This window comes from Enhydra lutris, unplaced genomic scaffold (genome assembly GCF_002288905.1).
Source record: "Enhydra lutris kenyoni isolate GAN:26980312 unplaced genomic scaffold, ASM228890v2 scaffoldscaffold84, whole genome shotgun sequence".
Taxonomy (NCBI): Eukaryota; Metazoa; Chordata; class Mammalia; order Carnivora; family Mustelidae; genus Enhydra; species Enhydra lutris.
In genome coordinates, this window is record NW_019154168.1 from 1,431,249 (window position 1) to 1,503,337 (window position 72,089).

The 72,089-nt window shown below is 36.4% G+C and overlaps 1 pseudogene across 1 annotated transcript; it reads left to right on the forward strand.

The window, feature by feature from the left end:
* Window positions 1-26,612: 26,612 nt before the first annotated feature.
* On the forward strand, window positions 26,613-27,024 carry LOC111161357 (annotated as a pseudogene). Its single transcript, XR_002641528.1, has one exon. The product of XR_002641528.1 is annotated as an NADH dehydrogenase [ubiquinone] 1 subunit C1, mitochondrial pseudogene (transcript).
* Window positions 27,025-72,089: the final 45,065 nt, after the last annotated feature.

A 72,089-nucleotide genomic window follows, 5' to 3' on the forward strand; every position in this document is an offset into this window, starting at 1 on the left:
TGCTTGTGGCTGTCCAATTTTCCCAACACCATTTATTGAAGAGGCTGTCTTTTTTCCATTGGACATTCTTTCCTGCTTTGTCGAAGATTAGTTGACCATAGAGTTGAGGGTCTATTTCTGGGCTCTCTATTCTGTTCCATTGATCTATGTGTCTGTTTTTGTGCCAGTACCATGCTGTCTTGATGATGACAGCTTTGTAATAGAGCTTGAAGTCCGGAATTGTGATGCCACCGACTTTGGCTTTCTTTTTCAATATTGCTTTGGCTATTCGAGGTCTTTTCTGGTTCCATATAAATTTTAGGGTTATTTGTTCCATTTCTTTGAAAAAAATGGATGGTCCTTTGATAGGGATTGCGTTAAATGTGTAGATTGCTTTAGGTAGCATAGACATTTTCACAATATTTATTCTTCCAATCCAGGAGCATGGAACATTTTTCCATTTCTTTGTGTCTTCCTCAATTCCTTTCATGAGTACTTTATAGTTTTCTGTCTATAGATTCTTAGTCTCTTTGGTTAGGTTTATTCCTAGGTATCTTATAGTTTTGGGTGCAATTGTAAATGGGATTGACTCCTTAATTTCTCTTTCTTCTGTTTTGTTGTTGGTGTAGAGAAATGTAACTGATTTCTGTGCATTGATTTTATATCCTGATACTTTATTGAATTCCTGTACAAGTTCTAGCAGTTTTGGAGTGGAGTCTTTTGGGTTTTCCACATATAGTATCATATCATCTGCGAAGAGTGATAGTTTGACTTCTTCTTTGCTGATTTGGATGCCTTTAATTTCCTTTTGTTGTCTGATTGCTGAGGCTAGGACTTCTAGTACTATGTTGAATAGCAGTGGTGATAACGGACATCCCTGCCGTGTTCCTGACCTTAGCGGAAAAGCTTTCAGTTTTTCTCAATTGAGAATGATATTTGCGGTGGGTTTCTCATAGATGGCTTTGATAATATTGAGGTATGTGCCCTCTATCCCTACACTTTGAAGAGTTTTGATCAGGAAGGGATGCTGTACTTTGTCAAATGCTTTCTCAGCATCTATGGAGAGTTTCGTATGGCTCTTGTTCTTTCTTTTATTAATGTGTTGTATCACAGTGATTGATTTGCGGATGTTGAACCAACCTTGCAGCCCTGGAATAAATCCCACTTGGTCGTGGTGAATAATCCTTTTAATGTACTGTTGAATCCTATTGGCTAGTATTTTGGTGAGAATTTTTGCATCTGTGTTCATCAAGGATATTGGTCTGTAGTTCTCTTTTTTGATGGGATCCTTGTCTGGTTTTGGGATCAAGGTGATGCTGGCCTCATAAAATGAGTTTGGAAGTTTTCCTTCCATTTCTATTTTTTGGAACAGTTTCAGGAGAATAGGAATTAGTTCTTCTTTAAATGTTTGGTAGAATTCCCCCGGGAAGCCATCTGGCCCTGGGCTTTTGTTTGTTTGGAGATTTTTGATGACTGTTTCAATCTCCTTACTGGTTATGGGTCTGTTCAGGCTTTCTATTTCTTCCTGGTTCAGTTGTGGTAGTTTATATGTCTCTAGGAATGCATCCATTTCTTCCAGATTGTCAAATTTGTTGGCGTAGAGTTGCTCATAGTATGTTCTTATAATTGTCTGTATTTCTTTGGTGTTCGTTGTGATCTCTCCTCTTTCATTCATGATTTTATTTATTTGGGTCCTTTCTCTTTTCTTTTTGATAAGTCTGGCCAGGGGTTTATCGATCTTATTAATTCTTTCAAAGAACCAGCTCCTAGTTCGTTGTTCTATTGTTTTTTTGGTTTCTATTTCATTGATTTCTGCTCTGATCTTTATGATTTCTCTTCTCCTGCTGGGTTTAGGGTTTCTTTCTTGTTCTTTCTCCAGCTCCTTTAGGTGTAGGGTTAGGTTGTGTACCTGAGACCTTTCTTGTTTCTTGAGAAAGGCTTGTACCGCTATATATTTTCCTCTCAGGACTGCCTTTGTTGTGTCCCACAGATTTTGAACCGTTGTGTTTTCATTATCATTTGTTTCCATGAATTTTTTCAATTCTTCTTTAATTTCTTGGTTGACCCATTCATTCTTTAGAAGGATGCTGTTTAATCTCCATGTATTTGGGTTCTTTCCAAATTTCCTCTTGTGATTGAGTTCTAGCTTCAGAGCATTGTGGTCTGAAAATATGCAGGGAATGATTCCAATCTTTTGGTAACGGTTGAGACCTGATTTAGGACTGAGAATGTGATCTATTCTGGAGAATGTTCCGTGTGCACTAGAGAAGAATGTGTATTCTGTTGCTTTGGGATGAAATGTTCTGAATATATCTTTGATGTCCATCTGGTCCAGTGTGTCATTTAAGGCCTTTATTTCCTTGTTGATCTTTTGCTTGGAGGATCTGTCCATGTCAGTGAGGGGAGTGTTAAAGTCCCCTACTATTATTGTATTATTGTCGATGTGTTTCTTTGATTTTGTTATTAATTGGTTCATATAGTTGGCTGCTCCCACGTTAGGGGCATAGATATTTAAAATTGTTAGATCTTCTTGTTGGACAGATCCTTTGAGTATGATATAGTGTCCTTCCTCATCTCTTATTATAGTCTTTGGCTTAAAATCTAATTGATCTGATATAAGGATTGCCACTCCTGCTTTCTTCTGATGTCCATTAGCATGGTAAATTCTTTTCCACCCCCTCACTTTAAATCTGGAGGTGTCTTCGGGTTTAAGATATGTTTCTTGTAGGCAACATATAGATGGGTTTTGTTTTTTTATCCATTCTGATACCCTGTGTCTTTTGATTGGAGCATTTAGCCCATTAACATTCAGGGTAAGTATTGAGAGATATGAATTTAGTGCCATTGTATTGCCTGTAAGGTGACTATTATTGTATATTGTCTCTGTTTCTTTCTGATCTACTACTATAGGGTCTCTCTTTGCTTAGAGGACCCCTTTCAATATTTCCTGTAGAGCTGGTTTGGTATTTGCAAATTCTTTCAGTTTTTGTTTGTCCTGGAAGCTTTTAATCTCTCCTTCTATTTTCAGTGATAGCCTAGCTGGATATAGTATTCTTGGCTGCATGTTTTTCTCGTTTAGTACTCTGAATATACCATGCCAGCTCTTTCTGGCCTGCCAGGTCTCTGTGGATAAGTCTGCTGCCAATCTAATATTTTTACCATTGTATGTTACAGACTTCTTTTCCAGGGCTGCTTTCAGGATCTTCTCTTTGTCACTAAGACTTGTAAATTTTACTATTAGGTGACGGGGTGTGGACCTATTCTTATTGATTTTGAGGGGGTTCTCTGAACCTCCTGGATTTTGATGCTTGTTCCCTTTGCCATATTGGGGAAATTCTCTCCAATAATTCTTTCCAATATACCTTCTGCTCCCCTCTTGTTCCCTCTTCTTCTGGAATCCCAATTATTCTAATGTTGTTTCATCTTATGGTGTCACTTATCTCTCGAATTCTCCCCTCGTGGTCCAGTAGCTGTTTGTCCCTCTTTTGCTCAGCTTCTTTATTCTCTGTCATTTGGTCTTCTATATCGCTAATTCTTTCTTCTGCCTCATTTATCCTAGCAGTGAGAGCCTCCATTTTTGATTGCACCTCATTAATAGCTTTTTTGATTTCAACTTGGTTAGATTTTAGTTCCTTTATTTCTCCAGAAAGGGCTTTTATCTCTCCGGAGAGGGTTTCTCTAATATCTTCCATGCCTTTTTCGAGCCCGGCTAGAACCTTGAGAATCGTCATTCTGAACTCTAGATCTGACATATTACCAATGTCTGTATTGATTAGGTCCCTAGCCTTCGGTACTGCCTCTTGTTCTTTTTTTTGTGGTGAATTTTTCCGCCTTGTCATTTTGTCCAGATAAGAGTATATGAAAGAGCAAGTAAAATACTAAAAGGGTGGCAACAACCCCAGGAAAATATGCTTTAGCCAAATCAGAAGAGATCCCAAATCGTGAGGGGGGAGAAAGTGGATAAAAAGAGGTTCAGAAAGAAAAAAAAAAAAGAAACAATTAAAAAAAGAAAACGAATAAAGAAAAAATATAAAAAGGAAAAAAATATATATATATTAGATAAACTAGTTAAAAAAACGTTAAAAAAGGAAAGGGTAAAAGTTAAAATAATTTAACAGAAGAAGAGAAAAAAAACTGAAAAAGAAAAAAAAATTAAATTAACTGCAAGGCTAAAGAATCATGGGGAGAAAGCCATGAGTTCCGTGCTTTGCTTTCTCCTCCTCTGGAATTCCGCTGCTCTCCTTGGTATTGAAACTGCACTCCTTGGTAGGTGAACTTGGTCCTGGCTGGGTTTCTTGTTGATCTTCTGGGGGAGGGGCCTGTTGTAGTGATTCTCAAGCGTCTTTGCCCCAGGCAGAATTGCACCGCCCTTACCAGAGGCCGGGCTGAGTAATCTGCTCGGGTTTGCTTTCAGGAGCTTTTGTTCCCTGAGTGCTTTCCGTAGAGTTCCGGAGGACGGGAATGAAGATGGCGGCTTCCCGGTCTCCAGCCTGGAGGAGCGGATAGCCCGGGGCCCCACTCAGTGCGCCCTCAGAGAACAGCGCCCAATTACTCCCATCACCCTGCCTCCGGCCGCGCTCTGAGCTAACCGAGCCTGAGACCGGTTCAAGGTAACCCCGAGCTTAGAGCTCACTCCTCAGCTCTGTCTCTGTAGCTGGCTTCCCCGTTCTAATACCTGTAAGCTCTGCGACACTCAGACACCCCTGATCCTTCTGTGACCCTACGGGACCTGAGGGCACGCTGACCCTGCGTGGGCTTCACCCTGGTTAAGCCTCTGGAGCGATGTCCCTCAGTGGAACAGACTTTTAAAAGTCCCGATTTTGTGCTCCGTTGCTCCGCCGCTTGCCGGGAGCCGGCCCCTCCCCCCGCGCTCTATCTTCCTGTCGCTTTGGATTCACTTCTCCGCCAGTCCTACCTTTCAGAAAGTGGTTGATTTTCTGTTTCTAGAGTTGCTGTTCTTCTTCTCTTCGATCTCCCGTTGGATTTGTAGGTGTTTGCAATCTTTAGATAAGCTATCTAGCTGATCTCCCGCTACCTGAAGTAGTCTCAGCCTGCTACTTCTCCGCCATCTTGACTCCTCCTCCCAAAGTCACAAGATAGTTATCAAGTCTCTCATCTCATCTAAGTCAGCCCCCAGATGGGTTTTGATGCAGGTGGCTACTCTTCGAAACCCCCTCCTCTTAGTGTGTCTGACTCCATGTTGTGTTTAGTTATCTTGCTATATGGCTGATTGCTTGTTTCTATCCTCCTTTGATGACATTTTAAAAGTTGAATCTCCCAGAGGTTACTCCTAGATTCCTTTGTGGTCTCTAACTGAACTCTCCCTTATCCTATCTTCTGGTTCCAGGACTTCAAATGCATTTCTTAGTGGATAACCCCTCAGGTGCATTAACCTACCTTTCTTATGCCTGGTGCTTTCTCCCCACAAACCTGTTCTTCCTCCTTTTCAGTCTTTCCCCTTTTAGTTCACAGAATTAATTGGCTCTGCCTCTCAACTCCAAAATTAAACACCACCCTCAATTACTTTTTTCCCTCATCCTACCACATGAAGTGGATTAGAAAGTTCTGTTAGGGGGCACCTGGGTGGCTCAACGGGTTAAAGCCTCTGCCTTCAGCTCAGGTCATGATCCCAGGGTTCTGGGATTGAGCCCCGCATCGGGCTCTCTGCTCAGCAGGAAACCTGCTTTCCCCTCTTTCTCTGCCTGCCTCTCTGCCTACTTGTGATCTCTGTCTGTCAAATAAATAAATCTTTAAAAGAAAGAAAGAAAGAAAGAAAGTTCTGTTAGCTATGTCTTCCAGTCGGACTCTTCCAGTGTCCCCTGGGATCTCCTTGGCTCAAACCACTCTCATCTCCTTCTGGGCAATGCAGGCCCCTCCTAAATAGTTTCATGGCAACCACTTTGGCTTTTCTGTAATTTATTTTCCAGAGTTGCCAGACTGATTTTTTTTTTTAAAGTAAATCACTTTAATGACTTCAATTGCAATTTCAATATAATCTATCTCCTTTCAAACAAGTCAACTTTTAAAAAGACATTTTGGAGAAAATTGAGGAAATGTGGATGAGCACTTGAGAATATTCAAGGATTATGGTTAATTTTGTTAGGTGTTAGGCATTTTGGTTGTGTAGGAGATCGACCTTTTTTTTAGATGAATTTATGGGTAAAATAACATGATTTCAGGAGCTTCCTTTAAAGTGCTATAGTGTCCCATCCCTGTCAAAAAGAAAAGAAAGAGGGGACACCTGGGTAACTCAGTGGGTTAAAAGCCTCTGCCTTCGGGTCAGGTCATGATCCCAGGGTCCTGGGATCGAGCCCCATATCGGGCTCTCTGCTCAGCAGGGAGCCTGCTTCCCCCGACCCCCCGTCTCTCTCTGTCTGCCTCTCTGCCTACTTGTGGTCTCTGTCTGTCAAATAAATAAATAAAATCTTTAAAAAAAAAAAGAAAAAAAAAGATATGTGGCAAAATGATAATTGTTGACTCTGTTCACATGAAAATTTACTCTTTTTTCTACTTTTGTATGTTTGACAGTTTTCATATTAGAAAATTGAACAAAAACAATGAAAAAATTTCAGTGCTTTGTTATGGCCTTATATGGTTGAATATCCATCTGCCTGCTTCTCTTCTCTTGTATTCCATTCTCTTTTTTTGTTGTTGTTCAGGCTTATTCACCTTCTTTCTCTTCCTGAACACTTAAGCCTGTGCACTTTCTAGTCCCCCCCCTGCAGTACTCCACATGGTGACTGACTTGGGGTTTTATTACTGTCAGAGAAGATTTCCTTGACCATTCTCTGACGCCCACCTGCACATACTCTATTTTTAAAAGTTATGCTACCTTGTTTACATGTTTATTTTTGGTTTACTTCTATTAGAATTTGAGCTCCATGAGAGCTCTAAAACAATGCATAGTGGGTGCTTAATAAATATTTGTAAGTATATGAAGTAGACATGGCTGTTCACCTCATTTTAAAAATGAGGAAACTAAGGCTATGAAAATGATGTTATTTTCCCAATGTCACAGATATTAAAAGGCAGACCTGAGATGTGAACTCAAGTTTTTCTGATTTGGGAGCCTTTACACCTCTATTATATTACTTCCTGGTCTAATGGTTTAAGGACAGGGAGGAGGAAGGGGGCTGGGGAGTATAATCCTGCACTCACAAATTTGAAAGATTTGCCTTTGTAGGTATATGCTTTGGGAGGAAATTCCATGATTTAATTATATTCTCAAAGGAGTTCTCTAGCACCCCCCCCACCACCATTTTTTACCATTGTTTCTTTGGTTGCTGCCAGGGGGCAGCATGCGATGTTAGATGCTCACTATGTAGGAATTTTAAGCCTTTGCAGACTAATGCTTTGTGTTATCCAGTCCCAAAGACCTGCACTTGTGGACACTCAGCTTTTTTGCATTTAATATTTCTTTTTACCGTCCAACAGGCTATTGGACATCCCTCTATGCCTTCATACTGTTCTCTGGGATTTCAACTGGATCAATGAGGCTGTAATAGCACAGATGTGCTGAAAAAAAGATGGACATTTAAGACGGTATGATATTCCTAAGTGTACCTCGAATGATATGGTGAGAATGAAGAGGAACAAGAAAATTAGAAAACATTGTGATTATACTGTAACATACACACAGACACACACACAGACACACACACACACAGGTCATGGAACCAGCATCATTTTTGTGTATTATTTTTTCAGTTTCCAATGAAAGAATCATTTTCATTCTCTTTTCTCAGGAAGAGAAAGTTGTCGCACAATGAAATGTTTGACTGCAGATGAGAGAGATTTTAAATTTTTAAAAATAATGTTTCTCTTTTCTTAACGTAATTTTAGAACATGTCACTATATATTGGTTTTGGTTTTGTTTTTGTTTTTTAATGGAATAAATTTCTTATTTATTCCACACATCAAAATTTCCAAAAGGTAAAGTATTAAATGTAGAAAATAAAGTCATAGTCTTTATTACTCAAAAATGTCACTATATATTATAATTCATATATGATTTAATGATGCTAGAGGCTTACGGACAAAGTTTTTTTTTTTTTAAATAGCTTATATCAAGTCAAGAAATCTATATTTATTATCTAACTGACATGATTTAACAGGAATGTATAAAGAAAAGTATTTAAATACAAATATAATAGTAAAAAGTTTAGCAAGGGAAAGAGATTTGGTGTTGGATCATTAAGTATTTGTGGAGAAGACAAGATATAGAATCATAGACAGATTTTCTCCCTGAATCATTTCATGACTTGACATTTAATAGGGACAGTGACTAAGAATTTCCTGATTATAATACTTCATTTTATGGAAGAAAAACTTGGGCCCCCAACTAATTAAGTGGCTTACCCCAGCTTTTTGTAGCTATTGAGAGTAGAATCCAAATTTCTTGATTGCCTCATCCAGGAATTTTTCCACCATCTCACAACCTTATCTCATATAAAAAGCAACAAACAAAAAACATAGGGAAGCTTATTTGCCAAAGTAGCATGAGTATTAGATTGATCTATTTATTGTATCTTTTCAAGTAAAGAAAATTAGAGATTTGAATTAGAAGCAACTGATCACATTGTTAAATCGACATTGTTTGGGTTGACATGTGGCAACACTAAAAATGGATGGAAATAGACAGTTCTTGCATTTGTAACCATACTGATTGGGTGAGAATATCTTGATACATGTAATATAAAACACTGTTTATATGAATATTGAAGATTCTTATTTCAGAAACTTTTGGAAAGTTTACATTATATCAGCAATTGGCAAGGAAAGCGCACCTTGAAGAAGAAAAAATGAAAATTTCCTTCTGTATTACAATTCATATGGCATCAGTGAACCAGTATCACCTGAGTTCAGTCTTTAAAAAAATATGTACAGCTTCTCCAGCTATGTGGACTTCCGAGTATTTGAAGCATTGGCCTAGATAATACGACTTTTTAAGATATCATTTTAAGCCCCATAGAATCGGTGAGAAATTCAAAGGATATATTAATACATAGTGTAACATTCTGAAAAACACATTTTAATAATTATAAAAAATTATAGATAATGTTGATTGAGATTTTATTGGAAAACTGTTCATATGAATTGAAGAACACATATATGTGAAGACATATTTCTTAAGTAAAGGGAAATTCCTCATTTTTTCTTTTACATAATGGAAATAACTTTAGCAATTTTGCTGATTATCAAAGTAGTACAGCATCATAAAAAATTATGCAATGCTGATTTCTTTTTTTCAATTGTGTTATGTTAGTCACCATACAATACTGATTTCTAAGTAGAAAGTGATAGTCCTTCTTTATCTCCCAAATATAAATTTTATCATTTCATTGTGTATGTCTTCAGATTTTTAAAATACATGTAGCTATCTTTCTACATCAATGGGAACTATAAAAAACAAAATATTTTAAAAACTATAACAATGTTGGCTATACCTTTTTATGTTAATTCATATCAAACTATCTCATCTTTTTAGTTATGTTCCATTGTTCCCATGTGAGGAAATTAGTTTAACCGATCCCTGATGATAAACATTTTCTTGTTTCTAGTACCTTAATATTATAAACAAAGCTGCAATAAACATGATAGGACCTAGTGTTATATCTACTTGCCTCATTATTTCCATGTGAGTTTTTAAAAAATATTTTATTGATTTATTTGACAGAGAGAAACCACAAGCAGAGGGAGCAGCAGAGGGAGAGGGAGAAACAGGCTCTCCACTGAGCAGGGAGCCCAATGTGGAGCTCGATCCCAGGACCCTGGAATCATGACTTGAGCCGAAGGCAGATGCTTAATCAACTGAGCCACCCAGTGTCCCTCCATGTAAGTTTTTAAAAACAAATTATTATATCTAAAAATGTACATCTCAAATTTTTATACATATTATCCTGATGCCCTCCAAATGTTTGTACCAATTTATCTTCTTACCGGATTGACTTCTCAATGCATTCAGCAACACAAGGCAACCAAGACTCTGAAAGGTATTTTCTTGTAGTAACAAGAAAACTTGTAATAACAAGAAAAACAAGAAAATAACAAAAAATTCAGTTCTTTCATTATGAGTGAGGTGAAGCATCTCTTTCTTTGCTACTTCTATTTCTCTGTGAAGAAACCAGTATATATTGCTTGCCATTTTCTTACTGAAGAGTTTTTTTATTTTTGAATTATAAACTATGAATTCCTTTCTGTGTGTCATTCCAAATATGTTTCCTAGATTCTTTGTCTTTTAACTTATTTATTGTATCTTTTGTCAGTGAGTTTTAAGCTACAAAATCCAATCTTTTCTTTTTCTTCGTTGTGCTTTCTAGCTCCGGTGTTGTGTTTCAAAGGCCTTTTTAAACTGAAATTTCTAAGAGATCTCTAGGACTTTTAAGGTTTTTAAAACGTTTAAATCATGAATGTGTCTGCTTTAGTTTTGTGTGTACTGTCAGATAGGAATTCCATTGTTGGGATTCATGTCCTGCATGCAAAATATATATATTCCTTCCCAATAACTCCAAAAGTCTCAATGCATTCCAGCATCAGCTTTGAAGTCTAAAGTCCAAAGTCTCATCTAAATATCATACAAATCGGGTATGGGTGAGACTCAAGGTATGATTCATCCTGAGACAAAATTCCTCTCCAGCTGTGAAGCCAGACAAGTATGAGCTTCTGAAATTTGGTGGTAGGACAAACATGGGAGAAATAGATGATCCCATTCCAAAAGGGAGAAATTGGAAGGAAGAACGGATGGGTCACATGTAAGTCCAACAGTAACAAGATAAATCCCATTAGCTCTTAAGGCAGGAGAATGATATTCTTTGCTTGGGTGCTCTGCCCTCCAGGCCCCCTGGGATAGCAGTTTCACCCCTACTGTTTGGCAGGTGGTCCTCCTTTTGACTCAGTATGGCACTGCTTGCACAGCTCTCTGTGGTGGCCACCTTGCCCACCATGTGTCTCTCTTCCAAGGCACCCTTCACACGACTGCTCTCTGCAGGCGTATTGATGACCGGATCTGCTGGATGGTGATCTTGCTCTTTGAAACCAAGATGGAAGCTGCCTTGCCCTCCGCCCCCCCGCAACCCAGGCCTGTGCCTACTGAGCCTGTCCTGGAAGGAGCAGCAGTGATGATCTCTGAGTAGCCTCTGAGGTCCTTCTTTCCTTTTCTTGAACAATAGCACGGTTAGCAGCTGAATAGCTTTATGGGCCTGTCTTGTAGAATCTAAGAGATCTGCCAGACTTTCTTCATCCCATCCTACATTAGTTCAGCTTTAGTTCAAACTGGCAGTGTCTTTGCTGGTATAATCCCATCTCTATTCCTGGTCTGCTTAAATGGCTGAGCCACACTCATAGTCTCTTTATCAAGTGATTGCTCAGCCATATCCTTAATATTCTCTCCAGAACAAACTTTCTCATTTTTTACAAATGGACAGGCTGAGAATTTTCCAAATATCTAAGTTCTGGTTCCTTTTTGCTTAGCAGATCTTTCTTTAATTCATTTCTCTCTTCTTATATCTTCCTGTGAGTAATCAGAAGGAAACCAAGCCATCCCTTCAACACTTTACTTAGAAATGTCCTCAGCTGAATATTCCATTTCATCACTCAGAAGTTCCACCTTCCACAAGACACTAGAACACAGATCAGTCAACTTCTTAGCCACTTTATGACAAGGATTGCATTTTCTCCATTGCCTAATTACATGTTCCTCATTTCCATCTGAGTTCTCATCAGAATGGCCTTCATTGGCCATATTTCCATGAACATTCTGTTCACTTATTTTCTAAGAATATGGAAGCTTTCTTTCCAGCTCTCTTTTCTTTCTGAGCTCTCATCAGAATCACTTTAGTAGTCTCTTTACAACCATCTTGGCTTTTTCAAGCATGTACCTCAAGGCTCTTCCAGCCTCATCTATTACCTGGTTTCAAAGCTGGTTCCACATTTTTAGGTTATTTGTTTCAGTGGCACCCCAGTTCTTGGTACCAATTACTGTATTAGTCTTCATAGGCTACAGTAACAAAATGCTATAGGCTGGATGGCTTAAACAACAAAAAATCATTTCTTACAGTTTTGGAGGCTCGAAGTTCAAGGTCAAGGTCCAGCATGGTTGGGTGAGGACTGTCTTCCTGGTTGCAAACTTCTAGTTGTAGCCTCACATGGAAGAAATAGATTTAGCTAGCTCTCCGGCCTCTTTAGGGCTCCCATCCTTATGATCTAATCCTCCTCCAAAGGACCCCCTCCTAGTACCTTCACATAGAGGAATTTGGATTTGAACACCTGTATTTTGGGGGGATCTAACACTCAAACCAATACAGTAGAGTAAGAAATTTGGGAACTTAAACAAGATTGGAGTTTAAATCAGGTGCTCTGGGAAGGTGATAACTGATAACAAAGGTGAGAGTCTGAGCCCTAAGGATACCTAAGAGAAGAGTAAATATTAAAAGTCCTGCAACAGGACATGCCTGGCATTTTCCATGAATACCAAGGAGGGCAATGTGTCTATAGCAGAGTAATCAGAGAGATACTCACAGGGGAAAGACCAGAGGGATATTGAGACAGTGTCACAAATGGCATCATGCACTAACTGTAAGGTCTTTGGCTTTTAAGATGAATGAGATGGGAGATGATTGGTAGGCTTTAAGCAGAGGTTTTATTTTTATTTTATTTTATTTGAAACATTTTATTTATTTATTTGAGAGAGACAGAGAGACCACAAGCAAGGGGAGAGCCGAGGGAGAGGGAGAAGCAGCCTTCTTGCTGAGCTGGGAGCCCAACATGGGACCTGATCTCAAGACCTGGAGATCATGACCTGAGCCGAAGGCAGACACTTAACCATCTGAGCCACCCAGGTGCCCTGAAACAGAGGTCTTAAAAGGATCATTCTAGTTACTACACTGAGAGTAGATGATAAGAAGGCAAAAAGCACTGTGAAAGCAGAGATGAGTCCAGGTTTTATGAAGCCTTATAAAATTGGGGGAGTTCTCTTTAAAAAAAATTATAAAACATCACAACTAGAATTTAGATGTAAAAGTGTGACGGGATCATGCAAAAAGGGACCATGGAACTCAAGGGTTCCAGATAAATCTCTGGGCTGATATGGAAGAGAGACTAATTAAGAAGCTATCGTGACAATCCAGGCAATACGGTGAATTAGATATGGTCACGTTATGCGTATATTCTGAAGATAGTTGACAGGACTGGTGGACAGATTAGATGTGATCTATAAGGGGAAAAATTAAGAAATTAAAAAAATTAAATCCAAGATTTCTAATGTTCATTCCTTCTCTATTTTGTTGTTTCAACCAGATTGAAAATGCTGTGAAGTAAGTTATTTATTTACTGACACCATCATATGCTATAAACATACTTCAGGTAAAACCACTGGAAGATTGGAATTGCCACTCGCAAAACAGAAATAGGTGGTATCTATTTTTGTTCTATGGCATTTATATATCTGTGACACTGTTGCTGATTTGCCAATGTATACCCTTTGAGACCAGGACAAATCTTGTTTGTTGCTATGCTTCACAGAGCTCCTCGTTGACCATCTCACACATTGCATGATACTCAAAATTTGGAATGAGTGAATGATCTTTCCGTGTTTTGTTCCCCCAGTGGAAAGTAAGAAAACTATGCCCATTATTATTCATAGGGTTCCCATTTTTATGGAAGGATATGAATTAACCAGCCAGTTTTGAAACAGTCCAGCAGCCAGGATATGAAGAGAATAAACCAGCTACCCTATGTGCGTGACAAGTACACTGAAAATGCAAACAAGTTTGAAACATTTTTATGTCCCACAGGGGAAAAGTCTCTTTAAAGTTAACAGTTTGTCTTAGGAAAGTATACCTTTCCTTTCATAACTCAACAATCTAAGAGTAAATCAGAAAACTCGAAACATATACCTGTACCTGCTACACTTTGGTGGTAAGGTTTTGGAATGTGGGTGAGTTGTGCTCTCCCTTGTCTAGGGAGGATGTAGATGTTCTCTTTCCCTGCTATCCTTATCCGGAGGCGAGGAGCTAGGTTTTTTGGTGTGGTGTTGCAGCTGGATGACGGAGTTCTTTCCTTTGGCTGCAAGGTTTGTTCAACTTAAAATTTCCACAGTTTTGGCTATTTCTGTAACTAATCATGTACAATTGAAAAATGCTATGAGATGAAAATGTTGTGAAGATTTAATTGAGAAGTTGAGTTTGGCAGGCAGACTGAGATAAGCTTGGCTTATCCTTGACTACAGACTTCTAGTTTGAGTGATCATAGCACTTCATTTACATTTCCTCTGAAATCAAAGCCATTCGTGTGTGCAGTGATTCAGTTCCCAGTGAAATTGGAACAAAGGAAAAACAGCAAAACTAAAATAAACCCACTTCTCAAGATCTGTAAACCTTAGAGTCTCACTCACCTTCCTTGAATCCTTGAGATACTGACCTTCTTCCACATGTTACTTGCTAGGCAGAAGAACTGGTGTACAGAGGTTACTCCCTTCTCATTATTTTATGAAATATCTAAATGAAAATATCAAGTAGGCAGCAAGATGTGTAAAATGGAGAGAAGCAATTTGGGTTCAAGATTTTCAAAAACCCTGGGAATTATATGCATACAAATGATGCTTAAACCCACAGGGATGGATGAGACAATGCATTGAGAATGAAAGAGTGTAAAAAGATGAACTTGACAAATGGGGCCTCCAACCCTAAACCCTGAGTGGATCCACATCACAACATTTAGTTTTGGACAGAAGAAAAGATTCAGCTAAGAAAATCAAATGGAAACAATTGGCTAGGGATGAAGAAAGGCAGGAAAGAGCGATGTCTTGTTTCCCAGCTGAGGAGACTGTTTTAAGAAGGTGACATGGTCAATTCCACCAGACGCTGCTCCAAGTCAGATAAGATGAGTGTGTCCAGAGTTGAGCAATATGGAGATTGATAATACCAGGAGCATTCATTTCAGTGGAGTAGTGGGAATGGGCATCATGCTCAACTCAGTGAAAGAGTGAAAGGGAAATGTGTTAACAGATCTTTGGCAGGTTTAGCTGAAGGAGTAGAGGAATGGGGCTTTAGCTGAGAAGAATGTGAGTATAGAAGGATACTCTTTTATTGTCTTTGGTTTTTAAGAAATGAGAGATACTAGAGAGTGTTCATTTGCTGTTAGGAAATGAGCCAGTAAAGCTGGACAAGATGGCTAATGCAAAAGTCAGTAATCCAAGGACTGAAGTCATTGAGAACAAAGGCTAGGATAGCATTAACTGTGAAGGGATGAGCTTTAAAAGAACAGGGATGTCTTTTTGTTGCTGAGGAAGAAGAACCTATATACAGATACACAGATTTATGGGTTAGGTGGTGGGAGGCTGAAGATCGGTCCATAAGAAAAACTTCTATTTTAATTATTTGTTCATCCGTAGAAGTTGTAGGGGAAAAGGGATTGAAAGTGGGGAATACGAACTTGGAAGACAGAAAAGGTATGCCACAGTCGTTTCAGAGAGTGGCAAAGTGAATTTACGACAGGAGCATGGTGGGATTCCCAGGCAGTACTGAGAATTCATTGGTTGTCCACCTTCTTGAAGCGAAGGATGAGGAAGAATAGGGAGAATGAAAAGGTCAGGCAGTCAGTGGAATCACACACAATAATTCCAGCAACAAGGGTCCTGTGTCCCCTTGTGCCCAGGGGTGTGGGAGCACTAGCCCAGGAAGGCAGCTTGCTGGAGGACAGGCAATGGTACAAAGAGCGAACCTTGTCGCACTGGCTCCAAATCCTGGCTCAGTCCCTTTCGAGTTCTAGGAACCTTCCTTTGATTGTAAAATGGGGATATGAATACAAATAGTTTATTTTAAAGGTTCAAAACATGATAAGTTAAGCAGGTGCGTGACCTACAGAAAGTGTGCCAAAAGGGGCTACTTTTGTATCTATTACAAACAACTTGGGAGGACTTCAACTTTACTCTAGAGGCTTTGCCAAACGCTACAAGGAAGCAATCGATAGAGAGGTGACGACTATTTTGACAGTTTTCTAGCATCTTCATTCCCCCAGGTTGTGAAGCCAGCATTAGCTAAAAGTACCCATTTTTACGCTGACAGGGATCATTCTTTTATGACAGGTGCCTAGTGCTTACCTATCGGATTCCTGGTTTATATCCTTTTAAAGAACAAGTGTATCACTATGTGGAACTTAAAAAAAAAAAGGAAGAGTGTGAATCTGAGAAGAAAGAAACTGTTCATACCCACGTGGGACCTGCTAGAAAGAAACAGGGCCACTTAAGCTCTCAGCTGCATTCTTTCTAAATAGATGGCTGTAGAAAGTACTGAAGAAATCTGCTTGCCGTCAGGGCTAGTGTTACCAAGACACTGAGCCTAAACACTAAAGACCCGCAGCATCACATGAATATTCTTGTTCCTGGGGCTATTTTTAACCAGTAATAAATTTCTTTTTATCTCTTTTCCAATTCAACCATCTAAGGTTTTACCACTTTTTTTTTTTTTTTGTAAGCTCTTTGATTGGTAACTGTTTCTGATTGTATAAAGTTACGCTTTTGAGATAATTAGGAGTTATATTCTGGTTAAAGTACAGGAGTCCTATAATTACCCACTGTATTTCAGTGGGTAATTATCTACATTTGTTACTTTTTTTTCTTTGTGGCTGAGAAGACTGGCTCTATTATAATAGAGTTAGTGCTTAAAATGTTCTCTTAGGAGTGAAAGAATATGATCGGGCTGCTGCATTTCATCTGCAGGGGAAAAGAGAATTATTACACGAAGTCTAAATTCCCATTATTGTTTTACATGTGCTACATGATTTTCACATGAGCTGAGCTAAGGATGTCGTTGAATTTCAGCTATAACTAATGGCCAGGGTAAGGTGGTTCAGGGTGCTCCGTATCATCAAAAAGTCACTAAAAGTTTCACTAGACTTACTCTCAAGTGTGTGGATGTGGAATTTAAATGGCAAGAGGCTCTACATCGATTTAGGAACATGTTCTCTTCCAAAGAATAACAGGGAGGGGAAAAAGTTTGTGGTAGAAACAGAAATGCTTTAAATGGACATGATTCTCTCCCTCCCTCCCATCTTCTTTCCAGGGAGACCAAAGACTTTCCATATTTATGATCTTCCGTTTATGCAATATGTCATAAAGGCCACATTAAAATGATATTTACATCTCAATTTTGAAGATCCCAAAGAGAGACAAACATTTCAAGACTACAGAAACTGGATTAGAATTAGATTTCCGTATGCCTTGGACTCCTTCTCTCTTTGTTGCCATGTTGAACAAAATGCATTTTAGAAAGTCATAAAACCTAACATTAATGATTCTAGGGAAAAATCGAAGAAGCTACAGAAAAAGAAAAAAAAAAAAAAGGGTAGGGCAACTCAGAGAGTGGATCCCTGCAAAGAACCGAGCAGACTTGTTTTGAGTTCAGCCTTTGTGATGCCTACTGGATGCAGTTGAGGATTTTGGAATGTCTAGCCTCTTGTTCCAATTTTAGGAAACTCTCTATTCCTCATGCTGTCCTAGCAGTGTCACTGTTGGAGGCATATGCCCTGTAGCCACACACTCCTGATCACGCCTTCTGCTGCAAAAGTCAGGGTCGGGGGCGTCTGTTGAAAGACTAGTGTTTGACCAGGTGTTGCCTCTGTGCCTCAGGGCTGCATGACTTACAATGTGTAACACATCCTTTGCACCTTGATCTTTTAACAATCTCTCCCGCGTTGTAGGTTTTTATACCCATACCACTTTGGGTATGAAGTGTGTATGCTAAGAAAGACCTTCATATTTTAGGACCATGTGTTTTAGTAGGATGCTAATAGTATGGTTAAGATTACAGAGAATCTGAGTTAGTCCACGTGTAATAGAAACCATACACTAATTCGTACATTCCAGGAGTCTAACACAGTGAGAGTCAGGGAGTGGGGAGTTATTTTGAAGAGTAGCTGAATCTCAGCTTCAAAAATCAACTTCAAAAAAAAGGACAACAGTAGAAGGGACTGGACATATACTAAAAAATAGTAAAGTTGGGTGCCTGGGTGGCTCAGTGGGTTAAAGCCTTGGCCTTCAGCTCAGGTCATGATCCCAGAATCCTGGGATCGAGCCCCACATTGGGCTCTCTGCTCAGCAGGGAGCCTGCTTTCCTTCCTCTCTCTCTGCCTGCCTCTCTGCCTACTTGTGATCTCTGTCTGTCAAATAAATAAATAATATCTTTTTAAAAAAATAGTAAAGTATAAGGTAATAGGAAATAGTACCAGAGGAAATAGTACATCTTTGTATGTTTAGCTAATAATTTTGAAAGAAGTTGTACTAAATGTGAAGATATTTCTTTTTATTTGAGATGAGTGCCCCCCAACTCAGAGAGATGGCAACCAAAAGTTACCTCTCAATTGCCCTATAATTGATACCATCCCATTATTGGGAATACTTAGAACTCTAGCCATGTGGATTAGATGTGCATTACATTAGTTTTCTATTGCTGCCACAAGGAATCAACATAAATTTAGTGGCCAAGAAACAATGCAAATCTCTGTAGATTAGAAATCTGATATGGGGTTCACTGGGTTAAGATCAAGGTGTTGGCAGAGATATGTTCCTTTCTAGAAGTCTGGGGGAGTCTCTACCTTCCAGCTTCTAGGTGATGGCTTATTCATAATCCTTGGCTCACGGTCCCTTTCCTCCATCTTCAAGGCCAGCAATGTTGCATTTTTCGCTGACCCTCCTTACATTTTTTAATCTTTCTGAACACAGCTGGGAAAAGTTCTCCGCTTTTAAGCAGTCATGTCATTAGATATGACTTAAGCAGTCATGTCATGATTAAAGACATGATTTAAGCAGTCATGTCATGTCATGATTAAAGACATGATTTAAGCAGTCATGTCATGTCATTGGCCTGGATTACCCAGGTGGCTCCTGGATAATTCAGGCCAATACTCCGATCTCAAGCTCTTTAACCCTAATTACATCTGCAAGGTCCCTTTTGAAATGTAAGATAACATGTTCTAAAGTATACTGGAAGATTAAGATAAGGACAATTTGCAGGAACCATTATTCTGTCTACCACTTCATCAGCCCGAGCTTTTTTTCTGTCTATCCTTCTTTTGCTGATATTAGAGTCAGTTGGCTTTCTCCTTACCTTGGTACTCAATTGTACATAAATCTTTTCTCAATCACATTATCACATTTCTTGGGCTTGGTCATTTTTAAAAAACCTCTCCTCAGTCTTTTCCTACCAAGCCTGATTACTTTCTTATTTGTCAAATTCTCTGAGTTTCCTGATTGCATCCTTATTTGAATCGTAGATATATAGCAAAGATCACACTACTTTATTGCCTTTAAAACAAATCAGAGGTTTCTCAGCCTCCAACTTAAACAGCCCAGTAGAAAAAAGTTGTTCTCAATCATTACTGGACTACTCTCCTCTCTACTTTCAGTGTTATGGAAAGATCCTAGTGGTCTTAGGCAAAGAAAAACTTTTTGAGGAAGATCTTTTAGTCTTTGGCTGTGGTTAAGATGCAAGCCCAGTTGTCCACGCCCAATGTCTCCCTGAAGTCTGGTCCTTCCGTTGTTCTTGCATGTACCTGGGAGACCTTTGCAGAACTTGAGAACATTGGATTCTGCAGATCTAGATAGGCTCCTGAAGTGCTCCACACACCTACGTCCCTTCAAACAGCATTGTCTTCTCTTGGGTACTATTAGAGGGAGGACCCAAAGTAGCACACCAAAGCTCTGTCCCTTCCCAGAGTTTTAAAAATTAATACCTCCTAATATGCAGATACCTTTTTTTCTTAGCCCTTCACATAATTTCCTTTCATTTCTGGAGGCAAAACTTAGAAGTAAATTTGTCTCCTGCGAACTACTGCTTTCCAGAAAGCTTTTACAAACATCTGTTGAAATAAATGACAACATCTTGAAACAATAGGGAGAAAAATATTGATAACATAAAACATGGTAACTTGACTAGTGGTTCCTCTGTGCTGCCCTTGACTTGCTGTTAACAGTCCCCGTCTTTCGGGCTGATCTCATTCATTCTTCAGTTATATGTGCACAGCAGCTTCACCCCAAGTTGCAACAAATACCTGATGTTAGACTCTATAATTGTCAATTAAATAGATAGACATATAGTCTAGTAGGAACTTGAGACTAGACTTAAAAGGTCTAAACTGTACATGGAAAACATGTAAAATAGGAAATATTCTAATTTTATATGAAATAATAATAGTAATTTTTATATTATTGTAAATATTTCTTATAAATATTAGTAATGTCTATCATTAATACAATAATTAAAATGTTAAAGAAAATATTAAAAGACTTATTCATATTAATTATTTTGCCTAATTCTCACATAGTACCAATGAAATGAGAATTACTGTTAATTAAAAAATCTGTTAAACATCCCCATGGTGTCATAGTGTTCTAAGGTGGAGTAATTTCTGGACGATGAAATAAGGAGAAAGCTTTCTCTCATAAAGCTTATAAAAATATATATTATTCCCATCTTCCAGATGAAGAAACTGAGACTCAGCATAGCGAAGGGCCTTACTCAAGGTTGTGGGGTTAGTAACAGCAGTGCCATTATTTAAGCCCAAGTCTATCTGATTTCAGCTCTGAGCTACTTTACTACCACACTATGCTACTTCATAGTGAAAATGCACACATCAGAACATTTCTGTCTAGCGGGCCAATGTGGATTGTCACGTAGCACGGAGAGTTTAGGTTTGAAGCTGGCCCTAAAAACTGAGGTTTCATCTTTGGCATTGGACAGAATGTGGTGCAAGGAGGCAGGTAGGTACACACACCTATGTCAGGCTTGCTCATTTCTGTAATCTCTTGTCAGTTGGAAAACTTCTCAAATTTATTGTCATTTTTGTCAAATAATGCAGAAGATTATAAAGCAGGACGAAAAGGCAAGTCCTTTTCATACTTTCCTTTACAGTAACAGTTGTCAAGTTAATATTCTATATAGCCCAAGCCCTGGGGAAAAATAATTTTTCAATCGAAGGCAAATTGTTTCCAAACATAAATAAAATGATAGAAGTTCCTACTTTAAAGAAAAACTCTTCTTTTTACAAGTACTTTGAAGAGTCTATCCCTAGTATATTTTTTAAATTTTAGACTTTATGCAGATTTTTTTTATTTGTCTTACTTTAGCTATGTAAGCCAATTACACTTCAGACGTGAGTATTGTTTTGTCAGTTGGTATGCTATGACACAAAGATATATTTGGGGGGTCCTTACAGGGAGCAAGGTACTGTTGATTATTTACATCTCTTTCACTTCTGAAAGAAATGGATAAAGTTTCAGTTATACAAGATGAATAAGTTGAGATCTGTTGTGCAACATATTGCCTATAGTTAATAATATATTATGAATTTAAAATTTTTTCAAGAGGATAAATCTCATGTTAAGTGTTCTTACCATAAAACATTAAAAGAAGGACATGGGGAACTTTGGCAGTGATGGATATGTGTGATTGTGGTGATGATTTCATGGGTATATGCATATGTCTGAAGTCACCAAATTGCATGTATTAAATATGTGTGGGTTTGGGTGTATCAACTATACCTCAATAAAGCTGTTCTGAAAAATGGAAAAATGGAAGAGGATGGGCTCATACTTCCTGTGAATACCTTTTAAAAACAAAAGTTAATTTTCATTTCCTCTCTACGAAAACTCAACTTTCACTCTATTTTATTTGTTTCAACACTGAGTTAATCTGGAGGGAACAATCGCTTCCTGTTCTGATCTTTCCTTCCAAAAACTCGGATTTCTGCCATCAAGTGAGACTCACCCCTTCTGTCTATGTGCCAAGGCCAAGACTTACAGCAGATAGAGAATGTTAGTGGTACCTGGTATTTCCCCTACTTAGGTATGTCAATGCTCAAAATTTTTAATATAATTGTAAGGGCTTTTCTGTTTTTAAAAATATCCAGGAAGAAAGTCATGATTTGGCCTGAATTTTTTCTTTATATTTAATCTAAACTTTCTGTACTTCAAAGCCTATTTCATCTTGTTCAGTTATTTGTAGAAATGGGAGACAATTTCCTAGTTGTGCTGGCTGTGAAAATCCTTTCTTCTCTTGATGGAAGATCTTTTACTTTCTGTTGTGCACAGAACCAGATGCCAGATGCCCACTGTCTGCTCTATCTGCCCAAAGGCCTGGGCGTATGAACCTAAAACACAGCTGTCCTAAGAAGTTCATAGTCTTGGTGAAGATGACGACACGTGAACGTAAAGTCCAGTACACACAGAGACTTCCAGGTGAGGAGGGCAAAATAAAGCTACACCCAGAATTTCCCTTCTCTGGTAAATTCATAAAACGGGGGAAAGATGGTAAAAAGCAAAATTTTGTCGCTAACAAACAGCAAAGGAAAGGGAATTCGATCTTGTGCCATTACGTGCAAAAATGGCAAAGGATGTATTAGCTGAGATTCTCTAGAGAGAAGAACCCCAGGCAAAACTTCCCTGATGAAGCTGTTTGTGGAGTGGGGAGGGGAAAGCAATCTCAAGGCAAGAAGGGCAAGGAGAAACAAATGAGGCAGGGAAGGAACGGAAAGCAAATACACAGTGGCATTTTACTGAATTGGCAAGCACTTCACAAGAAGTTACAGCCAGTTCCTCAGTTATCTTAATTTTTGTCCCTCTGGTGAGTGTGAATTATCAGTTCATTATGTATTTTATTTGTGTATCTCTGATTATAAATGAGATGAAGCATTTTTCCTTTTCATTGACTTTTTAGGGTGTATTGATCTGTTCAATGTTTTTTTCCCATTTTTCTCTTGGGCCATTAGCTTTATTGTACCAATTTTTCAGTTATATGTGTTACAAATATATCTACAAATTTCTCACTCTCTTCTTAGTATCTTTTGCTGAACACAAGTTCCTAAGTAAACTATTGTTAAATTTACCTGTAATTTTATCAATTTGTAACTAAAGAAATACTTTCAAACAGGAAATCATAAACATATACCGTTTTAAAAAATGTAATGTAGTTTTACCCTTTCACATTTTCATCATTAATCTGCTTGGAGGTGATTTTGAACAATATAAGTTAACAGTATAACTTCATTTTTTTTTTTCTACATGAAGAAGGAATTCTCCCAAAACCAATCCTCTCCCCCAATGATCTACAATATTTACTTTTTCTTATGACAGATATTTGAATATACTGTACACTGTTGCTACACTGCTTTTTCTGATCCATTAGTTTATTTTTTCCTCTTTACCAATTGGATGTGGTCTTAATTTCTATTGACTTATAATGAGCCTTGGAATAATGTGGGAAATCATCTTTCCCACCTTGGCTTTCTTCAAGAGTATTTTCACTATTGCTGAGCAGTAAATTAGTTATAGCAGTTTGGAAATAAGTGACATCTTTATAATAGGCTTTCTAATGGGAAGAGTATGATATTTTTAACATTTTCTATTTTAAAGATACTTGTCATAAATTTTTATAAAGTCTTTGTGAAGTTTTAGACTTAATTTGGTTAATGCCATTTTTAGGTTCTTTTATTTTTGATACTATTTTTGAAATGTATTATTTTAATATCCAAAAATTATTAGACTACCTTTAAAATAGAAAAAAAAATCTGTTTAAAGGATGTTACAGTTTATCATATTGCTTCTTAATTTTTTCAAGGATTAATAAACTTCCTCTTCTAAGCTTTTATCTTACTGATTTATTATTTTGTTAAATGTTCTCTTTGATTTTACAAGTATTTTTGATCACCTGTTGGAACAGCTCAAAAGCAAAGTACAATGGCCTTAGTAGAGGCATAAAAACTTATTGAAGGCAGAATGAAACTAAAATCTTGATTTCAGGTACATGTTAGGGTAAACGATTTGGGGACAATTTTATGATGTAGGAAGTAATTGTTAATATACTCGACTGTGGGTTGTATGTATCTTACCTTGATCTTGATAGAGCCACCTCTAAGTCTGGTTAAATATCAACGGGTAGAGGCCCTGCCATTGGAAGCATAAATCAGGATTTGTGTATGTCATTACACTAAGTGCAATATGCTGCAAGCTTGAGAGACAAACCTTTTCTCTCCTGGAGTTAATCCTGGATCTTGAAGCAACCTCTCAGTGACCACCAGATTCATGCTGCTCCTCTTGCTGTGTTACACCTTTTCTATCTTTTTCCGTGGGTGTCTATTGGGAGACTTTTCTTTGCCTGCATTCGATTTATGGGTCGGAATTAGATTTATGGACTCAGCTATAGAATACCATTTCCATTTACCGCAACCTTGTCTGTCTAAAACAGGTTTTCATTTCAATTCAGGTTTATTGTAATACTTTAACAATTTGTCATAAATGTGGGCAAAATTTATATGACTCTCACAGAGTTACTCTGTTTGCTTTATAAACTGTCAGAAATAGTTTTTAAGATATGAGGATCAAGATAGAACTAGTTATTTTAGTCACGTACAAATATATTCTGTTGTTACGCCTTGGGATAGAGCCATTTTTCTGAAGTTATGAGTTCAGGGGACTTACTGAAATTCGGTGAAACTAACAGAGAATAACGGAGCTAAAAATGAACATAAAGGTCATTTAACCAGGCTCTTTCTTAATCTACTACTGAAAAATTCTTAGGTCTTGATTTGACTGAAAAGAAATGAATATACATATAATAGTCTAAATAGGCAATATTCTGAATATGTATTTTAAAAACATGGCCAAATTAAAAATACTCTTAAACAAGCAAAAAGATGTTATTTTTATTTTTTTTAAGCTTTATTTATTTATTTGAGAGAGAGGGAGCACTAGAGAGAGAGAGAGCAAGCACGAGTGGAGCTGGGGCAGAGGGAGAGGGAGAAACAAGCTCCCCGCTAAGCAGGGAGCCCCACATGGGACTCGGATTGATCCCAGGACCCTGGGCTCATGGTCTGGGCCAAAGGCAGACACTTGACCAGCTGAGCCACCCAGGCGCCCCAAGAGTTATTTTTAAATAACGTAAAAATAAATAGAATCAAATATTGCTGGTATAAAGTAGAAGTTAAGTGGCGTACAGTTGTTTCGGGTTTATTTATCCTATTTTAATAGGCCATTTCAAATTCCTATTGAAAAGTCAAGGAATCGTTTCTTTAGATTGCAGAACATTCACTCACACCTAGGATGCCCAAGAAACTGCTAATTGTGTTTAACTCATAAAGGAACTTAGGCAAAAAGAAGATGAAGGAGGAGGAGAAGGAAGAAGAGAAGTAAATTTAGACGTGTATTCCTTTTCAGTGCCGAAAATTATATTTCTGAACACTTTTCATGTCTCAGGTACAAAGGAAGCATGACTTCCAGATTCTGAGCTTGATGAAATTCAAACAATGAGAATACTTCCCAGAAGGCATAAAAATAGTTTTAAGTGGAAGCATTAGCAAGATTCATCTAGACAAGGCATAAAGACAGTTTATTGAATTTATTATTAGAGCTTTTATCATTCAATTTGATATGACAATTCAACTTTTTTTAAACTTATTAGTTTACCCTTGAGGGACAACATGATTAGTCCTGAAGTTCTAGGTAAATAATGGCTAAAACAGATTCAAGCTAAGCAGGGTGAAGCTGATCTGGGGCTGTAACTGCTAGGCTCAGTCAGCAAGGACAGGAAGGAAATGAGCCTTTATGAAGCATTTGTCGCAAGCTCTTGTGAAAGGTGAAAGCTTTCCAAGTTATATAAATTTTTTTCATTTAAATATTGTAACACACCTTTGAAGTTAAGCATTATTTGTTCTATTTTATAGTAGTTAAGTAACATGCCCGAAGTTTTACATATTTCAATGAAAGAGTTGAATGGAGTTTAAACTCTAGTGGTTTGATCGCAATTGTCTATTTCAGCTGAATTTTGATTTACAAGTTTGATTAAAAAATGGTTGAAATATGAGTTAAATTCAAACAAAAGAATAACGAAGCAAAATTTTACAATAATGCTGCCAAAAATTGAATACATATTTTTTTCATATACACGCAAGACTTTACTAAGGAAATATAATCAATTATCAAAAGAAAATTACTGACATTTTCAATGTTAGTATAAAAACCACCATGGCTGCATGCTAGAAGCACAGAGGATTTTTTTTAAAGTGCTGATCTCTAAGAATGGGAACATTCCTAGATAGTCTGGTTTAATTGATCAAGGATGGTGCCTTGGCATGCTTTTTCTTTCTTTTTTTCTTTTAAAGCTCCCAGAAGTTTCTAATATACAGCAATGGTTGAGAAATTCTGTACTACTTAAACTACAGTATAATTCACAAGAAGAATTTAGATTAGAAAAATTTTGTTTGGATTTTCAGCATTTGTTATGAAATGTGTACAATAGTTTATATATAGTAGTTTCTCTTCTTTTTCCTCTTCACTCCCTCCATTTTTCTGTTCACACAGATATACACCTTTGATAAAATATTTGAACTTTATGAAATTGAGAATTGTTCATATATTCTAAGATTATGTGTGTTTTGGGGGGAAAAAAGAGGATCTATCTAGAATAATACTGAAGAAAGTTTTTCTTATGTTTTTCCCAGTGCTCCTCAGAAGACTACAAAAAAGCAAGCATTTAAGTCATTCAACATTTATTGGGAGTGGGAAATACACTGGGCATTGGTTGGGTGATAATTTTCCATGTTGGAGAGAGATGCATATGTCAATCATTAGGATGCTAGAATTTGGGAGCCGTGCCTAACAAGATGGCGCTCCCCGCGTTGTTGTGCCAGTTCTCCAAGCTGCTGGCTCCAGCTAGGCTCCCAAGCGGCTCTTCAGCACGATCAAAGTTCTATGTTCGGGATCTGCCACATGACAAACATGACTGGCTGAAAGTTGGACTGACCTTGGGCACCTCCGTCTTCTTGTGGATCTCTCTCATCAAACAACATGATGAAGATGTTTTAGAGTATAAAAGAAGAAACGGGTTGGAATAAACTATTGAAATACTAATATGGTATGTTCCATATAGTGATTATACTAGTTCCTTTGGATTCACCAATCTGTTGAGGTGTAAACGTGAAAGAAAAAGTTGTATGTGAATGTATGTCAAATCAGCATTTGTGTTTTGCATCATTAAATGAAAAAATAAAAATACTTCTGTATTCTTAAAAAAAAAGCTAGAATTTTATCTGTTTGTAATTCCATAAATTTAAAAATTAAACAGTTAATTGACCTATAGATTAATCAATATTAGTGCAATGAACTTCTATGAAGATAGAATGCACTCAAGTTGTTTTCAGGACATTAAAAATAATAGACTCATTTAGCCTCTATAGAATTGACCTTGACCTATGCAGTTCTCAAGAGAACCACATTTGTTATTTTTTTTTCTGCTTGTTTTGTGTCACTGAAGCACTGGTCATGGTTAAACTGGAAAGTTTTTCTCTGTCATTTACCTCTACTTTTACCTCATCCGCAGCTCTTCTACAAACCTAATTTTTAAAGATGTATTTATTATTTTATAAAGAGAGAGTGAGCGAGATGGGGGAGAAAGAAAGAGAGAAAGGGAGAGAATCTCAAGCTGATAGTGCGGAGCCCCGTACTGGACTTCATCTCACAACCCTGAAACCATGACCTGAGCCAAGACCATAACCTGAACTGAAATCAAGAGGAAGATTCTCAACCAACTGAGCCACCCAGGTGCCCCTCTTCTACAAACCTATTATTATGAGCCCTACAGATAGTGGGGAAAAAAGAATAGAGAAATAATTTGGAAGGAGGTATATAGAATGTTCACTTAGAGTTAGCTGTCTTCATTTTCTAGGAGGAGAAGAAGTGAGATTAAGCCAGCAAAATATTTCCTCTTATCTGAGCATAGGTGGTAAAAAAAAAAATTAGCTATTGAAGAACTTGCTGCTCTGTTCATAAATTTATTGTAGTGGATTTACTACATCCCAATGACTTTTTAAAAATTTTTATTATCAGATTGTAGTTGACATATACCAATGACTTTATACAAGAAAAAAATGTAAAGCAATATTTGCCTTATTTGGGGACGCTGCAAATTAAATTGTTGTAAACTCTCAAATTTAGTGACAATTGCATTTGCTGTTGTTCAAGTGATAGATTAGGTACTTTCAAAGAAGAATTATGAAGTAAATATTAGAAAAGAATTATAATGTCAAGTTTTGTCTGTACCAGAAACTGACAGAGGCAAAACTTATAAGTAGCCTCAGATGAAGAGAGATCTTTCTCTACAAAGATTTTATAGATTTAATAGAATATAGATTACAACTTTCATGGTTTGGAGAACCGACATGTTTATTACAACTGACATGTTTTATGACTCCATCGTTTACTTCTTCATTACTTTTTACCCTACAAACTTTGATGTTAATTGAAGCTTTGGGGTTAAAGATTATACTTCTGAGAGAACAAGAGGGGCTCTAGAATAAAACAACTTGGAGACCAACAGAGGGCTTCATTAGATGTCAGGAAGCAAACTGTGTATAGTTTATGATCAAGAGGCGAGCTTAGTCAAATGAGGTATTCCTGGGGCCTTTTTCCTAGCCTGAATAGTTAAGCCACTAAACCTCTTGGATTAGCTAAATGTATTGTGAATACTCTGTATATTTAACTTTCATACTGAGACAGGAAACTTACAGTACTACATTAACTTTTTTTTAATTTACCTTGGATTACCCAAAAGACTACTTGTTTATACCATGATAGATCCCATGGTTTTCTTAATCAAAACTGGACAAGAGGAACTGGTCACTATTAATACCATATGCTCTTCTCAAAAGGCACATTCATACTTTAGATTCCACAGCATGAAAATGATATCTTTGTAGACTTAAACATGTTTGTCATTAAATAGAGTGCAATTTGAAATATTTTAGTATGTGTTTTATAGCAAAATTAATAAGTGATATATTTTAAAGTCAAGAAAATCTGTCCCAGATGGGAATTGAAAAATGTAGGCTTAATAAAAAGATAACTTTTGAACTTTGTCTGTATAAAATGAACCTTGGGGCATTTTATCCCTTCTTCAGAAACCATAACACAATTGGAAATGAGGTGAGTGAAGTTAATTTAAAATAACTGCTATATTCAATATTAACCTGTAACTAGAAACTCAGGTTAGAATACGTATAAAATCATAAAAATGTGCATCAAAAATCAAACTGCTCTTCAACATAGATGTTGAACTATGTGACTGGGTTTTTTAAAAGTGTATACATTATTGACTTTATCAAGAACTGTGAGAGAATAACAAGAAATAAGTGTGGTAGAAATAGTTTTTCTAAAATTGTTCTTGAAAATGCATGGTTTATGATTTCTAAAAGAGGGAGCACATTGTACCAATTAAAATAACCTGTAAACAAATTTTGCCTTTATCATACAAGTTTTATAGCAGACAAACCTATGATATTTGGAGTTATCCTTCCTTAGTAGTCCAGTAATCTACCTAATTTCAAGTTTTTGTTTTGGTGGCAGGCAGATAGTATAGTATGATCTATGATTCTTAGGCTGAAGGCAGAATCATTCCTTAGTCAAATGGCTGTGAAGCCAACCTCTCTCTCGAGAAGGCATAGTCATGATATTTTGTCTGGAAATGATTTGAAACCTTGCTGTTAGATGGGCATGCAAACTATACAACCTACTATATTATGTAAACTTTATAGAATGTATTTAAAAGAAAATTCTGCAATAACTTATCACTTAAGACTTTCAAGTAGACAGAAATAATATTTACAAATGGTCTGCTTCTCTCTAAACTTCCCTCTCACTGAAAAAAAAGAAACCACTAAAAAATGCTCATGTCATCTAATGTCTATTGCAGTGTTTCTCTTTTACAGGAACAAGACCGTGGGGTGTTTGGAAAAGAGTTTGCTATGACTCTGCGTTAATGATACTTATTGTTGCCTTGCTTATACACCCTCTTCTACCATTCTTTTGTGAGTGGAAATACGATGGTCCCAGGATTGATGCATGAGTAAATAACATTTAATAATTGTTCTAGTCTTGGATTTTCTACCATAGAGATCCTAGAAGCCTGGCTTCTCTACTAAGGGAATCATTTGGGGATAAAGAAATAGGCAAATCAGTTTTTTCCCCACTAACTGAGATTAGAAATAATTTACAAATTTGAAGAATTTAGTTAAGGAAACACTTTCAGTCAATAAACAAAAGCAAAGTCTGTATCTTGCTGTGTAAATAGTGTAGAATATAGAAAAAGGATGAAACATGGTCCCTGCCCCCAGAGAACTGGGAAGATCACAGCTAATAGATTTGATAGATATTGAGTATAGCATAGAACATTGCATATTTCTGTCCTAATTGTGTGGCATAGGCTAGGAAGTGAGGGAAGCAGTCAAAGAAAGGCAAGGTCTTTGTGAAATAAATAGGGACAGCTTTGTGAAGGAGGTAGGATTGATGTTAGATCCTTGAAGTCTGTTTAGGGTGCAAAAAGGAACAACAACAAAAACGTAGATGATATGATTACTTGGCATAACTTTGACTTTAGATTTAATGCCCATTTAGCTCTTGGTCAGGAAAGAGAACTGATCCCTATTGTCTCACTGGATGGTTGGATTTTTATTCCTAAAGAACTGTTTATACCCTAAGTCTCTACCTATTTTTTATCTTTTTTGATCTTCTTGGTGTTGATCACCATAAATCTGAGGTAACTGAGTAAGACTTTAGTCTAACTAAAGATTTACATCAGATCCTCAGGCTCATGAGATTGACAGAGCATTCCTTTGGGGGCCCACTTGCATGGTTGCTCCGGTTCTTGAAGAGGTAAGTGCTAGAATTTTACGTGAATACAATATAGTTATTTATAGCATTTTACGTGGGTGTATCTGATATGGGTTTGCCATATTCTATCTGTTGTACCTCATTTTCATTCTTATATTTGAAATATAAGAAATATTTGAAAATAACATATTTATGTGCTTATTTTATGTTACATAGAATATAACTAATGTTAAGTTAATCTGAACAAACCTGAAGTATATGTTTCTGCTATTCAGAGATTCTGAAACAGGCCTTGAGATAATTTGCGGAAGTTATGATATTCACTCCCTACATACATGCCTCATTAAAGAGTAAAGTCCCTTTTTCGACTACGTTAATGTAATAGCAAGGAAGCCTCTTTGAAGAACATTAGTTACTTCATTAGCCTTTAAAAAAATATTCCTGATTTGAAATCATTTTTTCCCTCACCTCTAGATAGCTGTCTCACCCATACTTCAAAGCCACATATGCAGGACAGTTGGCAGGATGGATGTCACAAGAATGACTTGCCAATAAATCTGCACAAACTTTCAGGACCAAATATTAAGATCCCCAGAGATAGAAAAAAGTACACTTAAGGCTGCCTCTTATTATTGCATTTCTCTAGTTCTGATAAACTTATCACAGCTACACAAGAACTGAAGTTGAGCCTTTATGGGATTCTTCATAGTAACTATTTTATGTATTTCTGGATGGCTCTTGACCTCACCACAGGTCTATCTTAAATATATGCACATATTCATACAAGTACAAGTGACCTATATTTAGTAAAAACTGAAAAATGTTTTTAAATAAATTAATGTTTCACATTTTATATTTTTCATAACTATGACAATTGTCATTGAGCTAAAATGCCACAGAGTAATTGCAAGGTTAGTGATAGAATACATCTGCATTGTAGTGGGACGTTCGTATTCTGATATATAGAAAAACTGACTAGGCTTTTTCGAAAACATTATGGACAATATGCATTAAAATTCCATAATCTAGGCATGAAATATATTTTCTGATCATGCACATTTCATGAAGATTCTCTAGCTCTACAGCATAACCATATATAAGTTGACTAACCTGTTTTTAATGCTAAATAATATAGGATTCAATATCCAAAGAGCTGAATGTACTTTTACTGGAATATTTTAATTCAATCAAATCTTAAAATCAGCAAGAGAAACAAGAAAATTACCTACAAGGGAAAACCTATAAGGCTACCAACTGATTTTTCAGCAGGTCAGCAGGGAGTGGCATGATACATTCAAAGTGCTGAAAGGGAAAAAAAACCTTATGTAACCAAGACTACTCTACCCCACAAGGCTATCATTCAGATTTGAAGGAAAGATGATAGGTTTCCCAGACACCCAAAAGGTAAAGGAGTTTATTACCACTACAACAGCTTTTTAAGACATGTTAAAGGGACTTTTTTAAGTAGAAAAGAAATGACCATAATTAGACATAAGAAAATTGTGAATAAAAAGATGTAAAATATGACAACATATACACAACACCTGGAGAAGGGAGTAAAAAGGAAAAAGAAAGGGAAAAAACATTTTTTCCCTTTTATATGTTCATTTAGAATGTGTTTGAACTTAAATGACCATCAAATTAATATAGACTGCTATTCACTTAAGATGTTCTATATGAACCTCATGGTAACCACAAACCCCAAAACCATAATACACAAAAAATAAAGAAAAAGAACTCCAACCGCAACACTATAAACTCATCAACTACAAAGAAAGAGTGCAAGAGAAGAAAGGAACAGAGAAGAACTACAGGAACAACCAGAGGACAAATTTAAAAAGTGTCGATAAGTACACACTTACCGATAATCACTTTATTTTATTAATTATTTATTTATTTATTTAAGGTTTATTTATTTATTTATTTGGCACAGAGATAGAGAGAGAGCACAAGTAGGCAGAGCGGCAGGCAGAGGGAGAGGGGGAAGCAGGCTCTCCACTGAGCAGGGAGCCTGGTGTGGGGCTCGGTCTCAGAACCCTGGGATCCTGACCTGAGCCGATGGCAGCTGCGTAACCGACTGAGCCACCCAGGTGCCCCCTGATAATTACTTTAAGGGTAAGTAGCCTAAATGCTCCAATTAGAAGACATAGGGTGTCGGAATGGATTAAAAAAAAAAAATCAAGACTCATCTATATGCTGCCTACAAGAAACTCTCCTCAGCCCTACAGATGCACACAGATTGAAAGTGAAGGGATGGAAAAACGTTCACCATGTAAATGGAAGCAAAACAGAAGCTGAGGTAGCAATACTCCTATCAGACAAAACAGACTTTAAAACAAAGACTGCAATAAGATATAGGTAGGGCATTACATAATGATAAAGTGATCAATCCAGCAAGAGGCTATAGCAGTTATAAATATCTGTGCATCCACCACTGGAACACCTAAGTACATAAAGCAAATATTAATAAATATAAAGAGAAATTGATAATACAATAACAGTGGGGACTTTTACACCTGCATCTGCTACATCAATGGATAGATCATCCAGACAGAAAAATCAATGAATAAAAACCCAGTGTTTTTGAATGACACATGGGATCAGGTAGACATTAACAGTTACATATAAAATGTTTCATCCAAAAACAACAGAATACACAGTATTTTCAAGTACACACGAAACAAAATATTTTGAAAAGTCAAATGTTTTCTTTTTCCTAAGATCTGTGTGTGTACTTTACTGAACCATCCTTATTCAACTTTTATACAGTGTTTTGGATGGTTTATGGAAATGTCCATGTTCATTATAAATCCATGAATGCAGAGATTTATATGGTATTTTTTCCACAATTTTCATATGACTTCTAGAGCCTTGGAGTTTATCATTGTAGCTGGATTCTTTGTGAGACTCTGTTTAGAATCATTTGCTCTTCTCAGAATAGAAGAATTGAACCAAATATAGATGGACAAATAAGATGAGGGATGCGATGAATGTTTATTTTTAGGAGCATAGTAGACATTAATTTTATGCAAACATTTAAATTCTTGTTTTTTAGAGATTTTATTTATTTATTTGAGAGAGAGAGCAAGCATGAGAGGGGAAGGTCAGAGGGAGAATCAGACCCCCTGCTGAGCAGGGAGCTCAATGTGGGACTCAATCCTGGGATTCCAGGATCATGACCTGAGCTGAAGGCAGTTGCTCAACCAACTGGGTGCCACCCAGGCACCCAAACATTTAAATTCTTAAAAAGCAAATGACCCCAGAGTGATTTTTGTTTATCACAGAATGTAATAGAGATTATAATCCATGAATCAGGTAACTTTTCTTGCAAGAAACAGAAACTCTTTCAAGCTAGTTCAAATATGCGTTTATTACGGGGATACATATGAACTGACAAAGGAAATCTCATGGAAATCAAAGAACAGCAATGGTAATAACACTGGATTTCTTGGGAAAATTCAGAATTCAGTTGCCAAATTTATGGAATTTCAGCCCAGTGTTATACTATTAACAGGGCTCGGCATTCTATGGGATTTTTCTGTTTTACTAGTAACTGGATTCCAAAGGCCTCAGCTTGTAATAGACTCTCTGGCCTCCGCAAGAGACATATTTTTATATATCCTTTGTATTTCTATGGTAAATGGTAGGCTCTTTCCATGTATTATAGTTCAGTGCCCCAAGGAATATAATCTGATCTAACTCATCTTTTCCACCAAGCTATACCTAGTCTCCCTGGCAGTCTCAATGGTGTGGGACTATGATGGAATATGAGGGAAGCAATAGGACTTCTCTACTATAAAGGAATTATTTTAATTGAGTCCACTTCTCCCCAATTTTTAGTATGCTTGGTGAGCATTGGCTAATCTTGCCCATCTTCAAGAAGTCTTTACGGGAGTAAGTTTTGACTATAAATGTAGAACTAATCCTAAATTGGAAAAAAGGAAATATGGTCCATTTTGAAATTATCAGTTATTTGGGACTAGGGGAAGAGGTATTAAAAATTCTCAATTCTGGTAGTCAGGTCATTATAATATCTCAAACAATTAAACAGATGGTTTTCAAACTACGTTCTCTAGAGGTGCTTCATACATTTCCATAAATATTTGCATTAAATTTCCTTTTTAATAAAATTGAGCTTTTAAAAAGAGAATAATAAAGATATATACACAAAAGTGTTATTGTATCAAATCTTCACATTTGGGAGCCCAACATCATAATTAACTTATATCCTTTTTGCTTGTTTTTTTAGTAAGTAAATATGGTTTAGTAAGTAAATATGGTTTAGTAAGTAAATATGGTAAATATAGTAAGTAAGTAAGTAAATATGGTTATAATTAACTTATATCCTTTTTGCTTGTTTTTTTAGTAAGTAAATATGGTTGCACTTCTGAAATGAGTACAGACTAATGAATGCTGCTTTTATGCATTTCACATACTGAAGTTTATGTAGGGTTTTTCTTTTTCTTTTTTTAAACACTGAATTAGACATTTAAGTCATCCTTCCTATTAGTGAGTTCCATGAATGTTTTGTTAAATTTAAACAGAAGTTTGGATTTCAACTTCCTCTGTCTCCTGAAATGTATTGTTACCAGTTATGTAATTTGAGTGTTTAATTCTAGCTTGTTCTATGCTTGTAGGATCAAGTACCACTCTCTTTGCAGAAGTTTGTTAAAGTTCCTGCTCCTCTGGATCTAATCCTCTTTTCATTCACAGAGGATATATTCTGCCAACACAGTTTCCAGGCACAACAGTACTGAGGTAATAGGCACATCCTGTCAGGAGACTGAGCTGGGGATTCCACCTTCCTGTGCTGGTTGAAATCCCTGCTTGGGCAGTGTCTGGGGAGGGCTGACAGGGGCAGGGTCAATCAGTGACACAATTACTGATCTATGTGTTTGTACCTGTGAATGTGAGAGTCAATGTGTGAATGTGCAGGAAGAGTGAGAAGGGGAGGGAGAGAGAGGGAGAGAGAGAGAGGGAGAGGGAGGTAGAGAGAAAGCAGAGAGAAGCAAAGAAAAGGAGATGAGTAGAAGATACCATTCTTGAGTATTTGATCCAGTTCTGAGCTTTCCTGCCCCACGTGTCTTCCTGTTATTATTTTTAAGACAGCTAGTGATTTTTGATTCATTAATTCTCTCCTAGAGTTTGTATGAATGGTCAGGGTCTTCAAACTTTTATCCATTTATGTTTTGTTTAATTAGTCACTTTTTCTCCATTGATATCATGTAATCAAAGATTCTGTCTAGCAAACAAGCAGATTTTTAAACAGTAATAATTAGTTCATATTTCTGTTTTACATCAAAGATTTATAATAGCAAATCAGAACTTCTAATTAGCATTAATTGAAAGTAAAATCAGCTAAAAATATACATCATTATTAGAGAAAAGTTTTGGCTAGACAGTCTTGAAATATGGAAAAGTCCTTGAGGATCCTTTGAACTAGATGCTATCCGTAGTTTGAACTAGATACTATCCATATTTTCCAAGCACTGACTTGAATAATAGACCCATTTGGATTTGAAGTTACTACATAACTCATTGCCAAGAAGGAAGAGAAGGTCTCATGCTTAACTTTTCATCTCAATGGGAAAAAATTACGAAATTCATGAATTAAGTATATTTCATATGAAACCAAAATATTTCTCTTAAGAAATTCTCACCATAACTCAACCTCTCCACTTGCATTGTGTAGTCCTTTTTTTTTTTTTAATTTTGCAATTTTCTCTTATTAAGTGATGAGGATCAAATCTTTGAATTCTTCTTCATTGTGGAATCACAAAATTGGGGCCGGATTCTGGGATGCTTGTTCCTGAGATACAACTCCCAGCAAAGCAAACTCTATAAATTACTCTTCAAGCTTCATTTCCCTGGAATCCCGTTGGTCATACTTTAAAACCAGTTCCCAGGTTCTCAGATCCAATGACTTTGACAATTTTGTTGTAACTTTCTCTTTGTTGTAGACAAGTTAAAGAGACTGAAGGTGCACCTTCAATTAGCATGGTGTAATAACTATTTTATCATTTTATTAATTATAAAAATATTTACTTTTTTTTTCCCCAGTGAAAGGTATTTGAGAATCTGTGCTGTTGCTATCACTTTTTCCACCCCAGATTGAGCAGTTCAGAGAGAAATAGTCTGCTTAAGAATGTTTTGAGTTTCTGTTACTGGAGGTATTCAAGAGTAAACTAAGTAGACATTTGATTAAAATGTTTGAGAGGACTCACCACTTTTCTAGGTAGTTCTATGAGATGGTTGGAGTTAAGTTCTTCTAACTCTGAAAATACAATTTTCACTCTTTTTCTACAGCCATCTGAATCCTTTGGTCTCATAACTGCTCTGGATGCACAGGGAGAAACATCTGGCTTCTTTCCCTGGGATGATGATAACTCTGCTGGTAAGCAGACCAACATGTACAACAGTTGGAATGTTCTGGATTCCAATGAATTTACTTAAAGATTGGAGACCTGGACCAACAAAGTAAGTATGAGTAATGGACACGATGGCAAGATTCAGCTTCCCCTAACATTACTGTCCAGAAAGTTGAGATTTTTCCTTCAATCTAGCCACTCCTCTTGGTTGAGCAACCAACACAGCTGAGACTATTATATCCAGGAAAGTGCTAACAAAAACCACTATGTTACCAAAAACAAAACAAAACAAAACAAAACAAAAAACCCACTATGTTTGTTTACTTGAGACAAGAGAGTGTCTTATTCATATGCTAAAATAAAATTTTTTCATTAATCTCACTTTGGAAGGAATGAAGATTCTAGTCTTAAGGAATCAATGAATCAATCAATTGATTAATCAATGATCAATCAATTAATGAATCAATCAGTCTTTCCCTCAATGAAAATTTGTGGGAACTTGATTTTGGTGGCATACCTGCAAAGCTGAGGGAAGGAAGAATTGGTGAGATTCTTTGCTGAGGACCATAGTTTGAAACATAATGTATAGTAGATGAAAGGTATAGCCTGAGCTGAGAAAACAGGTCAAGACTTAGCTGGTGAAGGCATAATATCAGTGGTTTTTGTTTATTCATTTATCTCTTATTATCACCATTTTCTCCTTCAGTCTAATCTCATAGATCAAACTATAGAAAAGGCTTTCCTTGGAACAATAGAAGTGACTGCTATGTTAAGAAAAGTACCTATTAAAAGGACCCATCAAAGCAGCCACATTTTAAAAATGAGAAATGGATTTCCAAGGAAATGGGCACTATACCATAGAGATGATAATGCGTGTGAGGTTACTCCTAAGAACATTCTTTCTGTCCCTTATTAGTTGACTTCACATTCATCTTTCTTTCCTTGCCTCTCTTTCATCTGAAAGAAGGACAAGGAAGAAAGAGAATCATTTTCATAAGGAAGAGGAAAAGGTAGAAAAAGAAAATGTGAAGGTCAGTAAGAAAATACACTTCTAATCTTACATATAGACAATATGGCTGATTGCTTCTGTGGTAGAAATTAAGAAAAGATATAGAAGCTGCCAATGCCTATATTGCCATAATAACCAGAACTCTTCTGCATCTTTTTTTAGTTTTCTGTTTTCTTTCTTTTTTTTTTTTTTCCTAATGAATTACCTCAAGAGACATTGATTTTCTACCAGTTGAGAAAGATTGGTTTTGAATTTTAGAGAAAGGGATTGAAATCAAAAGACTATTGGGAGCCCAGAAGAAAGATGGATATCTCTGCCTGTGGTTGTGTGTTTGTGTATATGGACAATAGAAAGATGTGAGAGAAGGTTGTCTAAAACATTATCATACTGTATCCTTTCTTACTAACTTAAAGTGTTGAAAACATGTCTAAAAGAAAGCTGAAAAGTGAGGGGAAAGTGGGTAAGATGATGAGGCCCACTTCAACAGGTTAACTATTTTTTTATTTTCCAAAGAGTAACATGACAAAATTTGAAGCCAGTGATTGATTATTAAATGATTTTTTTGCCAGTAATTACTAGGTCATTTAGAGGATTCCAAGTATAAGGCTTAAGTCAAGATCTTCTGGACTTGGGGCCTAGTTGATCAGAATTAAAATTTAAAAAGTAATAATAGATAAGTTGACCTTTATTTTCTAATGTTAGTACTTTTTTTTGCAGATTTTGTTGAAAGAGGAGAGTACCTCTATGTCAGATGCAAATTCAATAATTATATTAAACTTACAGTTTAGTCAGTATTTGCAGTGACATAACAGTTCATTTTTATGAAGAAAAATGTGTTCTAAGAGACTTTAAAAATAAGAAGTATCTCAAAGTATCGGCAATTTTAGGGGGTATAGCTCAGTGGTAGAGCATTTGACTACAAAGTATTGGCAATTCTCCAAACCACATTGCACTGTGCATTGTCATAATTAAAACAGGAATTTAAAATTCTTTTCTCTCCTCCACAACAGAAAGTTCAAAAGCAACTGTGATTAAAAATGGCTACCATGAAATTGCTACTTTGGCATATGGTGCTATTCAGATCCTTGGTTTCACTTCAAAGTCAGATGTTATTTTTTTTTTAAAGATTTTATTTATTTATTTGACAGACAGAGATCACAAGCAGGCAGAGAGGCAGGCGAGAGAGAGGAGGAAGCAGGCTCCCCGCTGAGCAGAGAGCCTGACACGGGGCTCGCTCCCAGGACCCTGAGATCATGACCTGAGCAGAAGGCAGAGGCTTTAACCCACTGAGTCACCCAGGTGCCCCCAAAGTCAGATGTTATTTTTAATGAATGGAGAAACCATCTCAGGCAACAAAATATAACATCGTTCCAGTAGGGTAAGTTTTAAACATGATTATTGAATTAAAAGGCAAAAAAATTTTTTGTTATGTCTCAAGTGCTAATAATTGAATTTTCCCTAAATGTTGCTTCCTCACAAAAACCACAGATCACATTTCTAAAATAATACATTGCATGATACTTAAGTTCAAGGAAGAACAGTTAGCATAGAGTTATATTTCGAGATCAAAGTGTGCATATGTCAGAATTAGGAACTTTGTTGGATTAAATGTCCCAGATGATGTCATGCAAGGTTGGTGTGTTGCTTAGCAAATGTAGCATAAAGGAAGGATACATAGGTGCGTAAAATAAATGAAAACTATGAGAGGCTGTGGACTCTGAGAAACAAACTGAGGGTTTGAAGGGGTGAGCTTGGTGGTGGGTATTATGGAGGGCACGTATTGCATAGAGCACTGGGTGTGGTGCATAAACAATGAATTTTGGAACACTGAAAAAAATTAAAATTAAATTTAAAAAAATGAAAATAAAAGTTTTTTTTTTTTTTTAAGATTTTTTATTTGAGAGAGAAAGAGTGCATTAGCAGAGTGAGGAACAGAGGGAGAAAGAGGCTCTCTGCTAATCAGGAACCCTGATGTGGAGCTTGATTGCAGGACTCTGGGACCATGATCTGAGCTGAAGGCAGATGCTTAAATGACTGAGCCATCCAGGCACTCCGAGAATAAAAGTTTATAGAAAATTGGAAGTGGAAGTTTTTGGAGGGACAGTATTCCAACTCCTTCATTTAACAGATAGGAAAACTGAGCATCCAGGGAAGTGAAGTTACTTATCAAAGACGTGTATTTAATAATTGACAGAACTGAGTATTGACTTTGAGACTCCTGACATTTCATAGCTCTTTCCTTCTACTCTGCTCCATTTGGAAATTAAACATTTACTTATTGAGCTCCTGCTGAGCTTTTGAAGGTTTCTATCTGCTGTAAATACATGCTTATACATAAGATTTGGTCCCTATCCCTAAAGAATTTAATAGCAGATGGAACAGACACTGGAGCTCTATAATAGGAGGAGGGATCTAGAGAATTTAGAACCTCTGAAAGTCATTGCATTTTCTCTTCTCTCCTTCTCTCTTTCCCTTTCTTTCTCTTTGAGAGAGAGAGAGTGTGTGAGCAGGGAGGGGCAGAGGGAGAGAGAATCTTAAGCAGGCTCCATGGCCAGTGTGGAGCTGGACATGGAGCTCAATATCACAGCCCTGAGATCATGACCTGAGCCAAAGTCAAGGGTTGGATGTTGAACCGACTGAGCCACTGAGGTGCTCTATGCCTTTTAAATACCTTATCACACAGTACAACATAATGGTCTTTAATACTAATGCAGAGCTGTGACACAGAGCTCAAGACAGTGAATTTTTGTTTCCTTTTTCTAAATTATAAAATAATTGATAACAAGGTCATTTGAATAATAATGTATTCAAAACTTGCCCCTTTCTAATTGAATGAATTTTCTCTTTGGGGAATGTTGTTGAGTAAGTTGTTTGATATCTTAATCATAATAATAATTCTTTGCTTAAAGTGTTATAATTCACAAAGTACCTATAACAACATGACTCCCTTTGGTTCTTACCATGCCTTGGGAATAGATCTGAATGGTCAACATTATCATCCAGATATTAGAGAGGAAGAAGTAATGCCTTAGAATGACCTTACAGATAGTAATAGAAGGGCAGGAAACCTGAGCTACCCTTCCTTTTACCTATGTACTCTTTCTCTTTTATAAGTCCCTGATAAACTAAAGGTGACTGATTGGGTCAAGAAAACAAAAACATCTTTGTTGGAGAATTTGTTTCACAAACTTTGGTTTCATATATGTGTATGGCTGATATTGAATAAGAGAAAAAAAAGAGAAGAGCACAATAAAATTCTGTAGGATACAAAGATCTCTTTTGAATAAAGTAAGTTGTTTAATTGGAGGACTCCATAAACATATATTGTTAGAGTCTGCAAATCATTTAATAACTGTAATTTATCCTACTTTTTGAATATTACATTATTACATGTAAATATGTTCACATTATTGCTTAACACTTGATAACATTTAATTATCTCTATAACATCATAAGATAATTCTGATGACTGCAATTATAACTAAATTTTACATTGATTTACTTTTGCTAATTTAATTCCCTTCTCATCTGTTACACAAAATCACTTTATAGATATTTGCATCCCTTTTCCAGGAGCTAACCATTTTATATAAGTATTAAAAAAATTTGAGAAATAACAACCTAACCTAAACAACAATTATAAATAATATGGAAATTGTAGTTTAAATTAATTGTAGTTTAAATTAGTAGTTTAATTACATTAATAAGTTAATGTAATTAAATAGCAATATAATTGAAATATTTCAATCTTGTATGTTTTCTGTATTACTCAAATTCTCTGACAGTATCTCTTATAGAAGCTAGACAAACTACTAGATAAAACTCCTTCCACTTTATAAAGGTTTACATATGTTGGATTGATGAGTTGATAGAGTAAGATTATGTTTTCTGGTCCTCAAAGCAAGCCTTTGACAGACCCATTGTGGAGTTTCTAGTTGAGCAGAAGCCTTGTGAACCAATGAAACTAGGTTTTTAGCAAAAGGTAAATTTTTGTAAACTCTAACTTTTCAGGTGAAAATTTTGCCTTCTTTTTAATTTGGGAACATATATTTGATTTGTATTTTCGATTACTTGAAGTTTTTCTTTTTTTTTTTTTTTTAAAGATTTTATTTATTTATTTATTTGTCAGAGAGAGAGAGGGAGAGAGAGCAAGCACAGGCAGACAGAATGGCAGTCAGAGGCAGAGGGAGAAGCAGGTTCCCTGACGAGCAAGGAGCCCGATGTGGGACTCGATCCCAGGACGCTGGGATCATGACCTGAGCCGAAGGCAGCTGCTTAACCAACTGAGCCACCCAGGCGTCCCACTTGAAGTTTTTCTTGGGGTAAAATAATATAGTACAATTTTTGTTTTTTGTGACCTGAAGGAATCTCTGAGCACAGATTTACTGGTGGAAGGTAATTTCAAGAAACTGTTTATTCAGCTTTTCAAAGCAGTGGAATAACTATCTACTTCATCAAGGTTATTACTCAGTAGTGACTAGGGTATTGAGGTCAAGTAAATGGGCACTGAGAAAAGTAAATGGGCACTGAGTAACAACTATTGGGTTGGTCAAAGTGGATATTGGTGGTAAATATGACAAGAGGGGATTCTGTGGGCTAGAGTTAGCCTAAGAGAGAAGGGGAAGGAGGATTAAGTATAGACAGATTTTCATATGTGCATAGTTGTAAGGGGCAGCAAATATCAGGCAGTGGCTGGAGGTAATGTGGGTACAGAGTTGTTTCTAGCATGGATGATGAGAGAAATGATACGATAGATAAAAATCGATAACACGGATAAGAGAGGGAAAGACTTCAGGACTGGAATCTAGTGACCAATGGATGATTTGGCATTGGATAGGACACAGAGAGTACATTCATTTCCATAGGATGAAAGACAGCATGTGTATTGGTGGAGATAAGGGCTGATTTGTGGATTCGGTGGTGGAAATATATGGAAGTTATTTTTTAATGGCTTCAGTTTTCTTAAGTAAGAGGCAATGCCATCCGCTGAGAACAGAATAGGAAAAAAGGTGTTGAAAATTTGAGAAGAGAGAAGGTGGGAGGGAGTGGAAAGGTAAATTTATGAAGGAGGTATAACAGGATTGCTGCTGAGTGCGAAGATCTCATGTAAAGTTAGACCAGTCAGTGTGGTTTGTGAATTCTCTATTAAAATCTAGCTGCTTGCGTGCAGATAGGAACTGGTAGGAGAGTAGAATTTAACTGAAGTGGGAATTTTGCCAAGGGAATAAAAAAGGAGTGAGAGAGGACAAAGAAATAAAGAATGATAGAGAATGATTATAATGATATAATGATGGATCATGGAATCTGAGCTTGATAAGGAAAGAAATGAGGACATGCAAGATGTGAGGTACAGAAAAAAACATGGATAGGGTCAATAGGTCAGAGTTCCCATTGAACTGGAAGAATTGTTGGAGAGAGAAGGGTTTGGGAATTTGGCAGTGAGAGAAATTTCTTGAAATTAACTTCATATGGCCAGCATCAAGTAAATACTGGTCACGGATGTATTGTGTATATGCATTTGGGTTTTTTAAATGTATGATTTAAAAAGAAACTACAGGCACTGATTTGGTGATGTCTAAAATCTGTATTTGGATGCTTTCTTTGTTTACTCTTAAGACTGAGTAAAAAACAAATCCATACAACAAGTCACTACATACCTATCAGAAAGGCTAAAATCTTCTAAAAACTGGTGAAACCAAGTACTGATGAGGATGCAGAGCAACAAGAACTATAATTCAGGAATTCAAAATGGTAAAGTCACTTTGAAAGCTAGTTTAGTAGTTTCTAATAAAGCTAAAATGTAGACTTCCTATATGACCCAGCAATTATGCCCCCAGTTATTTACTCAACTGAGTTGAATTTCTATCCAATAAAAACCTGCATGCAAATGTTTATAATGGTTTTATTATCATCACCAAAACTAGAAGCAACCAAGATGTCCTTCAGTCTGAATATATATGGCCAAGATTCAAATCTTGGTTTTTAATACCATCCCTCAATAAATGGAACCAGGCATCCTTGGAGAAATGACTGTTTGTAGGGCTGCGACAGGAAATATACAAGATGAATCTGGAGCATTATGTGGTGCCAGTAAGTAAGGAAGTTCTGAAAAAAGAAAAAAAAAAAGACGACAGTATGTCAAAGGGACTTGGTGCCAACTTAAAGAAGCTTCCAAAGTCCAAGCCTGTAACAATATGAGCAATAAAATTAGTAACACGGTATTGGATTTTAACCTTAAGTATAAAATAAATATCTATGGGTCTACACTGATACAAAAGAATGACTGAATCTTTCAGAGAGAATTCGAGGCAGTTTATGAAGAACTTCCCTTTCAACTGTAGACTCTGCCTAGTGACTTCCTTCCAGAATATATTAAGAAAAAGGGGGAAAGTTAAAAAAAAAAACAAAAAACACGAAGTATAGAGAAGAGACCTGACAGATCACCTCAACCAGGTGATCAAGGTTAACGTCATTAGTGATAAGTGATGTTGTATATTCTTCAGGTATGTTGTGTTGAAAATGACACTTTACCCTTTGTGATCTTCCTCCTGGAAACCTGTAATCCCAGTCTAACTCTGAGGAAAACATCAGACAAACCCAAATTGATATTCTACAAAATACCTGACCAGTACTCTTCAAAACTGTCAAGATCATTAAAATTAAGAAAAGTGTGAGAAATTATCACAGTCCAGAGGACCTTACAGAAACAATAAAGATAAATGTAATGTGATATGTTCAAACAGAAAAGAAAACCAAAGCTGGTGGCATCACAATGCCAGACTTCAAGTTCTATTACAAAGCTGTCATCATCAAGACACTATGGTACTGGCACAAAAACAGACACTTAGATCACTGGAACAAAATAGAGAGCCCAGAAATGGACCCTCAGCTGTATGGTCAACTAATCTTTGACAAAGCGGGAAAGGATGTCCAATGGAAAAAGACAGTCTCTTCAACAAATGGTGTTGGGAAAATTGGACAGCCACATACAGAAGGATGAAACTGGACCATTTCCTTACATTATACACAAAAATAAACTGAAAATGGATGATAGCCCTAAATGTGAGAAAGGAATACATCAAAATCCTAGAGGAGAACACATCCTCTGTGACCTTGGGCACAACAACTTCTTGCTGGGAATATCCCAGAGGGAAACAAAAGGGAAGGGAAACAAAAGCACAAATGAACTATTGGGACTTCATCAAGATAAAAAGCTTTTGTGCAGCAAGAGAAACAGTCAACAAAACCAAAAGACAGCCAACAGAATGGGAGAAGATATTTACAAATGTCTTATCAGATAAGTATCCAAAAATTTATAAAGAACTTATCAAACTCAACACCCAAATACAAAAAATCCAATCATGAAAGGGGCAGAGACATGAACAGACATTTCTCTAAAGACATCCAAATGACCAACAGACACATGAAAAAAGGTTCAACATCACTCGGCATTAATCAAAACCACAATGAGATACCACTGCACACCAGTCAGAATGGCTAAAATTATCAAGTCAGGAAACAACAGATGTTGGTAAAGATGCAGAGAAAGGGGAGCCCTATTCCACTGTTGTTGGGAATGCAAACTGGTGCAACCGGTGTGTATGTATCAATTTTTAAATTTAAATTGTAGTTAGTTAACATACAATGTAATATTAGCTTCCAGTATAGGATTTAGTGATACTCATCATAAGTGCTCTGCTTAATCCCTATCAGCCATTTAGCCCATCCCTACCCACCTCCCTCCATCAACTTTGTTTGTTCTCTGTAGTTAAGAGCCTGTCCTATGGTTTGCTTCTCTCTTCTTTCTTCCCGTGTTCATCTGTTTTGTTTCTTAAATTCCATATACGAGTGAAATCATGATATTTGTCTTTCTCTGATTGACTTATTTCACTTAGCATTGCACACTCTAGCTCTAGCCATATTGTTCTTTTTGATGGCTGTGTAATATTCCATTATAGTATTATTATAGTATATATATAGATATAAATATTATAGTATAGTATTATATATAATACACATATTATATGTATTCATAGTTTTATACATAATATACTTATATATTTATAATTATATATATATGTATATGGAAAACAGTTTGGAGGTTCCTCAAAAAGTTGAAAATAGAGCTATCCTATGACTCAGCAATTACACTACTAGGTATTTATCTGAGGGAAACAAACATAGTGATTCAGGGGCACATGCACCCCCAGTGTTTATAGCAGCAATGTCCACAATTGCCAAAGTATAGAAAGAACCCAGATGTCCATCAACAGATGGGTAGATAAAGAAGATATTTATAATGGAATATTACTCAGCCATCAAAAAGAATGAAATCTTGCCATTTACGATGTAAGTGGAGCTAGAGGGCATTATGCTAAGTGAAATAAGTCAGTCAGAAAAAGACAAATACCATAGATTTCACTCATATCTGGAATTTAGGAAACAAAACAGGTGAACATAGGGGAAGGGAAGGAAAAAATAAAATAAGACAAAAACAGAGAAGGAGGCAAACCATAAGAGGCTCCTAACTATAGGGAACAAACTGAGGGTTGCTGGAGGGTAGGTTGGTGGGAAGATGGGGTAACTGAGTGGTGGGTATTAAGGAGGGCACCTGAAGTAATGAACACTGGGTGTTATATGCAACTGATGAATCATTGAATTCTACCTGTAAAACAAATATTACAGTATATGTTAATTAAATTGAATTTAAATAAAAAAATTTTTTAAATGAAGAAAAAAGAAAAGCTTGTTAGGGGAAATTTAACAAAACCTGATAGAGCATTTTATTTTAGTTAATAACAATGTATTAATATTGGTTCATTAATTATGACAAATGCACCATGGTAATAAAAAATGCTAAGAATAGGAGAAACTGGATGCAAAGAATATGGTAACTCTCTTGCACTATCACTGAGACTTTTCTGTAAAGACTTGCTTTTCTGTAAAATTATTGTAAAATAATAAAGTTTAGGGATGCCTGGCTGGCTCAGTCAGGGGACCATGCAACTCTCAGTCCTGGGGTCATGAGTTCAAGCCCCACATTGGGTATGAAGCTTACTTGAAATTAAAAAAAATTTTTTTTGAAGTCTTTAAAAAACTATTAAAAATAATTTTATTTTATGAAAAACATATGGCGTTTACAAGAATTCACATATTTGCCAGAAATTTGGCATAAACTTCCCAGCAGGAGTCACTGTAGTCACTGTTAAATTATCTCTTCAGGTCATCACCATTTCAGTTTCCCATTCATTATAACTTCCTCCAAAGTTGCTGTGACACCAATATGGCACTGGTAACAAAGTGGCTGGTTATCTTAAGCTTGTACACAGTGTAAGACAATTATGGAAATATAATTATCTTTTTAATGTCAAGAGCTTCCAGCTGTTTACACTATTCTAATGAAACTTGTATTGGAATCCAGATTATTTCAGTATTAAATTTATGTTTGACCCAGGATAACAGAGATATAATAAGTATGTTATGCGTATGCTTAATGATACTCACAGTTTATGACTCCTAGAATTGTCAGCATGGGATAAATAGACTTATTTATTTCTGAGAGCTGTTATGACAAGAATTGTGCTAATGGCTAGAGACATGAGGGGGAAGACATATCTCAGGTCTCTAGTCTAGTACATTTACATTCTCTTTAAGAAGCCTGGACCAGGCCACTGGAAAAGAGCATCTTGCCAAACTCTTTGAAGGCCCCAATGCTGGGACTGAGACAGGTCCAGATAACCCTGGGACAGAATAAAGTTTCTCAACGCCCCTTTCAGGGGACTCCTGCAGATGAGGAGAAACGGGGGGATTTTGTAAAACTGTGTTCTGATGACCAAAGGAAAAGGAAATATTTCTCCATGTTAAAGAACATCTTATCCTATAAACTGACCCCCAGAGATGTCTGAAATTTCCAGGAGGACCTTTTAAAGAACTATATAAAATAGATGTTTCTCTTCAAGAGAGACAAACCATACTACGTGGCTGTATGCCATATCCCATCAAAACGTCGCATCATGACTGTCTTCTTGAATGAACCTCTTCTGCTGTAAGGATCTTTCAAATGACTCCACTGAATTCTTAGCTCTTTGAGAATTATCAAAGTTCCCTCACGTTGCACTTTCCAAAGCAAATGTGACTTTATAAAGAAAATGATTTTAAAACATATTGAGATGAATCAGTTGAATATCATCTTTAAAAAGTGAGCTGTTCTGACAGTTTCTTAAACCAATCTCCCTGAATTTTTTAAAACCTGAGATCACTTAGGACTAAGTCACAAAAGCCTCCATGCAGCATCCATCAATTAAAGCCTATATGGTTTGTTTGGTTTTTGGGTTCTACATGGTATATAATACCAGTATATTTATTTTAATAGAAGTGGACAATGTTCAACAAAAACAAAGTTCCATGGAGATATTATGGGTGTTGAGCTTAACCACACACAGGAAACGTGGGATTAATTTATTTTCAAATATTTCTGAAAGCTACTTACTGCCTATTCTTAACCCACAGAAAATATGAATTCAAACAAAGTATATATCAAAATAATATTACCTAGGTCTTCTCCCAGCTTTAGTGTATGTTACGAAGTGAGCAAGATGGAGGCTGTATCACAAAATGTATTTCACATATTGATTATGAATCAATTTCCCTTATTTGCAAGCAAAACAAGGCACTCTGCTTATTTTCCTTGGTGTATTGATACAGAAAGTGAACTCACCCTGCTTTTCCAAACCAAGGAAAACAAATGATACTGCAATTGGAGGGAAATTAGTGCCAATTAAGACAATTGTGCAGCTGTGAAAGAGGGCATGTTTATACTTAGATTGCTGCCCTTATGGTATGCTTAATAATGGCCAATCTAACAATGTGATGTATAAATCAAGGCTTATAATTTTCAACAAAGTTTTAACTTTTATTTGACAAATTGTGCTATTTTTATTCTGGCTCACAGATTGGAACAGATTTGTGTAAATTATGTAAAATGCATGCTAGGGTGTTCATTGTACCATCACATTTTTCCATTCGCGTTCCCCATTCCATCTGTCTTTTTTTTTTCCTTCTGAGAGAATTCTGTATGTGTTAAAATAGATCATTTCTTGAGATGTTAATTATGTACAAGAGAAAACCCAACTGTGAATGGGTTGTTATCATCAAGGCCTTTACTGTTTTACTCTTTAAGTGCTTTCTTATATCTGGTAGTAAAGTGTTCAGAGCCAGGCAGACGTAATAATGTCAGTAGCACATCCCACATCCTCAGACATTTTATAGATGGATTTGCAGGCGATTTACAGACTTACAGGCAGAAGGATGCTTATCTTGTATAGCAGGATAGTACAGATCACATTTTTTGGGTAAACATAATGGCATTTGTGGGAACTCATGTTAAAATAAGTGACTTCTCTGGATGGTAAAAGATCTTGTACATCAGAAGAATTTCAGAAGGTTTCACATGAAGAAATTAAGCGATTTTATGACACCTAAGGAAGGAATTTGGAGGGGACACAGGAAGACAGAAAACACTTTTGAAGTAGAAAATTTTGGAAATCTTTCTACGAAGAAGGAAGGAGTCTTGACGTAAGGAAGAACAAGGAAATGAGGGAGTTCAGGATGACTCAGCAAAATGGTTTTAAGTCAGATGAAAAGAAAGTTATACATTATTTACAATGAAATGGGAAAAACACTAACTGACTTAAGAGTTGATGAGTTAAACTCCTTGGCTGCAAAACTCACTGTGATGCTGAGCATGATGAAAGATCATCAAGAACCAAGATGTGCACAGAACCAACATCCCACAAATGAAGATAGGCAAAGAAATTACTGTAGCTGGACAAACATCACAAAATAGTGCATGTTTTGCTCATGGTTCTAGGATGTAGAAGTATGTGTGTGTCTTTGTGTGTATGTGGGGGTGTAGAGATAGGCACATACATCTCTTCCCCTCCCACACAGAAACACACAAATGCAGATATTCAGTGATAGGTCTTGGGTGGCTGAATAAATATTGTGTACTTTCAACTTGTGGATTCTTTAAGAAAGATAATGTGGGTATGACCATTGAAAACATAGTACAGGGGCACCTGGGTGGCTCAGTGGGTTAAAGCCTCTGCCTTCGGCCCAGGTCATAATCCCAGGGTCCTGAGATCGAGTCATGCATTGGACTCTCTGCTCAGCAGGGAGCCTGCTTCCTCCCTCTCTCTCTGCCTGCCTCTCTGCCTACTTGTGATCTCTGTCTGTCAAATAAATAAGTAAAATCTTAAAAAAAAAAAACAACCAGAGTACAAAGGCAAGTATGACAAAATAGAATTTAGGGATTTACCCAAAGGTGCCCTCTTGCTATGCTCAAAGTGGCACCCTGATGAAGAAGCATCACAGCATAGAGCAAGCCTATGAATGAAGCAACGAGTCTGTCATTTGATCCTCGTAAATGTTGCCTCGAAGGAGGTAATTTTAAAAATCTTTAAATTTTATTTTATTTTATTTTATTATTTTTTAAATATTTAATTTATTTGTTTGCCAGAGAGAGAGAGAGAAAGCACAAGCAGGGGGAGCAGCAGGCAGAGAGGGGCAGACTCCCTGCTGAGCAAGGAGCCCGATGTGGGACTTGATCCCAGGACCTGGAGATCATGACCTGAGCCAAAGGCAGACTCTTAACCAACTGAGCCACCCAGGTGTCCCAATTAAATCTTTACACTGTAAAGATTAAAATAGCATTGAAGGCATTCCTCTCTACTAAAGGTAAATAAAAAAGAAGATTGGATATTCTTGGACATGCAGGACCACTGAATTTACTCCTCCACCCCCCTGCTCTTGAATAACTGAAGAAAAGAAAGTCAAAATATGTGAAACAATGGCATTCAGATAGTAGACACAAAACAGTACAGGACGCTGATCCCTGAGAGATGGGAAACAAAGGAGTGAGACAGGAGTGCTCCAGCTTCCTGCCAGGCCAGAGTTGCCAGGCCATGGCTCAGAGGGAACTGAGGCACAGCCCAGCTTACTCTACAGTCAAGAGACCCAGTGTGGAGCAGGAGGCGAAGGCAACTAGAAATTATAGGGCAGAGGGCCAGAGAGGAGAAAGCTGCCCTGTACTCCTGTAAAAGCAGCCTAAGATTGTTAGAATCAAAGAAATCAAGTATCCTTTTGCAAATTGAGTTGTAACCTACTAATCTATAAATCTAATCCACTGACCAGTTCTTTTTTTTTAAATTGTGTTACATTAATCACCATACAGTATGTCTACAGTACAACTACACAAAATCAGTGCACTACAGTTTTTGATGTAGTGTGCCATGATTCATTATTTGCATATAACACCCAGTGCTCCATGCAATCCGTGCCCTCCTTGATACCCATGACCAGGCTCACCCATTTCCCCACTGCCCTCCCTTCTAAAACTCTCCATTTGTTTCCCAGAGTCCATAGTCTGTCACGGTTCATCTCCCACTCCAATTTCTCCCCCTTCATTTTTCCCTTCTAATGTTGTCCTCCATGCTATTCCTTATGCTCCACAATAAGTGAAAGCATATGATAATTGACTTTCTCTGTTTGACTTATTTCATTCAGAATAATCTCCAGTCCCATCCAAGCTGATGCAAAAGTTGGATATTCATCCTTTCTGATGGCTGCATAATATTCCATTGTGTATATGGACCACATCTTCTTTATCCATTTGTCTGTTGAAGGTCATCTTGGCTCTTTCCACGTTTTGGCTGTTGTGGACATTGCTGCTATGAACATTGGGGTGCATATGGCCCTTTTTTTCTACTATATGTATCTTTGGAGTAAATATCCAGTAGTGCAATTGCTGGGTTTTTAATTTTTAATTTTTTGAGGAACCTCCACACTGTTTTCCAAAGTGGCTGCACCAGCTTGCATTCCCAAAAACAGTGTAAGATGGCTCCCCTTCCTCCGTAACTTCTCCAATATTTGTTGTTTCTTGCCTTGTTGATTTTTGCCATTCTGACTGGTGTAAGGTGGTATCTCAATGTGGTTTTGACTTGAATTTCCCTGATGGCTAATGATGATGAATACTTTTTCATGTGTCTGTCAGCCATTTGTATGTCTTCTTTGAAGAAGTGTCTCCCCAGTTCCAAACAAATTCTAAAATACTTCTGTTTTTAAGTACTATTAAAAGGTATAATTTCTTTTTTTAAAAAGGATTTTATGTATTTATTTGAGAGAGAAACAAAGATAGAAGGAGAGAGAGCATGAACAAGGGGAGAAGGAGACGCAGACTCTCTGCTGAGCTCAAAGCCTGATGCAGGGCTTGATCCCAGGACACCAAGATCATGACCTGAGTTGAAGTCAGACGTTTAACCTACTGAACCATCCAGGTGGTCCTAAAAGGTATAATGTCTAATTCACAATAGTATTTCCTTAGAAACTAATTTCGTCACTCCCCACAGCTGACCTGGGTTACAACCTGTTGAATTCTCCCCTCTCTTTAACTCCAAAATCTCAGCATGAGGCAAGAGTGGTTCTGGGCTTTGCTCAGCTGCCCCTTTCCTCTTCTCCCCATTGCCCAGCCCTCTAAATTTCCCCTGCACATTCCCCATATTGACTATTGCACAAGCTCAGCAGCTGGTATCCCTTACCATTCTGCTTAAGAGTAGCTGAGTGGGATGAGACAGACTTTCCTAAGCTGCCTTGGTGGAGGAGGAAAGAGGCAAGGCAGGAAAAGCCGGCATGTGAATAGATATTTTTCCCTCCATAGAAAGATAAGCTGTCATCCATACTTCTTAACCCTTTTTTGGCATGGAGTTCAACAACTTCTTCAGTGGGCTGTCCTAAGAGCCAAATGACTGAATTATGGCCGTTATGGAATGTGCAGTTCAAAATATTAAGTATGGATCAATGTGACCAAACTCATAATTAAGTCAACACCAAGTATTCCTACGGTCCTCATTTGGGAAAAACAAATGGCTAGAAGAGGATCTTTGACAAATTCTCATAAAGGGAAATAAACACATCTAGAAGCCAGAATATTTTAAGCTTTTATTGTTTCTTGAGTAACAGGTTATTTATTTTCATCAGATTCTACACACATGCACACAAAGTTGCCAGATTTCTCCCACATAGATTTTCTTGGTAAATAGGGAACTTCCGAATGGTTCTTATAACCAATACTAAGAAAAGTACAAAGGTGATACTGAGCAGATGGAATTAATATGATAATAACACATGAAAATTTCTTAATCTCTATTGAAAAGATGGATAATCAAATGAGATCATTGCACATTCATATACTGGAGTTGCCAAGTTCTGAGTAAAATTCCTTGATTGCAAATTTTGAAGCATGAATTTTAAGTTGGAGTTATAACGGAAGATAACCTAATCAGAATTTTCTTGAAGAAAGAATATTACTGAAAAAGAATTATAAAACCACATTCATATGTAATCTTTTGGACTTAAATGGCGACTAGTCATAGACAAATACAGGATCAGAATAATCTATAAATAAAATCTTTTCCTCCCCAGACCCTTGATGTTTGTCTTAGCATCAAACACAAATACAATCTTTGCTCCCGCCTTTAAGCTTGGATAAACCATAAAAGCAGTGTCTTATTGCAGAAATAATAAAGGTAATTTGTGTACATCATCTTAGACACAGTTAGCAGTGGGGCAGAACTAAGACTTGTCCAATAAAAGATGCAAAGATTCAGTTAAATGTAGGACAACCAGTTTCCTATAGTAGTGAGCAAGGTATGTCCTGAAAGAGAGCCAGGGAGATCATTCTTTGAGAGCAGAGTAATTTGCTGAAAGTTAGAGAACAGGAACAGTGGGATTTCCAGGGAAGGGAAAAGAATGAGGAAAAACAAAAATTTATGAGGTAAAGTTTTTAAAATGTTTGTTTCCAGTTTGTCAGTTTTTTCTCATCATCATTTTATTGAATGTACCTTCCATTCTCCACTGATCTTTTGGCATTATTTTGGTCATATTGTAAATTCTTAGATGGAACAGTTCATCCCATGATATAACTGAATGATCACATTCTATTGATTTATCTGCTCCAGGCAATCTCTATGTTACTAAATCTATATACTGACATCTCTCACTTAATCTCAGTGGTCTGTGGCTAAAAATCAGAAGTTTTGTGTGAGAACATTAACCAAGAGCCTATAACCCATTATTTTAAAAGAGGAAAATTAAAAAATAAATAAATAAATAAAAGAGGGAAATTACAGTGTATTATACAACATCTCAAATTCCCCCAACAAATTTCTAAGATTAACCTAAAAGCCAGTAAATAGCATACCATAATATTAGGATCTACAGTGCTTTAAACATAGCTTCCTGATCACCAGTGATTATTTTTTAAAAAAACACAACATTTGCTTTTTAAGCAGTATGATGTTGAATTTTCATGAAATATCATGATAAACACAGAAAAAAAACCAGTAATAAATAAATTTGTTATACATAAGGCAGACATAAAGCAACAACTAAAAACAAGGACATTTCCTATAATACACCCTACTTATCAGTAAAGTGGAGGAAGAACTTGAAAGTTGTGGATGGAGGAGAATTTAAATGCACATTTACTTAGTATGGTTTACAAAATGTTAAGCACATCATTCTGATGATCCACCCAATTTACCCAGTTGTATACAGAATGTAATTTCTTTATGCATCCCTTTTTAAATATTTTTATTGCATTTAGAGGAAATTAATATACTTTTTTCATATAAACACTGCCCCCCAAAACATAAATTGATAGCAATTTACATTCTTTTATCTGGGTATTCAAAACCAAAAAGGGGGTGCCTGGGTGGCTCAGTGGGTTAAGCCTCTGCCTTTGGCTCAGGTCATGATCTTGGGGTATTGGGATGGAGGCCTGCATCAGGCTATGTCCTCAGCAGGGAGCCTGCATCCCCCTCTTTCTCTGCCTGCCTTTCTGCCTACTTGTGATCTCTGTCAAATAAATAAATAAAATCTTAAAAAAAAAAAACCAAAAAGCATGAAGAAACTAGTGAAGTATGAATAAGGTTTATAGTTGAGTTAGTAGTATTTACTATTTACAACATAAATTTCTTAGTTTTGACTCTTATTGTGACTACTTAAGATATCTTTAGTGGGGGAAGTAGGCCAAAGGTTGTTGAAACTCTACTATTTTTTCACAACTTCTTATGAGTCTTAAACTATTATTTTAAAAAAATGTTAGCTGGGAAGATACTGTGTGGAGGATGTCTGTACTTTATTCATGTTATTGATGTGATATTGGGCTTTAATTAAGTTCACAAAATTAGAACTATTCTTTTAACATGTATTGAAGTTTCTGGTCTTTGAGTTTAGTTAGAATATGTTGATTACCACAATCTGATCACATTACTCATTTTAGAAACTATATGACTTAATTAATCAGACTTGATACAATAAGTGGATTAACAGCTTCCAGCCGGAGATACTTCTGTTTTATATAATGTGATGAATTAATTCTAGGTTTTTAAAGTCAAAAGAAACCATATTGCAATGAACAAAATGTGTGTATTTATCATTCCTTTCATTAAAGCCTTACCATCACTAACTACGTCAAGTTTTAAGATTGCGATCTTTTTTGGAAGCAAAGGAAAACAGAGTGAAGAAATTCATATTTATAGAATACCTATTGTGTATGAAACACTATCATGGGCACTTCCATTTTCTCATTAACTCTTCCTGATGACTCTGCAAGTCAAGTATTATTATCCCCACTTGACAGATGGGAATATTGCTTACAAAACTTTTCAAAGGTTTCACAGCTAGTAAGTGTTTGGGATCATGATTTAAACTCAGATATGCTCCTTCCATTCAGCTCTCACTCCCCAATGATGGCATGGTGATGCTGATTTTGATACTTACTTAGCAATTGCACTTGTCAACAGAGATAATAAATCTTTGGTTTTCCCCTAACCTGAAAAACTAGTCTGTCTTGATCATTTTGTCTTTCTAATTTTCCTGTACTTATGGGGAAAACTCATTCAGAAATGGACTAATCTCTAAATATTCCTAAATACTTGTAATTTCCTACTGTGTTTTATACAAGAGTTCCATCAGTTTTGTTTTGTTCACTTTTGTTTTGTTCAAACCACTTCTGAGAGAAAGAATTTATTTAAGAGATATTGGGTAGGCCACAGAATCTCTTGATAAAGTAGAGAAGCAAAGAAGCTAGAAACAATACTCAACCATATTTCGGGACTGTTCTAGCTAAAATGTCATCCTCCTTGCCGCTTGGGTTCTATGATACTCAGAATTGGTCATTAGAACCTACAGTATCATATCCTCTAACAAACCAGTGCCTGAATACAACAGCCAGAAAATCAACTTTCCTGATTATAACTGTGACCACATAATGTACATTCCCACAACCAAGACTTCTACAGATAAGTTTTGTTGGCAAAACCCAGAATTCAATGACTTTATCTGAATAACTAGAAGGCCAAATCTATTTGAGGAAGCACCTTTCAATAGCGGTGACAGTAAAGTCTTCTTAGCCTTCATCAAAAATATTATAGTCATTTATCAAATTGTACTTTGATAAATGCATTTATCAAAGTGCACATTTATCAAAGTGTATTACACAACTGTGTAATACAGAAGGAATTTCAGATGGATGCAATGCAGAAGGGTGACACAGCACTGGCCCTGAACTGACAGGAATCCCAGAAGACCGAAAATGGCTTCATGCTTCATTAGTCAGTGTGTGGACAAATGGAGGCCAAGAGATATGAAGTTTGGGCTCAGGTTCCTTTAGAAGGAGACACCCAGATCTATGACTTTTCCCTAGACTTATTTGCCAAGTTGCTGAATTCATAATTAGGATAGATAACTCAGCACTTGCTAAATAACATACTTATTATTAGCAAAGACCAATACTGAGTATCTGAAATGGCACCATTTCCTACAGAATCGTTTAATCACCTTTCTTTGCATTATGGAAGAGGCAGCAGTTTGACGTCACTGGGCCAGACACTAAAAATATGGGTTTGTTTTCCCTACACAGAATATTCGGGGCAGTATTATAATCTAAAGACTTAGTGAATGCTTTATTCAGCATCATGATATTCAATAATGACAGCATTGTTTCTGACCAAAGAACTCACTTTATGGCAAAATAAGTGAAGCTCTTCATTTAGGCTCATATCCATAACAGTAACAAGTCTTACCACATGTGCTATCAACAGAAACAGCTGACATGACAGAACTGTGCAATGATACACTAAAAATGAACTTAGACTACAGATTAAGTAACCAGCTATAGAGGTATTGATAAGCTGTCCCAAAATATTCACTAGGTAGCCTAAACCAGTATCCAACTTCTGGTGCTTTTTCTTCCATATCCAAAATATGTGGATCTAAGGATTAAGGGTGGTCCTTCTAATACCTTCAAGTCTGAGCTCTATTTGTTTAGAGGTATGTTTCTGAGTGAGTCTAGGAAAAGAAGGGAGCATACTTGTACTGGATAAAGAGACTGGTTCCAATTATCAATGAAAAAAGAAGGCTGTTGCTACACAGGGGGATCAGGAAAAGTGTGGAACCCAGAAGATTCTCTAGGGCACCTCTTAGTATTTCCATATACAGTGATGGAAGAAGAGAAGACTACTACATCAGCTTGATGCAGTCAAGAACACTAAAAGTTTGTTTAGATCCTTCAGGAATTAAGATTTGGATAAATAAATGAAACAAAGTTATGACCAAATGATAGGTGATAGGTATTAGAAGAAGAAAATAATGAATATCAAATGGCTTCAGAACTGGTTACAGAAATAAGGACTGTATTAGCTCTGCATATTTTTTCTTGTTTTATATATATTTTTATATATATTAACATTTTCTTCTCCACTCCCCCAATTTTATGTAGAGTGTGTTGGTGATTTTTTTACACATTTAATTCTGAAGTTTATTTATTTTAAAGATTTATTTATTTATTTTAGAGAGAGAGAGAGAGGTAGCAAGCAGGGTCGGGGGGCAGGGAGAGGGAGAAGCAGACTCCTTGCTGAGCACGGAGTTTGACCTGGAGCTCCATCCTGGGACCCTGAGATCATGACCTGAGCTGAAATCAAGAGTTGGCAGCTTAACCGCCTGAGCCATGCAGGTACCCCATGAAGTTGGTTTATAGAATATGAAAAGAGATTTTGATTGTGCTTTAAAAAATGACCATTCTCCATGGAAGGATATGGTGTCTTATGGGAATTTGCATTCCCTTTGCCTGTAGGATTCTGGTTAGATTACATGATGGGAGACAATCGTAGGAAATTCTTAAGGAGGGAAGAAAAAACAATCTCTTGCAGCAACTGCAAGAATACTCAGGGAAGCCAATAGACAACAGTATCTGTGAAAGGTGTGAAATCTTACCCTGCTTACCTCAAATTTTCCTGCTGAAATTTCATAAATGCTGGCAGACATGAGACTTCTGGGTCAGAGACAAAGAACTTTCTTACTCATGACATCCCAGGCAGCACAAGCTTCATGTTCACATATTTTCACTTTTAAACACCCCATGGGAATGATGTGGAGCCACACAGGTAGATGCTGCACACAAAGTAGCTTTGTGTTACAGGAGAGAAATCCTGAATTTAGGAGATCATCAGTCTTACAAGAAGACAGCTAGCCAACTTGTCCAATCTTTGTTGAAGGGAAGATATCTTTATTATCCTGGTCAGGAAACAAATCCACTCTGTACAGATTCCAAGGCTGTTTGCTACAAGTATCCTTAGAAAGATAGTCTAGAACAAGATCTTATACAAGATACTCAGAAATACAATGGAAAATTGTCTTTTAATAGGCAGGTATGGATGTGCTAAATCTCTTTCTACTCAAATTAGTTGTGTTTTCGTAACCAAACCCTGACAGACACTATTGTTTTTAGAAACTCTAGGTAAGAAAATAAGATACAAAATAGAGATAATACAAAATGGTGGTAAAGTTATTATTAGTTTCATAACACACAATTATATTCCAAAAATATCCCAGAGTATTCCCTAAAAACATTATAATTGCTAGAAGTCCATTAAAGTGATTAGAAAAATATATTATGTGTAGGAATTACCGATTCTCCTTTGTATCAGTAATAACCTGTTGGAAACACCTACTTAAAGAACAACTTAAAACTTCTAGAAGTTTTGTGATTAATAAGGATAAATTAATCACAAAACTTCTAGGAGTTAATTTAAATTAAGAAAGAGAACTGCATGACAATCAAAACATTCTTATTACTAGATATGGATGGATTGAATAAATGAAGAGAAATATAGAGCCCTTGGGTGGTATAACTTGATGATATAAATATTTAAGTTCTTTCTTAATTAGATTAAAGCTTTAATAGTAGTGTTTATCAAAATTCTGACAGCATGAACAAAGACCCAGAAAAGTGGAACTGTGGCTGAGGAGTAAATCATCTAAGCATCCAGGATGAGAGGAGCCCTGGTCTGCCTGAGTTAAATAGTCATCAGAAGAGAGGGGAAAAAAACAGATCCAATGAGTCAAAGTGCATTTAATTCTTTCACTCAAAAGTTCACTTATTCTATTACAACAAAAATTTAAATTTTGTATGTGCACCTGGCTGGCTCAGTTGGTAGAGTGTGTGACTCTTGATCTCAGGATTATGAGTTTGAGCCCCACATTGTATGTAGAGATTACTTAAGAATAAAATCTTTAAAAAAAAAAAGTTTAAATTTTGTATACATTTCTATCACAAAGCAAATTAATGAAAACTTTTTTTTCACTGAACAACAGAATTTCTTCAATTTAATCCCAAATTTTTAATGTAAGGAATCCAAAGGGAACATACTAAATATTCTTTTTAATAAACAGAGCACAATATTATTGCTAGATGAAAATTTTGTTTGGAAGGCTTTCTAATGGGCCGTGCTTTTTGTCCCTGCATTTTCATAATAGTACTGCTATTTTCCTTCAGCAACAGCCTCTACTCCATTTCTCCATTCTCGTTCCAGGTATTTTGATACATTGGCTCTTCTAGACTCCAGGAGTGTGAGTGAAATGGGGAGAGGAATTGAAAAGTTGGGGTGTGGCTAACCAATAAGAGCATCACATCTCCAGGCTGTTGTGATTGGATCAAGATTCTGCATGGGTCCCTGACAGACCTAGCGAAATGTACTGTGGTAGATTTCTACCAGGATCACTAAGAGAATCAGGTTGTTTTCTCCATTGTAATTTCAGTATTCATAAAGTGAGGCTAGCAAAGAGAAGGAGTCTGATAATGAAACAAAAAGGAAGGAAAAGGAGAACCACCTGATCTCCTGGGTCAAGTCATGCTTTTAAAATATACCACATCTTCTGTATCCATTCCTCTGTCAATGGACATCTGGGTTCTTTCCATATTTTGGTTATTGTGGACATTGCTGCTCTAAACATTGGGATACATTATTACTGAGATTTTTCAGGTTTTGTTTTTTTCAAGATTTTATTTATTTATTTGAGAGAAGGACAAGAAGAGTGAGAGAGAGAAAAAGCACGAGAGGATGAGGTACACAGGGAGAAGCAGACTCCCTGCTGTGCAGGAAGCCCAATGTGGTCTTGATCCCGGAACTCTGGGATCATGACCTGAGCCAAAGGCAGACGCACTTAACGGACTGAGTCACCCAGGTTCCCCTGCATCATTTCCTTCTTGCTGGGCATGTCTCCAAAGGCTCAGGGAGACAACAGCAAAAATGAACTGTTGGTACTTCATCAAGATAAAAAGCTTTTGCACAGCAAAGGAAATAGTTAAAAAAAAAAAAAAGACAACCAACAGAATGGGAGAAAATATTTGCAAATGTCTTATCAGATAAAGGGCTAGTATCCCAAATCTATAAAGAACTTATCAGAGTCAACATATATATTGTGTGAATAGATATAATCCAAGTAATCCAATCAAGAAATGGGCAGAAGACATGAATAGATATTTCTCCAAAGAAGACATCCAAACGGCCAGCAGACACATGAAAAAGTGCTCAACATCACTTGGCATTGGGGAAATCAAATCAAAACCTCAATGAGATACCACCTCACACCAGTCAAAATGGCTAAAATGAACGAGTAGGGAAACAACAGATGTTAGCGAGGATGCAGAGAAAGGGGAACCCTCTTCTACTGTTGGTGGAAATGCAAGCTGGTGCAGCCACTCTGGAAAACAATATGGAGGGTCCTCCAAAAGTTGAAAATAGAGCTACCCTATAGTCCAGGAATTGCACTACTAGGTATTTACCCTAAAGATACAAATATAGTGATCTGTAGGGGCACATGCACCCCAGTGTTTATAGGAGCAATTTACACAATAGCTAAACTATGGAAAAAGCCCAGATGTATGGAGAGATGAATGGATAAAGAAGATATGTTACACACACACACACACACACACACACACACAATGGAATACTACTCCGCCACCAAAAACAAAAACAAAAAAAAAAAAAAGAAAGAAAGAAACCTTGCCATTTGCAACAATGTGGATGGAGTTAGAAGGTATTATGCTAACCAAAATAAGTAAATCAGAGAAAAACAATTACCGTATGATCTCACTCATATGTGGCATTTAAGGAGAAAACAAAGGATCATGGGGGAAGGGAAGGAAATATATAGATGAAATGAGAAAGGGAGACAAAGCATAAGAGATTCTTAATCATAGGAAACAAATTGAACATTGCTGGAGGCGGGGTGTGGAGGGATGAGGTAACTGGGTCATGGACATTAAGGAGGGCATGTGATCTAATTAGCACTGGGTATTATATAAGACTGATGAATCACTGAACTCTACCTCTGAAACATATAATACACTATATGTTAATTTTAGAAAAGAAATAAAAGTTGGTAGTGTGAATATGTTTTTAGAGAAGAAAGGGAAGAATTTTGTATGTTGATATAACACACAAAGTATGAATGTAATAGAAGATAACCTCAGTGACAATAATGTTGAAAAGCTTTTAAATTCTATTCAGAAAATACCTACAACTTTTGTTTTGAGACAAGTAGTCCTTTTGAGAAACACTTTCTTTTTTTTTTTTTTTAAGATTTTATTTATTTGACAGAGAGAGAGATCACAAGTAGGCAGAGAGGCAGGCAGAGAGAGAGAGGGAGAAGCAGGCTCCCTGCTGAGCAGAGAGCCCAATGCAGGGCTCGATCCCAGGACCCTGAGATCATGACCTGAGCTGAAGGCAGAGGTTTAACCCACTGAGCCACCCAGGTACCCCAACACTTCCTTTTTTATGCAAATGTCTTTAAAATATTTAAAGAACTCTATATGAAGAATTCCATTTGAAGATGTATAATAAATCATACTCAAGATAAATATATACTCATACTTACTAATTCTGAACAAAAGCCTGAGTCCCTTGTAGGAGGAATATACAAAGTGTGAGAGTCAACAAAATTTAGCTTGACTCTCGAACTGCTGAACCAATAGCACATGTAGATATCAAAATCTTCCTTTCTGAATTGCTGACTCATATACTTCTGTCACTCTTCACATACCTGATAACCTTGTCCAATTTGGGGAACCTCAATGTGCCTGTGGTCACCCATTTGAAACCTGCCTTCTGAGTTACTAATCTTCATTCCTACTCTTGATTATATATAGTGGATATTTATCAAGTTCCTAGTTTTTATTAGTAGTGAACTAAAAATTTACTGCCTTTAAAGAGTTTACATTACACTGGAAAAGACTTGAAAATAATGTAATAACATAACTATATAATATAATTTCAGGTAGTTAAGTAATGTGGAATGAAAAAAGACAGAGAATGCTACTTCAGAGAGAGCAGTTGGGAAAGGACTCTGAGGGATGACATTTAAGCAAAGATTTCAGTGACCTAACGGGTTGATCTGACATCTTGAGAAGGAAGTAATGAAACTGCAAGAATATTGTGCCCGAGGCCAAGCTTGCTTATGTCTGAGAAAGAGCAAGAAGCTTACTCCTGGAGCAGAGGAAAAGACTGACAGAACCTGAACTTGGAAAGGTAACCAGAAGCCAGAAGCCAGATACACATGGCCTTAGGTGGAAACAATTTTTAAATTTAATCCTAAAAAGCCTTTGGAAATTCGAATAAGAGGAGATAGCTGATTTGCATCTGAAAAGGACCACTCTGGTTGAAGTGCAGAAAATAGACAATTCTCTGATAAAAATAATAAAAAATGATGAGGGGAAGCAAGGAGAACAGCTGGAGTGGTACTTCAGGCCAGGAGAGAAATGGTGGAGCCTTAGATCAGAATGAGAAAGCAGAAGAGTACACAACTACCTTGTTATTGTTAAGACAAGACTTCTGCTCTACAATGGAGAGTTCATGTCATTATGGCTTCCTTGATCAGTTTGTTCAATTATGATCTTTCTATGGCATCATCAGGGCCTCCAGATCATTGGTTCCTGTGCTCATTCCTGATCCATCAGACTTCTCTCTTGTTTATTATCATCCTTATCCAGATTATATTTTATGGTTCCTTATAAGTGACAGTCATGATAATATCTGTAATGCCATAGTTCTTTAGCATGTTCATTTCACTAATCTGGCAAAAATGCAAGTCTAAATGATCCCATTGTCAACCTTCTCTAGTTTTATGCCAAAACTTTGTACCATCACCCAACACATATCATAGAAAAACCTAGGTATCATGCTTAAGACCTCCTTTCCTTCATCTCTCATACTCGTTCCATATATATATATATATATATATATATATATATATATATAATCAAGCTCTCACCATTTAAATATCTCTCGAATGGATCCACTTTATGTGTAAGTCAACATCCTTGTCAGTCATTTTCAACTCTTGCCTAACCTCTTCCAGAACTTGTAACTAGTCCTCCACAATATTGCACCTGTATAACCCAGTCTCAATGATGAAACCAGAGTGACACTTCTTACCATTAAACCTGATCATCCTGCTTCTTTGGTTAAAATTTTGTATTTACTTGTTCCTGGGATTCATTTTATAGGATGGCCTATAAAGTTAGGGGTAAATATATTTTGTTGTTCAAAATAGGCCACTTTTTTTTTTAATTTTTAAAAATTATTTTTTAAGATTTTTAAAATTTATTTGACAGGTAGAGATCACAAGTAGTCAGAGAGGCAGGCACAGAGAGAGAGGAGGAGGAGGCAGGCTCCCTGCTGAGCAGAGAGCCCGATGCGGGACTCGATCCCAGGACCCTGAGATCATGACCTGAGCCGAAGGCAGAGGCTTTAACCACTGAGCCACCCAGGCGCCCCCAAAATAGGCCGCTTTTGAATGCAAAATGGGTAACTACGAATAAACATGTTAGGACAACTCTCATAAATCTACAATACTCTAAAAAACCTGGGACATATAGTCAGACAACATAATGTCTTATTTATCCAGTTATACTCTAACTCTCTAGTATTATCTCATGTTCCATCCTCATCAAATAAAAATATTCCAACCACAGTCATGTTTCCTCTTTGCTGATCTAAGACTTTCACCCAGTATTTTCACACTCACTGGAACATACTTCTTCCTGTCCTTGCCATGTTACCTTGTCAACTCATCTCTCATCTCTCAACTCAGACTTCTCCACTCTCTCCTCCCCTTCAGAACCAAACCTTTGAAAAGAGATAGTCATTTTTCCTTATTTTCTATTTACTCCAAAATTGTTCAAAGGTGGTTTCTCTCTCATCCAGAAAATCAGTCTCTGCTCCTCCTGTTTAGGTCAAGTCCCCTTATTGTATTGTTATAATGTCAGGTACTTCTTGTAATCTAAGATTTATCTGTGTTGTTATTTGATTGTTTTACTTTCTAGATTAATTTTGCATATTATGTACTTAATTTTCCTGGAAAAATGTCTACCACAATAGTAGACACTCAACACATGTTTGTTTAGTAAATGACTGAATAAATGAACAAAAATTTAAAACAAAGATCAAAAGAGAGTAATCACTCATCACACTGTTCTAATGAATGGCAGATCTGAGTAAGTCTTTCTCTATGTGATAATTCCAACATGGTTTGATTGGAAAAGAATGTGATATATTTTTTATTAGTATGCTCCAAATATTTGCTACTGGTCTTTAGAGAATCTATAACTTTGCCCTGTCTTTTATCAAAGCCACATAGACACGTTTGTGGGATATTTTTCTTCCTTTTGTTTTGTCTCTTAAATTTATTGTTGTGGCTGATATACATGGCATAAAGAGAGATATAAGAATAGACACACACACACACACACACACACACACACACACACACACACATATATATATGCACAATAGAAATGACCTGTGCATCTTTTTCTACCCATTTCCACTGCGCCTACCACCATCCCACCAGGAGATTAGTTTGGGGATGAGACATTAAATTCCTCATATCTAAATGAAAGCAACATTTTTTTTTTCTAAAAAAGAAAAAAGCACATGGAGGAATAGAATAGGAATGGGTTGAACTAGCACTTTAGTAAGCTGGATGAAGTTGTTTGGGTTCATCCTGGTTTATTTTTCTCATATTTGAGCCAAAGCTGTTTCCTCAGTAAATTGGAGAGACTAGTACCAAGTCTGTCAGCTTGTGAGAGCAAATTTTAAAACATAAAAGCTCTTTTCAAAACTGTACATCTCTAATAAGAGTCTAGGCAGTTAAGATTAATGACTACCCAAATCACAAGACAGACAACTAGAAACTATGTACTTGATAGCAGCATACAACACCATGTATATAGTAGTTTTTCCAAACAACTGAATCTGAGTCTGGTCAAGCCTTTGGGGCTAATCAATTAACAAGAAATACAGGGGACAGAGGAGCATGTTAATTGACACAATAGATGTAATCAGTAAAATTCAGACTGGAAAACTCTTATTAGACAAAAGGTAGAAACAAAAGTTTCTACCATAAATAAGTTGTAAGGATGGGGGGAGGCGAGTTGGAGGGGACTCTACGTTAAAATAAATCTAATAATATACTAACAAACTGCAATGTATGGAGTTAATTTTGATCGTGATTCAAGCAAATAAACATCAAAAAATGTGAAAAACAAAACTATTGAGGAAATGTGAGTACTGATTGAATGTTTAATAATAATGAGAAGCTGTGGTTAACTTCTTGGTGGCATGTTGTTTTTATGACTATATTTTTAAACAGGAATTATTATCTTTTAGCGCTACATGCTGAAGTATTTGTATGTAGAGTAATATAATGTCTGGGATCTGCTTCAGAATAATCCAGAGGATGGAAGTCAGGTATAGATGAAACAAGATTAGCTTTGAGTAGATAATTACATATTATGGTAATGGGTACATGGGGTTTTATTAAACTATTCTTTATACATTTATGTATTTGAAAATCTTCATAAAAAAACATCCAATTTAAAAATAATCCCTGGGGCACCTGGATGGCTCAGTATGTTAAGTGTCTGTCCTTGGTTATGACTCAGATCATGAACTCAGGGTGGTGAGATCAAGCCCTAAATCTAGTCAGGCTCTGTGCTCAGTGGGGAGTCTGCTTGATGTCCTTTCCCTCAGCCACTCTCCCTGATCATGCTTGCTTTCACTCCCTCGAAAATAAATAAATAAATTTTTAAAAAAATAATCCCTGAAGGAAAAAGCCATTATTTTCCTTTTTCTTCCTCCTCTTCTTCTCCCTGTTCCTGTCTTCTATCGTCCCCTCTCTGCCTCCTCCTCTTTCTTTTTTTAATGAGGAAATGGAGATTAGAAGAGATTAAGTGACTTGTCATCTAAGGCACATTAATCTCCAAACTAATAGTTTCTGGAGTGGAGATCATTAAATTCGCATCCTTGCAAGAAATAGCTATGTGAGTGTGTGTGTGTGTGTGTGTGTGCGTGTGTGTGTGTGTGTGTGTGTGTATGTGTGTGTCCATTCCCTTGTGTATTTTTTTCCCTGGAAAAACATCCTTTCTTTTCCTTGGACTCTTAAAGAATCTGATGTGAATGCAAAATTTTTTGAGAGTAAATAAATATAGATGCAGACCCTGATGAAGACATGAAACTGATATTCTATTCTTTTACTTTTTAATTTTCATTAAATGATCAGTTTTGTGCATCCAAATAATTTCTATCTGATTAACTATAAATGACAAAGTAAATATCTTCTACCTTCAGTCTTGGCCTAATTGCAGCTGCAAAATAATTGAAAGCTTCATCTCAGAGTAATTTTATCATAAAGAAAACAAGTTTTTTTTTTCCTAATTACCGGAGAAATAGATGAATATCCTCATAAACACACACACACACACACACACACACACACACACCACCACCAACAACAACAACAAAATACACACAAAAATAAACTCAGTAAGTGTAAAGAGCTAAAGAAGAAATCCTACTTTTCCAGAAACCATTCTCTTTGAAAGTGTCTATTGTTCACAGTTTAATATATATCTATTCAGACTTTTCTCTGGGTTGACATCTTTATGTATATTTGCGTATATATATGTTTTTTAAAATACATAAATGGCAGCATTCTATACATTATTTTCCTGTGGCTTGCTTTTCCCCCCTTAATAATCATTAGCATAGCTCTGCAAGCTTGTATAGATTTCCTTATTCTCTTTAACCATTTTATTTTAATAAATAGTATGGATGCCCTATAATTTAACTGTTCCCTTACTGAGAGATATTTAAGTTGTTTCCAGTATTTGTATTACAAACAGTATTGTGGTTCACATCCTGAACATGTAACTTTGTTGGCATATGAATGTATTTCGGTAGGACAAATGCCTTTTTCTATAGGATAAATTCCCAAAAGTGGAATTACTGGATCAATGGTTTTCTTTAATATTGTATTCAATACTACTAAATTGCCCTCCAAAAAGCTGTACAAATTACTTTCTCACCAGCAGTGAATTTCAGGGCCCATTTCCCCACATCCATGGTAATAATAGTTATTATCAATCCACTTAATTTAATTCAATTTTATGTAAAAAGTAGTAACTCATATTTTTCTGAATCCTAGTCAGTTTTAATGTCATTATAGGTTTATGGACTGTTTCTACTTCTTTTGCAAATTTTTCTCTTTATTCTTTGCCTATTAAAATTTTTTTGTAGATACTCTTCAATAGATATATATTTTTTTCCATTAATTTCAGATATTCTCTCTCAGTCCATTGCTTGCCTTTGATTATGAAAAATGTATATATGTACTTTAATTGCTTAATGTTTTCTTCTAGTAGTATTATAGACTTGTTTTATATATTTTAATTCATAATCCATTTGACATTTTTTTTCTAGGGTGTGAGGTAAGGATTTTTCCCAACTTGATTGTTATTGTCTTAACATTTATTAGATAAACTAGCCATCTGTCCTTTTTTAAAAATTTTTTACTTTAAAGATTTTATTTATTTATTTGAGAGAAAGAGAAAGCACAAGAAGGAGAAAGGGGCAGAGGGAGAAGGAGAAGCAGACTCCCCACTGAGCAGGGGCCCTACTAGGGCCTCCACCCCAGGACCCTGGGATCATGACCTGAGACAAAGGCAGATGCTTAACAAACTGAGTTACCCATGTACCCCATCTTTCTTTTCTTTTGAATTGTCAATTTTATCATAAACTATTTTTCCATTGAAAATTTCTTTTTTTCTTTTTACCAATTCTTTTGGCAACACAGTGGCACTTTTTGTGATTTTAATTAGCATAGCTTTTCTTATGTTTTAACATATTATTGGTACATATCAAAAGTATGTATTTTTTATATGTAAAACACTAATATAAATAGTACATGTTTTGTGAACAATTTTTCAGAGATTTGGCTATTCATGCACATCTCCTGGTTTTTTGTTTTTTGTTTTTAACTTCAAAATTCCAAATCCTTGCTGGCATTTTACCATGATTACAATGAGTTTATAGAATAATTTCAGAGGTTTGGTTTTACTTTATTGGCAAAAGTAAAATATATCTATCTAGTTGAGGCTTCTTTTATACTGTTCAGATTTGGTTAATTTACTTCCAGGGATATTAGATAGTTCTTATCATGTTTATTTTAGTTCTGGGACAAGGAAGTATATAAGATGAACCTAAAACATCTTTTTCTACAATAAAGCATGAAGCTATAACAGACTAATAGAGTCCTGTTAAAAAGGACTCAGAAGCCAAGTTGAGTAACCTCCTAGGCTAAATATGACAAAAAGAGGTTACCAATATAAGTAGTATCTGTGATGGTTTGAAACAAGAATATGTTTAAATCCATATGCTCAAAAATCACACTAAAAAAATCACTTGTTAACTTTAAAGATTGCTAAGGAACTCATTGTTTGGAAAATTGACAAAGGAAAAAATCAAATAGTGTTCATGCCTGTATAAATTGTACCTCAGGATAACCAAATATTTGATGAGGGCGTGTTTCCTTTTACAGAAGCATTCCAGATAACTAAAGATTCATTGCCATTTTGAGACATCTTAATTAAATGCATCTTGGCAATCAGAATCAATGGTTGCTAACATTACATAAGGACAAGTAGACATTACTGACATCCTGGTAGAAGTAATATATGTCACCACGTACGTCACCACGTACTCTTGCCATGAAAAAATGACACTGAATCTAATTAAACCACTAGATCTAATTACCAATATCTAAAAAATACAGGAAACAGAAGAACATGTTAATAGATAAAGCAGAAATGCTCTCTGCAAAACAAAGACTGTGATAAACTCTATGGACAACAGACACTCAAATCTTTAAAATACAGCAACACCCCCCGCTAAAAAAAGAAAGAAAGAAAGAAAAGGAGAAAGAAGAAGAAAAGAAGAATATGGAGGAGAAAACTATACAATACAGGAGACCTAAGAGACTTATCAAAACTCTGAAACGGGGTCACCTGGGTGGTTCAGTTGGTTAAGCGACTGCCTTTGTTTGGCTCAGGTCATGATCCTGGATAGAGTTCCATATAGGGTTCCCTGTTTAGCAGGGATTCTGCTTCTCCCTCTGACCTTCTCCGCTCTCATGCTCACTCTCTCTTATTCTCTCTCTCTCAAAACAAAACAAAACAAAACAAAACACTAAACTAAAAAGTATACCTGCTTTGTTTAATGATCTGATAAACTAAAGAAAACACTAAAAGCCAATGGTTGAGTGTGAATTGACTAGATAGATGATCATACAAGGAAATTATCATTACTTTTTAAATGGTATAATGAAATTGAAATTATATTTAAACTGCATTTTTGGGGAATTCCTTTTTGTTGCAGCTCAATACTGTAATCTTTAGCTATATTTATATTTTTTTATATTTAACAGTCATTTTTAAAAATTCATTTCCAACATTTTTCTCTCCTACAAGTGCCTTAATGTTTTATAGATGTCATAGCTTTTTGTTTCTTTTATAACATTATTTTTATTTCCATGTGTTTTTTTAAATTAATTTTCTAATTTTTTTTCTTTTTTTTAAATTTTATTTTTTATAAACATATAATATATTTTTTTATCCCCAGGGGTACAGGTCTGTGTAATTTTCTAATTTTTTATTAACATGTAAGTATTATTAGCCCCAGGGGTACAGATCTGTGAATCACCAGGTTTATACACTTCATAGCACTCACCATAGCACATACCTTCTCCAATGTCTACAACCCAACCATCCCCCCACCCCGTAACCCTCAGTTTGTTTTGTGAGATCAAAAGTCTCTTATGGTTTGTCTCCCTCCCGATCCCATCTTGTTTCATTTTTTCCTTCCCTACCCTCCCAAACCCCCCACAATGCCTCTCAAATTCCTCATATCAGGGAGATCATACGATAATTTTCTTTCTCAGACTGGCTTATTTCACTCAGCATAATACCCTCTAGTTCCATCCACGTCATTGCCAATGGCAAGATTTCATTTCTTTTGATGGCTGCATAGTATTCCGTTGTATATATATACCACCTCTTCTTTATCCATTCATCTGTTGATGGACATCTAGGTTCTTTCCATAGTTGGGCTATTGTGGACATTACTTCTATAAACATTCAGGTGAACGTGCCCCTTCGGATCACTACATTTGTATCTTTAGGGCAAATACCCAGTAGTGCAATTGCTGGGTTGTAGGGTAGCTCTATTTTCAGCTTTTTGAGGAACCTCCATGCTGTTTTCCACAGTGGTTTCACCAGCTTGCATTCCCATCAACAGTGTAGGAGGGTTCCACTTTCTCTGCATCCTCACCAGCATCTGTCATTTCCTGACTTGTTAATTTTAGCCATTCTGACTGGTGTGAGGTGGTATCTCACTGTTGTTTTGATTTGTATTTCCCTGATGCTGAGTGATGTGGAGCACTTTTTCATGTGTCTGTTGGCCATCTGGATGTCTTCTTTGCAGAAATGTCTGTTCATGTCCTCTGTCCATTTCTTGATTGGATTATTTGTCCTTTGGGTGTTGAGTTTGATAAGTTCTTTATAGGTTTTGGATAGTAGCCCTTTATCTGATATGTCTTTTGCAAATATCTTCTCCCATTCTGTCAGTTGTCCTTGTTTGATCTTTTGCTTGATGATCTGTCCATTTCAGTGAGGGGGGTGTTAAAGTCCCCTACTATTATTGTATTATTGTTGATGTGTTTCTTTGATTTTGTTATTAATTGGTTTATATAGTTGGCTGCTCCCATGTTAAGGGCATAGATATTTAAAACTGTTAAATCTTCTTATTTGACAGACCCTTTGAGTATGATATAGTGTCCTTCCTCATCTCTTATTATAGTCTTTGGCTTAAAATCTAATTTATTTGATAGAAGAATTACCACCTCAGCTTTCTTTTGATGTCCATTAGCATGGCAAATTGTTTTCCACCCCCTTACTTTAAATCTGGAGGTGTCTTTGGGTCTAAAGTGAGTTTCTTGTAGAAAGCATATTGATGGGTTTTGTTTTTTTTAATCCATTCTGATACCCTGTGTCTTTTGATTGGGGGCATTTAGCCCATTAATATTCAGGGTAACTTGAGAGATATGAATTTAGTGCTGTTGTATTGCCTGTAAGGTGACTGTTACTGTATATTGTCTCTGTTCCTTTCTGGTCTACTAATTTTAGGCTCTCTCTTTGCTTAGAGGACCCCTTTCAATATTTCCTATAGAGCTGATTTGGTATTTACAAATTCTTTTAGTTTTTGTTTGTCCTGGAAGCTTTTTATCTCTCTTTCTATTTTCAATGATAACCTAGCTGTATATTCTTGGCTGCATGTTTTTCTCATTTAGTACT